The sequence below is a fragment of the Impatiens glandulifera genome, chromosome 8 (assembly GCF_907164915.1).
Source record: "Impatiens glandulifera chromosome 8, dImpGla2.1, whole genome shotgun sequence".
In the NCBI taxonomy this organism is placed as follows: Eukaryota; Viridiplantae; Streptophyta; class Magnoliopsida; order Ericales; family Balsaminaceae; genus Impatiens; species Impatiens glandulifera.
In genome coordinates, this window is record NC_061869.1 from 10321972 (window position 1) to 10394060 (window position 72089).

Genomic DNA, 72089 nt, shown 5'->3' on the forward strand with positions numbered 1-72089 from the left:
AACATATATAGGGAGATTTAACTTTTCTGTTAACTCCCCAAATTACTTAATAGGAAGATTTGTAAATGTTTATAAGATTCATAATTGATACAAGCGAGGAGAAAATGTCAGTTTCTTTAATGCAACTATACTTCAACACTAATACAGCTTAGTTCGTTACTATTAATACAAGATTCATACTTAGTGAAGTATTTGTTGAAAAAACCTATTATATTCGATTTTTTACTTGATTGTAAACTTAAAAGCAAATAAAACACAAATAAAAGCGAAAATAATAATACAATGAACACACGTCCTCAAATTAAGGAATAAAATCACGAGACTTTACGTACAAATCAAGCTTCACTATAATCAGATGTCGTGTTTACAATCAAGGTATAACAATCTTTAATAGCGTAAAAAAATTAAAAAAAAGATACAAACTTTTTGGTCTTAATAAAACTCAAATTGACAGAAACTTAAGGCACAAAAAATCAAATTTTGTACATACCTCTTGTTGAAAATGTAGAGGAATGAGTTACCACTTCCCGACAAAATCTCAGCTTAATCAGACTGCATTTAAAACTACGATTGTCAGATGAACACTGTTAGACTACATAAGAAAATCTGTTATATTTTCTTCCTATACCTCTCATTTTATTTTTTAATTAATCTTTTTTTTGTTGATACTCTTTCAAATACTAGAGTTTTTAGAATTAAGATTACAACATAACCCTTTAAAATACTATATTACCTTTAATAAATTAAAATGAACTTCGACCACGATTGAACTTTTTTCAATAGTTGAGAGTTCAAATAAAAAACCAACCGTATTTAGTTATAAATTTCACAAATTAGTTAAATTACTATTATGTTTTTCGTATCTACAATTTAAAAATAAAATAAAAATATTATGACATTTTAATTGAAGAAATGAATGATTAAATGATGAAAAAAAAGAAAGTATAAATATATATATATATTTTAAATACAAAAAAAAATAAAAATATTGTATCAAAAGAACTGTTAAAGTGGACACTTGTTTGCTTTTAATATTTTTTTTAAATGATCTTAATATTATTAATTTATATATATTTTGAAACAGTAATATTTATATGAAAAACAATTGGCCCATTTAGTAACACTATAATTAAAATTTCATTTCACATTCAGCTGAGTCATTGTTTGGAAACGTTTACAAACCAAACACACTACATTGATGCCACAACTCTAATCTCACATCATTTAATTTTTTCTTTATTCTCTCTCAAGTCTCATAAGTATTTTTCTATTTTTTCTTTTATCTTCTCCTTCCCCCAACAATCAATTAATACATCCTTAATAGTTGGAAATTTTCAATTAAAAATGAACTTGAAAGTTCACAAAATCCACCAAAGTTTCAACAGATTTTCAATGTATATTTTGATGGCAAGGAAATTTGTAGAAAACATATTGTACATGGAAAATTTGTCATTATTCACAATGTTTACACGTTTTTATGTCAATAATTTCTTATCACCTCTAAAGTTGAGTAAAATCCATCGACCTAATTTTCAGCTCCACAAGAACACATGGATCAATTTCCGGATTAATTTGGACTCTTTAACGTAGATCGGCGACCTAAAATTTCCTTGTTATTTATTCAACAGCAGCTGAAAATCTCAAATGAACTCTCGGCGAAGAAGCTTGGAGATCTTACTTGGTTCAATCTCGAATGCAGGTTAGTTGGCAATGTATCCATTTGTTTCCTCTTGAACCAAGTAATTTTTTAATACATACATTATCTATTCTAGTTCAAATCAACTTTTTAGGAAACAATTTGTATTTCTTTGAGTTTAGCCTATTTTCCTGAATTCAATTTTTATGCTTTTGAAACCTCTATAGTTATTTGCTTGATATATAGATACAAGGATTTGTAATCAAATAGGAGTTTTAAAAGCTAGTCTTTATTCTGACATTGTAAAAAGATTGGGATTGCAAGAATTCTTATCAGCAGATTGATGGCCTAATGAGTGAAAAACTAAAAGAAAATCATTAGTTAGATAATTGTGTATAGTGTAAAACTAACATAAAATCATTAGTTTGATAATTGTGCAGAGTGTAATTATAAGGTTATTGTTCTGATTGAGATTGAAAAAGTTAAAGATGCATGAAAGATTATATTCTAACATTGCAGACTATGTTGACTTGGATGAAAAGAAAATTCGGGGTTTAAATAGTTATGATTGTCATATCATATTATAATATCTATCAGAAGATGTCTACGATACAATTGTGAATCTATCGAAGTTTTTCCGGTTATTATGTTGTAATTCGTTGAATAAACGTCATAACTTGGACCGACTTCAACTTGATATTGTTATAACTCTATGCAAGCTCGAAAAAAATATTCCCTCCATCCTTTTTCGACTTAATGATTCATTTGCCTGTACATATGTCGTTCGAGGCTTTTTTGGAGGAATTGTACACTATCGATGAATGTACCCTATTGAGTAGTACATGGATATATTGAAGAATTATCTTAGAAATAAAAAATTTCTCGAGTGTTCAATTAGTGGAAGTTATACGGTGAATGAAAATATTAGTTTATGTACGAGATATTTGGAAGATCAAGATCTGTATTTATATGTTTTTAAGAGTTATCAAAGGGATTTGTTACACGTACAAACCGGGTGATCGAGAGATGACTCATTCATACATATTAAAGAACTGTCTGGAGGCAAAATCTATTTACAAGTAAACGCTCAATTACTTGTACATTTATCTTCCAATTTACAAGCATGGACTCAAGGTCTTCATTCAAATTGTATGCATTGAGTTCAAACGAGAATATGATAATCATTTCATACCAATTGATGACCGTGATAGACGTTACATAGCCTATTTCAAGACAAGAGTGAATTACAATTTTTGTATAATTTTATTGCATTACATTATTAAGGCTAATCTTACTCATCTCTTATTAGGTTGCTCAACTTGGTGAAAATATTTCTAAGGATAAAGGAATATTAGGAACTGGTCCTACTAGCTATTCAAAAAATTCATGTTGTGTCGAATTAATGGATACAAATTCAACATTGAGAGGCACAATAAAGACTTAACCACTCAAAATAGTGGTGTTGCTGTATTGGGTAATAATGATACCAAAACATTGTCCTACTACGGAGTGTTGATGAACATTATAGAAGTCGAATACTTTAGTGGAAAACGAGTGATTTTTTTTAAATGCAAATTGTTTGATGTCCATTCGGGAGATTGGAGAATAAAAATATGCAAACATGGTTTTATAAGTGTTAATGTGAACCGCACTTTGAAAAATTAGAATCATGAACCGTTTATCTTAGCAAGTCAAGCGAAACAAGTGTTTTACGTTCCAGATATGGCATCAAGGTCGGATTGGAAAATTGTGACGACAATAAACCCACGTTATTCGAAATATCTAATTAATGTTTCATGGTATTTCATTTTAATTTAATTAGTTAAAATTATGTAACATTATTTTTGAACAAGGAAGATGACACATAAGTAGAAATAATCAACCTATAGAGGAGGCGTGTCTGGGCAAATCGATGATTTCTAGAGGCGAATCGATCTCCTCGAGGCGGGTGGCTCTAATGAGCAAGATGGCTCACCTGACCATGTATTTACGACGTTTCCGGATGTTAGATGACGACGACATCATCCTACCAGTCTTTAGGTATATGCTATAATTCTTTGAATACATAAAAAATTCAATTACTAATGTTGTCTAATACTTTTGCAGGATCTACATCAAAGAGAAAGGGCCGGGAAAAAATAAAGAATCTTGCCCTCTCAAAATTGACTCTAGGCTAGAAAATAACAATACATATCTCACCAAGTGGGAAGTTGTGTTGCGACAACGACACGATATGGTCCAGACATATTAGGATCGTGGTTCGGGACCCCACTGTGATATCACATCGCTTGCTGCATTGGTCAGACTTGAACTCCACCGATAGAGAGCATCTTTGGAAGTCAGTAACGATAAGTTTTTAATATCTTATTTTAATAACTTTCATTCTCTGATACATTATAATAATTAATGAATAACTTAATCCCGTGTCTTTGTAGAATCGTTTTGAGGTAGTGCCGGAACTTATCAAGCATTATTAACAACAAATAATGGAACATGTTAAGGTGGCTTGGGATAAGTTTCGATGTGATATCAACCGAAATCATGTTAAGGCTCATTATGAGGATATAACAGCTATTAGAGCACATATATCGAATGAATATTCGCAAGATGATTGGAATTACATTTTGGAGCACCACTTTCTCCGAGACGATTTTCGAGTGAATCTTTAAATTCTACACTTTATACATTCTTGTTTACAATGTAACTAAGTACTAATTGATGTTTTAAAAAATAGCTAAGAAGTTAGCAAAATTCTAAAACCAGGAAAAATGTTCGATTGACATATCATGCGGGGAGCGTGTCATTCTCTCAGGTGACAACAAAAATGGAAAGTGTATTTATTCGAGAGTAAATAATATGTTAGCTATATTTTGATAAATAATAATAAAATTTAATCTTTATAGGATAGGACTACGGGTAAGGCGTCGTCACACATTGACCTTTTTATGAGACACACAATAGAAAAAGAACATGAGAGGACTCTATTCGTGTGGTGGATCCCCATGTACAGGAGAAGATTGTAAGTGTACTTTATATTTCACTTACTTATTGATGTTATAATTAACTAATCAATTTTTGTTTCATTTTGTAGGATGCGATGCTTTAAACGATGGAGAGAATCGTAATATGTCCAAATATGAGTTGACTGAGAATATTTTTTAACGACAAGGGAATGGTAGGGTCATTGGGATGGGATTCGGGGTGAGACCCACCCAGTTTCGAGGAGATTTATGGGGTGGAAGCCAATCGCATCGGAGAGAGCAAGAGCTCGAAGAGTTGCACAGTGAATTACGACCCGAGTCTTTGAGGAAAATAGAACATCTGGAGTCTCGATTATAGGAGAAAACACTTGAGACATAAAGATAATTGGAAAGACAAAGAGAAGAATTTCAAAACCAGCTAGCAACGTTTATGGCGTGAGATCCTCCACCTCCATCTCCACCTCGGATCAATCGGGTATATGATATTATTTAGAACTAACTTTTATCTTTTAGAACTTTGACTGGTATATGATGAATTTTTTTTTGATGATTGTATTTTTGGATAAACATGGATTTTGGTTTATTGATAAATGAAATTTGGTATATTTTTGTTATAATTTGTGTATGATTTCTGAAATTATTTTGTTTAAATATGTATAATCGATTGTACAACCATTTTATTTAAAAAACTGATTATCACTAAGAGCAATAGACTTCTGCTTTCAGTAATCATTTAAGACTATCACTGAGAGCTAAAGAAAGGCTCTCAGAAAAGATTTCAGATTATAACCGAGAGCATTGTCTCTTCTCGATAAAATAATTGAATTATCATTAAGAGTGATTAGTGCTCTCGATAATAATTTTATCTCCGACGGATCCAAATGCTCTCGATGATACTAATTTTTCCTTCACCGACAGTCAAATTATTGACACCTTTCGAGAGCATTTGTCGTCCTTAGTGAAAACCATCACCGACGACAAATAGACTTTCGCCGATAATTTTTGTCCTCGTTAAAAGCCATTTTTTTAACTAGTGCCGACCATACTATCCGGCGCCGGCGTACAGTTTCATGTCATACTTTAAAAGCAATATTCCTATGTATACACGAACACAATGCTATGTTTTTCTCCGAATGTTTTCAAGATAGGATTTTGAAATGCAAAGAGTGCAACGAAGTCCGAGAGGAACATAAGTCCTCGCCGGAGTTCCATTTATGCATGGATGATGATAGCATAGTAGGGTTTGGTTCAAAGGTCGGTCCAATTGTTCATCCAGTCAAGTCTTCTAACTAGGAATTTGAATTTTGTACCGAAAGTTTATATGTTTTTGTTGTTATTAGGTGATTTTAGAATTTAGATGATATTCAATATTGTTATATATAGCTTATAGTAACAATATAACCCTACTGAAATAGATGATCGATTCGAAAAAGGATTCTTGAATTTTGTATGACTTTTAGTTTATGGGGTTTTCATCTCTGTAGTGTTACTCTAATACTCTAGTGTATATTTAATTATATTTTTTTGACTTCTAGTAATAGTCATGTGAAATGGGCTAGTTGATGTATCAATGATTTTAGATAGGTGTGTAATCAGATAAAAAAAATAAAAAATTAACACACAAAGTCACAAAGTCTGAGTTGAGTTGAATTGAATTCAAATATTCAAATATATTAAATATATGCATTTCAAATTGAAGAATAACCTTCAATTGATTCAAAGAAATAGATACTTCAGAAAAAGAAACTATAAGTGTGAAAAAAAATTAATTTTAACCTCTTTTGAAAATTAATTATCCATGTTTCAAAAAATATATATATATATATAAATAAAAGATATTATTTTAATATAATAAATTATAATATAAATATTATATTATATTATTAATTTTCTTGTAAATATATATATATATATATTTACAAGAAAATTAATAATATAATATAATATTGATATTATAATTTATTATTTTTTTTATTTATATATATATATATATATATATATATGATATTATCATTATTATAAATTGTGATAATATCACTATTAAATTATATTAATTTTTTTATAAGTTTAATTTAATATCTATATAATAGATATGACTCTACGTAATTTAATATATATTTTAATACCATTTTTCTTCTTTATTCTAATATGCTATAAGTTTAATCTAATTTATTTCTTTTTTATTTTCTAATATGGGGTCAGTAAGAGATTTTATTTTGTTTTTGAGAACAAAATCTAGTCTTCCGTTGCCTCCATCAATGATTATTTTAGTCATTGATGGAGGGCTATAATAAAACTCTATTACAGTAGTCAATGCCTATATTTTTATTGGTTTTAATCTAATTATATGTGCTTACTAACGTTATTTAGTCAACACAATGTATTTATTTTATATATTATATTATATTATATTATATTCTACTCATACTCATACTCATACTCATGTGTTTCTCTTAAAATGGTGCCTAACAAAAAAAACTTCTTCAAATAGTAATAAATTTGAAATTTACTCCATAAAACTAATTTAATCACTCAACATATTGATCAAATTTATAGATGCAAGGAAAAACATACCATGCCTTCATACCATGCCTTGTTGTTTTTTAGAGCTCTAGTCCAAAATGTTGATTCAACCTGTTTGGATATAAGATGAGTGAGTTAAATCTAAACTGAAAATGAAATTGAGCTATCAAGTATATTTGGAAAATGTGGGCAAATGAGAAAACTAGATGATTGAAAAGAGAGAATTATCAATCTTTTTCAGGGTAAATTGAGCAGCATTGTCTCTTGTTGATCACTTTTCGAACTTGCAGTCATAGTGGCATTACTTGTACATACTTGATAGTATTTCTACCATAGTTGGTGCGACTTTAGCTTTTCGATTTTTCAGAAAAAGAAAAATGCAGTTAGTTGCAACTATAATCTTAAGAATAAATATGGTCATAAAGTCTCCGATGATTTGTTTCAATTTGGAAAAAACTCTGATGCAATTAATGACAGTAGAAATAAAAGATGTGCAACTTATCTGTTTCATTACTTCAAGTTCCCAACTTATATGTGCAAATCACTAATTACATTTCTTCATCAAATTTCATTATGCAGTTAACATAGAACTAGCTAACTTGAGGAAGCATGCTTATGCAATTAACATATGCCATATAAGAATTTCAGGCTAAATGTTAGAACAGATTGCGAAAGTTGGAAAAAAAAACTAATAAGAAAATACACGGATTTAACGTGGTTCGAAAAAATAAAGCTTGACTAATATTATTGAAGAGAATAGAACAGAGATAACATCGTAATAATATAATATTATAACATGAGTTTATATAACACTCGATTTCCCGAAACACTAAGATAAAAACTAAAAACAATACTTTCACATAAAAGACTTCGAAGACTTTCTAAAGTTCAGTTCAAGAAATTTTCAAAATATTATCATAATATTTTTCAAGTTGTATTACCCTAACACAATATAAAATTTCTTTCTTGTATTAATCTAATTTTAAACTATTATATAAAATCAATGTCATCATCCAACCTTATCTTAATTAGGTAGATTAGCTGATTGCCCTCGCGAGAACGTGGAGAGGAATTCCAAGCACGGAGCAGAACTGGAATATCTGTAGGAACTGGAGTTTACCGTTTTTTAAAATCACTAGAATTGAAAGCATTCTAAACAAATAATTCATTTACGTTTTTAGCTTTTTAGCTTTTATTCAGAATGTTACGACTTCAAAATCATTCTAGGTCTGTCTAGAATGATCTCTTAAACTCGTGGTTTTCTTTTCCTGTTTTTGGGAATTTTTAATGAAATGACGCTAAGTCGTTTTTTAAAAAAAAGAAAAAAAAAAAGAAAAAAAAAAGGGTAAAAAGGAAGCTTAACACTATGCACAAGTTAATATAAATTTGTCATTTTTAAAAATTTGTAATTAACTTTATAATTTGTAATTATTTTTAATTGAACTTTAAGTAAATGATTAATAATAAATTAAAGTAAGAACACATAGATTAAATGAGCTATTTCTTATTAAATAAATAAACAAAATTAAACCTCATCAAATAAGATTATATAAAAAGATTTTTCCATATTTTTTTGAAAAGTATAAAAGATGAGCCAGCCGCTTATCAGTTTCTGTTTTTCTTTTTCAATAATTTAACTCTTTGAAGTTCTTGATCTCTCTCTCATATTCATCATGTCCACCTCACGTACCCCTTTCTCCGATCAGCAAGCAGCGGTCAACGACAACATTCCGGCCACCACCCTTCCCGTCGACCCTAATTCAACTTCTATTGGTTAGTATTCTTTCTTTTCTTTTTTTTTCATTTTCTATCCCAATTTTGTTTTATCAAGATCTAATGGTATGATCAAGAACCGATTAATTGGGTATTTGTCAAAACCCTAAACTTGTTTTTTGAATATCTTGTACTAATTTTGAAACTTCTTGCATTTTACAGTTACAAGCTCTGATATCTCTAACAATCACAATGTTCATCAACAAGGAGGATTTATGAGCGATGCCAAAGTATGTTTATTTGATAATATAACATCTTTTTCATTAATAACACATTTCATTGAATTTTGAAGGAGAAAGATGGCGATGAATACAATTGGAAGAGATGTGGGACGAGAATATTGAAAGGGAGCTCGACTCGGAAGGAATATTATAATTGCTCTAATTATCCTCAATGTGGGTCTAAGAAACATATAGAGAAGGATGAAAATGGGAATATCATTCAAATAGTGTTTAAGGGACAGCATGAACATCCCAAACCGAACAAATTAACGAGTTCGTCTTTCCAGGGACATGTCGATCATTCATATATAGGTCAAGAAGGTCCACTCGATAGAACAAATCCAATCATTTCCGTCGTCGCGCATTATCAAGATCAGAGTTCTTGGGATGATGTGAGTGATGAAGAGGAACCAGATGACTCAAGGTAATTCATCCATTAAGGTTAAATTAACTTTCTAAATTTTCTCTAGTTTTGTTTATACCCTATAATCACGTGAAGTTATGAAAATAGGTCCTCCCATAGTTATAAGCATATGTATATTAGTTGATAACTGTCAGTTAGCTAATCTAGATATCAAATTCTATGAACAATTCACACAATTAAAATTTTTAATAGAGAAGATTCAATAATTAAGTAATTTGTTGAGAGTCATCCTAAAGACGAACTCATTTAAGATTTTAAACAATGAGCTTTAAGTAGATTAAACCGAATAAACTAATGACATAGTGTCGGAACAATCTTATAATAATATTCAGAGCGGCAAATTGAAATTATTCTTAGTCAATGTTCATGGCCAAATAATAATTGACTATATATATAAAAGGAACTAATGCTTTGTAATATTTCATTCTTGTAAAGATTAAATCCAATAACACTTGACTAAAAATATAAAATTCAGTTCAAAGTGTTTAAAATTGAGAATCAAAACCGTTACTTTTAAACTCATTTCTCTACTTTAGAATTATTGAAAGATTGGTTGGATTCTAATGCTTTATATATTTATTTAATGTTTTGATTTCCTATTGTTTATTTTTTATGTTAATCTTATTCAATTTATGACATATCTCAAAACTTGTTTTCTTAATGAAAAGTTTGATATTGATTAATAAAAGTCACCCCTCTTCCTCTATAAAAGAAACTATCATTTTTTATTTGTTGCATTCAATATTTTTATCTCTTCTCCCTTATTAATCGATAATTTTAGTGTTCGAAAACGTAGACAACATTTGGCCGAACTCCGTTATCAAATTGATTTTGTCAGTTTTCCGCAACTCTTTTTAATTAAAATGATTAATTGGAAAAATCGTGCAGGAATATGGAAGAAGAAGACGGTGGAGATATAAACAACGAACAAAGAGAAGAACAAAGAGAAGAACACAGAGAACACGGAGAAGAACAAGGAGAAGAACAAAGAGAACCAAAAGTGGTTATCGAGGTATTGAGTGATACTTGTATTGTTAAAGATGGATACAAATGGAGAAAATATGGGCAGAAAACAGTAAAGGGGCACACTTATCCAAGGTAATTTGTAAGAAACATGTTATGTTTGCTTATGAATAATCACCCCCATTCAATTCTTTGAATTGTTCCAAGGTTATTGTCTAATGATGTATTATAATTTAATGTTGCAGACATTATTATAAGTGCACTTCTTCAAATTGTTGTGTGAAGAAACAAGTTGAGAGATCATCAAAAGACATTGGAAATGTGATAGTATCCTACGAAGGAAAGCACATCCATGAACTACCCGACCAATGAGGGGCAGCCGCAAGGCATATACCTAAAAGTCATCATCTGATTTATTTGATATTTGAAATTTGAAATTTGTAATTTTTAAAAGATCTCCTCTCACGTACAAAAGAAGATCTAAATTAGGGGTTGCAATTTTCTTTTCTTCTTTTTAATAATACAAGGTTAAACTACTCTATAATTTTCTATTTTTTTCAATTTAATAATATTTATTTAGATTTTTCTCTTTACCTTTTAATTTCACCCCAAATATTTTTCTAAATCACCCTAACTCTAATTCTTGGGACGACACAGAACAACGATTTATCGAATCTATCTCTGACGGGCAAAAATCCTTTCATCTTCTTGTATTTGATCGAATAAAAAAAACAGAAAAACCCTCGGTGAAGTGCGAACTGTGCGATTAGCGTTCCGTGTGTGCCGCGATATGCCGACAATATATTCGCGGTCGTAATCATCGTTGAAGAAATTCTCGATCACAGTCGCAAAGAAATCACACACCGTTCATTGTCGTGCGAACTGTGACATCTGTGCGATTTGTGCGATCCATGTTCCGTGTGCGTCGTGATTTCATCTCTCGGTCGGAAGGGTCGTCTTTCCGCAGAAATTTACTAAATCTACTCGGTCAAGACTATAGTACATCGGATAATCAATTTCAAACCTATGTGTACTGTAAAGTTGTTAAAAGCTTCGCTGACACGAATCCGTCCGTGTCGACCACTTTAAATATGACTTTTGCAAATATCATAGCTTCAGCAGTACGGGAAATTCCCTCTTTGTCAACAATTAATACAAGCCCTGCCAACTCTTTAAATCGGGCAATGAGTGAATCCAACACATGCTCCTCTGTTCCTCAGACAGGAAATTTGAATGCAATTAACCTCCACATAGGCTCGAGAGAGAATCACACGGATATCCTCCTTAAAAATCATGGGTCTCCAAAGCCAGGAGGAAATGGTGGAAATCTAACTTACGTGAGCAAGAGCAATAATAAGGATTTTGCAGTCAACACGCCAAATATGTTTTCTACCAATCCCAATAACACTAATGAGATGAATGCAAATGATAATAGAATTGTTAGTACATGTTGATAGCCTAGATTGTGATAGTTTAGGACATGCTCTAGGAAAAGATAGAGTAGTTTTAGAAAATAGTCTAGGAAATAAAAATGCACAGGTTATTAACTCGGATTCCAATGGGAATTAAATTCAACTTGAGACTATTGAGATACCTGACTCAGATGAAGAAGCAGAGAAAGTAATCCAAAAAGAATTGGAAAGAGAAAAAATTAATGCAGAAAATCTGGGTGAAACAGGAAAAAATAAAGAACGGCAACAAAAAACATTGGGTAAAGAAACAAACCCGAGGAAATGGAGGGTCGGTTTTAATGAAAGGGCCAATCTGAAAGGGCTTAGAAATTAGATAACGAAATTATTGATACTGGGAAAGAAATGACAAATCGTTTTAAGCAAAGAGAAAAGCCAACAATACACAGAGCAGCTCAACCTACATTACCTACAAGACTGAAATCTCCTAAAAAAAAGAGGAGTACGATACTATTGTGAGCTGGTCTGTTGAAACTTTGAGAAAGCTCTCTAAATTCCCCAAAACCAGAGTCTACTTCATCAAGAACAATTCTAATTGGAATGTAGACCAGGTCTGGAAGAAAGCTGAAGAACAGAGCAAAACTCAAGGAAATGATCAAAAAATAGAGCAAAAGCAGAGTAAAGATCATAAAACAAGGCAAAAACCAGAGTAACGAGCAGAATGAACAATAGAAATAGAATGTAGGGCAGAAGAACAAGGGGAAACAAAAGTTGACAATCCAGTTCAAGAAAGGGAAAAGATTTTCTTTTGATCATTTAAGCCAAAAGTTGAAATTACTAGTTCCCTATTTGAATTTAAACTACCCCAAGAAGTTGAGGAAAAATGTGTAAATTCATGGAAGAATGTCATAGTGAGCAACTTCATCGGAAGAAACAAGGTGACATTTATAGTAACAAAAAAAAACCCTAATGGAACAATGGGAGAAAATGGTCTAGAAAAGGTAACATCAAACATTCATGACTTGTACTTTCTTAAATTCAAAGAAAGTTCAGATCTCGAAAGTATTCTGATCAACGGGCACACATTTGTTGGGAAAAACTACATGAAACTGGAAAAATGGACATAAGGTATGAACCTCTTCAGCAAGCCCAAAGAAACTACGCAAATTTGGTTCCAATTGCGCAGCATCCCTCCCCACATGTATAACCCTGAAGCATTAAGTCACTTTGCGAGCCTATTGGGGAGTCCACTCTACATGGACCCAACTACAAGAGAGCCTGAGACAGACATAACACAAGACATGCAGGATTTCAATGAATGCATTCAAGACATAAGCTGCATTGAACCGTCTTCCTCAGGTAATTTATTTTCATGGTCAACTACAAGAGGGGTGGACAACATGAAAAAGAGCAAAATTGATAGAGGCCTTGTGAATGAAAAATGAGTGGAGTTTTACCCAAGAAGCCAAATCCAGGTTTTGCAACCAGGTATCTCTGATCATTGCCCTTTGAAATTCTTTTGGGAGAAGGAGAAAAAACAGAAAAAAACCCTTTAAGTTCTTCAACTTATGGATGAAAGATGAAGAATTTAATGAAATTCTTAATGAAACTTGGAACATCAGAATTAATGGAACAAAGATGTTCATAGTTGTGAGAAACTAAGATTACTGAAAGGGAAGATGAATAAGCTAGACCGAAAAAAATATAATGGGATTTCTAAAAGAGTAGAGGAAGGCATAACGAAACTGGAGGAAATACAAAGCAAGACACTAAGAGCCCCAAATCTACCTTATAACAGGGAAGAGGAAAAAGAGTCTCTTACGCGATTCAGAGACCTCTGTTCTAAAGAGGAAAATTTTGCTAAGCAAAAATCTAGAGAAAATTGGCTTTCATTAGGAGACAAGAATACTTTTTTCTTTTATAAAAAATGTTCATCAAGGAATTTCAGAAATCAGGTCCTAAGGCTCACAAACTCAAATGGAGATGTTTTATAGAGAAAAAATGCAGTTAATGAGGAAGCAATAAGTTTCTACAAAGAGCTGATTGGAACAGAAACGAGCACAATAATAGAGGACAACTGAAGATTGCTTCAACAGATTCTGCAAAGGAAAATAAGTGAAGAAAGTGGTAACCAATTGATTACAAGAGTCAGTATGGAAGAAGTCAGAAAAGCTGTGTTTTCGATGAAAGGGGATAAAAGCCCAGGGCCAGATGGTTTCAATGCAAACTTCTTCAAAGAAAACTAGGAAATAGTAGGTAAAGATGTAAGCGAAGGGGTTTTGAAATTCTTCTAAAACAGGAAAATGTTGAAGCAATGGAACGTCACAGTGTTGAATTTGATTCCTAGGAATTCAGTTCTGGAAAAAATTTAGGACTTTCGTCCTATTTCATGCTACAATGTTATTTACAAAATTATTTCAAAAATTATTTCGTAACATTTGAAAACAGTTATTGATAATCTTGTTGGATTAGGGCAATCGACATTTATTCCTAAACGCTCTATTTCCCATAACATCCTACTCATGCAGAGCTTATTGAATGGATATGACAAGAAAAACATATCGTCAGTGTGGCTTTCAAAATTGAAATTAGAAAAACTTTTGACTCGATCAGATGGGGATCAATCCACGAATTTCTCCTTGCTGCAGGTTTTCCAATTATTTTTATTGATTGAATTATGCAACGTGTTTTCACTCCTCACGTTGTTGTGAGCGTGAATGATATTCATGGAGGATTTTTCAAGGGTGAAAGGGGAGTAAGACAAGGAGACCCTATATCTCCTTAATTATTCGTCTTAATAATGGAAATTATTGACTGCATTTTAAAAATGCTTCTGAGAAGTCATCATTTCAAATTTCACTTGTACTGCAAAGAAGAAGCAATAACCCATATATGTTTTGTAAATGATCTATTTTTGTATCTTATGCGGATGTTGAATCTGTTAGTATAATCAAAGAAGCTCTAACAATCTTTTCGAGTATTACAGGTTTATACATTAATGAGGACAAAACTCGGGCTTTCTATGGAAGGGTTAATGAAGAAAGGAAAGAAAACATATTCAATATTATGGGAATCAAGGAAGGTGAACTACCAGTGAAATAACTTGGAGTACCCCTATCATCAAAACAACTCCGATATAATCACTTCAGACAACTGGTAGAAAAGGTTAAAATTATGTCCTGGGTTGGGCTACGAAAAAACTGTCTTATGCAGGTAGAATTGAGTTCGTTAAAAGAGTCATCTTTGGAATTATTGGTTACTGGACACAACAGATAGTCATCTCAAAGAAAGTAGTGGCTGAACTCGATAGAATCATGAGAGATTACATCTGGGGAACACAAGGCAGATGAGGAAAAAAGTTAAATGGGAGGATGTTTACACTCCCATAGAAGAAGGCGGACTAGGAATAAAAAGTTGTGTTGAATGGAACAAAGCCCTCACCATCAGGAGCTTATGGGAGTTGGAGCAAAAAGCGGACTCCCTATGGGTCAAATGGGTGCATACAAGATTTATAAAAGAAAAGCAGAGTATCTGGACACAAAGCATCAATGAAAAAATGACATGGTCATTGAAGAAAATCCTAAAAACAAGAAAAGATGCCTTTCAAATGGTGAAAACCACAATTGGAAATGGAAGAGGGGTACTATTCTAGCATTATCCTTGGCGAAATAATATTCCCATTATATTCAAAGAAGAAATACAAGGAAACAAAGTAAGAAGAAAATACATCAAGTACTCATTTAGAGACGTCTATGAAGGTAAATGTGATTCATTTTTGAGGCGTATTCCAGAAGGTGATAGAATCATAAACCTAATGAGGCAGAAGCAACTCAATGAAAGTAATGACGAAATATGCTGGAAAACAGAAAGCAATGAGAATTTTATTACAAGAAAGGCATAAGAAATGGTTAGAACAAGAGGACATGAGGTAGATTGACATAATGTGATATGGTCTCCAAAGATTATTCCTCGTCACCAATTTATTCTTTGGCTGGTATACAGGAAAAGGTTGACAACAAAAGACAGAATTCAAAAATACATAAATATTCCTGATATCAACTATGTCATATGTTTGGGGGTTGAGGAAAGTATAAACCATTTATTTGGGGAATGCTCTTTTGTAATGCAAATCTGAAGGATGTATGCTATAAACATGAACATCATCAACTTTGAAGCAGTAATCTACAATATTTGAAAAGAAAGAAATTCAAGAAATCACAATGGAAGAAGTAGAACTGCTGAAAATATTTGGAGAGATATAACTTCAGATGGAAATGCACTCATTCAATCCTGGAGAGGAATCGAAATGATTGAAGAGAATAGAAAGCTCTGCCAGATATGGGATATTTCGTTTGAGAAGATCACAAGTAGAATAAAAGTAAAAACGTTGTAGGCGCTAATTGATTGTTGTTATTGTCTGTAATTCAATTATTGTTTCATTGTCAAATCTAGAAATTGTCTAGATCTGATCTTAAACTTTTGTATTTTTTTCTTTTGGGGTTTTTTTTAATGAAATGGCACTAAGTTGTTTCCCCCCAAAAAATAAAAACTCTAAATCTTGGATCTATACCGACTCACGCAAAAATTTTCATGTTTTAAGAATTAGAAAAAAATTGATGATTGTCACGAGATTTTAATTAGATAACAATCATTTTTGAATTTTAGTCAAATATTTGTCTTATTAAAACTGAAATAATGATACTTTTTAAGAGACTATTTAAGTTGCAACAATTATTAAAGTAAAAAAAATGGATCAACAAAATCCAGAAATTTGTTTAAATTTATCTTTGAGTATATCTTATTATTTTACTAATCATATTATAAGTCGAGCAGAAACTTCATTTTTTCTCTCATTGATTAATACTACTAGTAGCTATTTTCAACAACAACCAAACCAAAATCAAAACCATTCAAACAAAGTTTCGTGTTACTTCTTATTCTCAACAAAACAACCAAAACCAAGACCAACAAAATAAAATATTCCTAAGTGCTAATAGACTAAAATACTTTTTAGTACTAATTAAGACAATAAAAGTAATATATCAAACAAATGATTAGAGTCCTCCATCAATGGCTAAGGTAATCATTGATGGAAGGAGCGCAACACTATCACTTGATTGACTCAAGAACAATAATAAGACACTGATACCATATTAGAATAAAGGAGATAAATATTATATTGAATTGTTATTCATGGTTACCTATGTTATTTCTATTATACAGACATTATAATCAATATATAAGAAACTAATATAATATAATAATATAATATTGATATTATCATCATTTATAACCAAGGACGAATATATGCAGGGGTTCGGGTGGGCTGAATCCCACTCCGAAAAAAAAAAAAAATTTTTACGGTAGAAATATGACATTATCCTTGATTTCTTTAAAAAATTTAATATAATTCATTGTTTTTTTATTTAATTATTAAAAAAATTGTAAAACTTTACTTTTATATACTTGTTTTTTTTAAAATTTTCTCGTTATTATTTTAAGCCCACCCTAAATTTTTTTCAAGCCCACCCCAATTCGAAATCCTAGGTCCGTCCCTGTTTATAACAGATATATTATATTATATTCTAACAGTTTGATATGTATCAATTATTTTAGATAGTTGTATAATTAGATTAAAAGACAAGAAAAAGATAGAAATTAGCACACAAAGTCTTAATTGAAGAATCAAATACAATATAAACTCTTTAAATTAATATTCGGTAAATTAATAAACTCTCTAAAATAATAATTTGTCTGTTCCCGACTTAGGCTAATGTAAAAATTGAAAAATTCAATAAAATAATAAGATAATATTTTTTCGGGAGATTATTTTTATATTTTTCGGCCCCAAGAAAACCTAAAATTAATAATTCATAGAAACTAAAAACATATATATTACACTCTATTGAAATATGATTCAATAGTTGTATGATTTTCTTTAAAGTTTAAGTCTATTTGGAGCTCATCTCAAACTTTTCTTATTTTATCCAATAGTTCAGGTGTTGTATTTTTGTATTGTATCATAAAGTTGTGAAGAGTGTTTGACGCAATAAGTTGTATAGTACTCCCACAACTCCTTACGTATTTGATCTGACATATTTGATTTTGTAACACCTTTTAGATGAAAAGCCATCTTGTGAGATATGGTTTGAATACTCTAACACATTCATGTAATTTATATATTGTATGTCAAACTTACTTAATAATACATTCACATTTGTTACTCTTATTTACATTTACGGTAGTACTTCAAAAGTCATTTAGTACTTCAAAAGTCATTAATAGTGCTAGCCTTGAAATTATAATGTTCGCTGGAACATAATTATAAGAGGCATAGACTAATTTGCCTTTTTGTTTAGTATGTATAATTACTTATTTTATACAGATATATGAATTATACTTTGAATCGATTAAAACTCTTTAAATTAATAATTATTAATTTATCGATAAATTAATAATTATTAATTAATCGATAAATTAATAAATCTTTAAATTAATAAATTTCTCCGATTCCGACGTTATTAATTTAAAGAGTTTATATTGTATTCTTATACTAAATATATGAATTTCAAATTGAAGAATAAGTTGAATAACCTTCTAATTCAAAGAACCAGACATAAGAACAAATAAAGCAAACTAGTGTCAGACCTGAGATTTCGAGACCTGAGGCGAACACAAAACTTGGTGCCCTCAAAGCTTAATATTCATACATATATTTTTTTATCAATTTAAATATAATAGTATTTGTAACATGAATTTTAGAAATAAAATATCATCAAAATAATATGTCATAAGTAAATACTAAAAAAATAAAAAAGATCCAAATAAAATATAAAATTCATGTTCCGAACTAGTACATAGTCACTTGAATATTACTCGTCTCGCATTTTTTGAAGCGAAATTATTGATCAAGTTTGCATAATCAACTTTCTCAATAATTTTTTTCTCGATAGATAACATAGCTAACTCATTTAGTCTTTCTTGCAACATAGTTGATCGAAGATAAGTTTTAATCAACTTCAATTTGGAAAAACTCCTTTCCGCAAATGCAACAGTAACTGGTATAGTCATCAAAACTCGACATGCGATATATGAATTTGGATAACAACCATCCATTGTTTTCAAATAATTCAGCACATCAATCGCTCTTTTTGCTTCTCCGGGTAATGAATGTCTTAACAACTTTAGTTCTAGAAATAAATCTGATCCATCAACATCGGAGTGCCCATCATGTGTTAAAGAATTTTGAAGATTGACACATGATCTCAAGAGACCATCATCATCAATAGACTTCAACTTCTTCAAACTAAATAAACACCCAAATGTTTTTTCATATTTTTGAAATTTCTCAAACCGAGTTTGAAGTGAAGAAAGAGCTTGATCAATTATAAATGAGAAGTAATTAACTCGAAAAGATTCTTTAGGAGATTGAGTTATCTCTTCACTGTTGATATCATCAAATTGTCTCTTTCTCTGGATGATGCATTTTTCTCGGAAAATAGGTTCAATTCTCATTTCACTTGTAATATGTTCGGCTTCAACCAAGGCTTGATCAAATCTAGATTCTCTGCTCGGGGAAGGAGACGACCGAGTTTTCTGTTCCGATTCCGGCAAGCTGGAGGATCGACGACGGGCTTGAAGTTTGGGGGAAGTGTTTCTTTTTCTTTTTTCAGAATGCTTGTTCTTATTTTTTTTTTTCTTTTTCCTTGATTTTGTTGATAAATAGGAATCGTGCGATTCTTTTCTCCAAATAAGATAGTGTTTTTTATTTTTATTTTTTGGATACAAATTAAGTTATGGCTTATCATGGATATGTTATCAATTATTATTTATGGCTTTTTAAAAATAAGCCCATGAACATATCATTATAATTTTTTTTTGAAGATTTTGGTGCCCCAAAAATATTTGGGCCTGAGGCAATTGTCTAACTTATTACACAGCAGGTCCGGGCCTGAAGCAAACAATACTTGTAGTTTAGGTGTCTAAAAAAGAAACAAAAAGAGTGAAAAAAACATATGCCCAACAAAAAAAGATTAATTTTAATCTCTTTGAAAATGGTCCCTAACAAAAAAAAAAAGCATAAGTTCAAATAGTAATAAATTTGAAATAAACTCCATATAACTTATCAAATCACACAACATATTGATCAAATTTATAGATGCAAGAAAAATATACCACGCCTCGTTCTTTTTCCGCAACTCTAGTCCAAAATGTAGATTCAACCTGTTTGGATAAAATATGGAGCTCGTTCGTTGAGGAAATCGCCCAAGGTGCAATGTCAAAAATAGAACATTCAGTTCTTAACATGCATGGTTTTACATCCACATCTGGTTAATTTGATTAAAAAGAGAAGAAGAAAAAAAAAAAAAAGAAGTTATTCGAGATAAAGAACCCACCGAAGAAGTTAATTCAGAGATATATTACCATTCTAAACAAGATGACCTCTCACCATCCAACGTACCATAATTAAATAGTTGTTCTTTAATCCAAGCCAAACACAACATACCTCCCGTATCTAGTATGAAGCTAACATCAATCTAACTATAATCTTTTCAAAAATTCGTGCTACTATCACTTCATAATTTGGGGAAGATAGTAGTGGATCTATTTTTCATGGTCTTATTTGAAGTCCTAGAAATGAGGAAGAGTAGATTTTGGAATTGAATTTAAATTTGGAGGTCTTTTACAATTTTATTTTTTATAATTTATAATTATTTTCTAATATATATATATATATATATATATATATATATATATATATATATATATATATATATATATATATATATATATATATATATATATATATATATATATATATATATATATATATATATGTGATGAGTTACATTTGATATAATTTTTTCTAATATATTTATAAATTTTCAAGTAAAGACACATTTTACTTAGAATTTTGAATATAATTTTTTTTTTTATAGTTTGAATGATTTATGTACTCACCTCTTCTTCGTTACTCATTAATATAGAACCCAATTGAGTTAATTTAAAAATAAATATATTTCTCAAAGTTATAATTATTTTTAAAATATTCTATGAAATATTAAAAAATAAAAATCGTTTAAACACAACGAAATAAACATGTAATCAGAAAAAATAAAAGTATGAAGATAAGAGAGAAAAATAAAGATAATAAGCCAAAGACAAAAAATAATTAACGTATTCTTCAAAAAGGATGACGAACTCTCCAACCGACTCAACGAGTTTTCTATAACAAATCTCAAATAGTATCATGATAATGATATTATGAATAATACGCAACTATACAATCACTGAAAGTACTACAATGATTTTTTAAAGTCAATTAGTCCAACAAAAAATATTAGAGATATTAACTCAACGATTTAGACTCGTCATATATAGTACCTCGATCTAATCTTCCCAACAACTATTGAGAGATTTAGTCATTACCCAGTGAATTTTAGTCATATTTTAAAGAAGACCTCAAATATCCGTCACCCCATTACAATGCAAAGAAGATGAGATGTTGATTCAACCTCTATAAGACATACAACAACTAATCATAACAACTTTTTTTCATACATACATACTCCGTCCATCAAAATCACACCATGAATACCAATTCACCCAAAAAAAATATATCTTAGAAAGAATCTTGAATTTCAACAACTTCTCCCAAAAATAATAGTTTTTTTTTAATTAAAGAGCATGACACTCATATCTATACACTCTACTTTCATTCAAAATATATTTTAGATGGTATCGAGCACGTGACCTCTTGGTCTCTTAAGAGGACTCTTAACACCGGACTACCTTGATGGAATTTTCGCAACTCTAATTGTATAGAGGCAAATTCACGTGCAAACTTTAATAATACATATATAACATCATGTAGGATCGGTTTAACCTCCTTACTCTCCATAATGTCTTAAATTTATAATATTGTTTAACCTATAAAATTTTGTTGAGTTCTTTTAATTTTTTAATTGTTATTTAATTTTATTATTTATAAATTAATACTCTATGTTAATTTTAATTTAATTAATCACTTCTAAAAAAACATAAAAGAAATATATACGAGAAATATATAACATCCAATTTATTTTTATGCACTTTTAGTTATAAAATTTTTACTATCTTATATTACCTATTGTCCTCTTCGACCATCACACTAGAGTAATTGAACTCCTTCCCTCACACGAGTACGCTTTTATTCGACGTCTCTTAAAACAAATTGTCGGAATCCCTCTTTCCAACGTCAAGATCTATCTCGTCAATGCAAAAATCGATGAAATCGTTGCCGCCCCGATGTTCGCCGAAAAGTTCTGGTCACTTGTAAGTCGAAATTGTTTGTCGCTGCTACAAAGAATGACTCATTCTTCGTTGTGTAGTGGAGAAAGTCAGATTTATTTGGTATTTTCTAATATTTAAAAGTTCTCTACTCACACACATTTGACGGATCTATGTTACGGGTGTAGTGAGCTCAAGCCGGTCAAATTAACTATTCTCTAATTTTTCAATTCTATTTCACTATTTTATGAAATATTTACTTAGGTTTTCCCTTTCATTTTCTAAGTCCACAATAATTTGTTTTTAAGTAGCTAACCTTTATATTTTTTATCCATCCCTGCTCACACAATGTTTTACATGTTTTGAACATTTCTGAAAATATTATGCTTGTTGTCTTTTTTTTAATTTTACTTAAATATTTATCTTATTAAAATCAGAATACGGAGATGGTGCTCTTTTTTATAACACTGTTTTCGATTCTCTTTTAGAGTGAGACCCCGCAAACACACTTTACCATTTAACCATGCGTAAAATCTTATCACCTAACGAGCTCGAATCCAAGCCTCAGGGAGGCTGTGAATATCCACCTCTTGTTATTGTTAGGCTAAAAATGGAACACAAAGATAGTGATTTGTAAAAGACTGTTTAAGAATGTACTCGCGTTATTAAAGTATAAAGAAAGAAAAATAATTTCAAAAATTGGTTTAAATTTATCTGAGTCTCTTATTATTTTACTAATCATATTATAAATTATCTTATAAATAAAATACAATATTGTAAGCATTTTGATTTCATTCAATAATAAAAATATGTTTTCATTTTAAAACTCAATCAAATAGGTTTTAGTCATGTATCTATATATGTTTTATATTATCAATTCTTATACTAAACTGGGTATGAAAATATAATTGGATCGATTTGTTTTAGATTACACATTTCAGCCAAATTTCTTTTAAAAAATCTCAAAATAAAAAATCTCATTTTATTTGATAATTATAAAGTTGTGTATATACACTTGATTATGATATTCAAATTTGTGAGATAAAATTTTGTTTAATTTTTAAAAAAATATATGTGTAGAAGGATTTTAAGTTGGATCATAATCGGGATGAATCTTACACAAATCATGAAATTTTGATTTAATTTTCTGTTTGTCTACTTATTAAATTTCGTTTGATCTGAATTAGGCTTAAATTCTCCTACCAATTCTTACCCTCTCCTATGGATCTAAAATAAAAACTAATATTAATTTTAAGAGGTTTTAAAAGTAACTATAATATATTAATAAAAAAAAGCTGTTTGTAAATTAAGGGTATGATATAAATAATTTAATGGGAGCATAATAGACTGTAACATGTTATACTATTTGATATTTTAATTTAATTACCCATATATCAATATTAGTGAGATATATAAAATTGTGAAGTTGGTTGGATTATCCCCCGCTTCTTCCTCTTATCCATTGTCAAAGTTTTGTTTTTTCTCAAAAGAACACATGAAATGACCTCCCTCAAACAAAAGGAACCTAAGTTTTACATATGATTGATCAATGTTTCTTGTCTTTGTTTGTTTTCTCTTCCCATAGCTTCTAGTTTCTTGATCAATTAACAATAATGGAGAAAACAGGACTTCCCCAAACAAATAGCTCTCTAATTTGCATAGTTCGCCAACCTACGGGCTCGAAAGGCATTTTTCTCGGCGAGCATCCTTTGCACTATTCCACTCCTGTCCTCATGGCTCAACTCTCCATCTCCGCGATTCTTACCTCCACTTTTCAATATTTTCTTCTACCATTCGGCGAAACAACCTTCACTTGCCAGACCCTTGTAAGATTATTATCGGACTTTTAGTAAATTAGTATTTTGTCACGATCACAAATAAAAAAAAAATTAATTTAGAATTTTGTTTTGTCAATTTAGGTTTTTGGGATGCTAAAAAGGGTCATATTTTTATGTCATTTGTTCTTATTCTCAGACGGGTTTGATATTGGGACCGTCGGGGTTAGGAAAGATTAAAGATTTATGGTCAATGTTATTCCCTAAAGTAAGCTTCTATATTGGCGACACCATCTCTTTTTTTGGCCTTACATTCTTCCTATTCCTTGTTGGTGTCAAAATGGACATAACCATTGTGGCTAAATCCGGCAAGAAAGCCATAGCAATTGGACTTTGCAATTTCTTCGTCCCTTTAGTCTTAAACGAATGTCTAGCCCTGTTCTTAATGAATTCCTTTCCCATGGATCCAATCCTACACGGCTCAATATCGTGGGTAGCAACATTTCAATCAATCTCATCATTCTATGTAATCAACGGTGTTCTAACCGACTTGAAACTCTTAAATTCAGAAATGGGCCGGCTAGCCACATCAGCTTCGATGATAAGCGGCCTTTGCACGTGGATATGGTGCGCGATCATTTTCACGTCACGTCAGAATTACATGTTGGGTAAACCGAACACTACTGTTGCCGTGATGATACTAGCCTTGGGGATGATTTTCTTGATATCGTATGTTCTCCGACCAATCATGCTATGGATGGCACGAAGAACGGGGGATGAGAAGGCGGTGAGCGAGAGTTACATTTCAGCGGTTCTCATCATGCTTTTATGTTGTTCTATGATGGGTGAAGCTATAGGTCAACATTTCATGTTTGGTCCGATGGTTCTAGGGTTGGCAGTGCCTGAGGGCCCGCCTTTGGGATCGGCTCTTGTGACGAAGCTCGAGGCGTTCGTATCGTTGATCTTGCTTCCATTATTCTTTGTGGTGAATTTGGTTTCGGTGGATGTATTCAATATGGAGCCAAATCGGCTTCAAATATTATGGACTATGACTTCATTTGGATTCATTTGGAAAATGATGGCTACCATTGTACCGTCACTTTATTGTCAAATGAAACTAAACGACGCTGTTGCTTTGGCACTTATTCTAAGTGTTCAAGGAATTACCGACATTCTCATCCTCAATTGGGCTTCACATCTTGATTTCTTGGATTCCGATACATATAATGTGATGGTCGTGAGCATTCTCATTTTCACGTCGGCTGTAACACCGATAATCAAGATTATTTATAAGCCATACCGGAGATATGTAGCCCGTCACCGTCGGACGGTTGAGCACGCTGCTAAAAGCGTTGGGGAGCTTCGAATGTTGGCTTGTCTCTACAACCAAGACCACACTCCGTTGATTATCAATCTTCTAGAAGCTTCCGCTCCCACCAACAAGAATCCGATTTGTCTGTTTGTTGTCCATCTAATCGAGCTCGTTGGTCGGGCAGCGCCAGTTCTAGTGTCTCATCGGAAAGGGAAATTTGTCTCGTCGTCTTCGTATTGCCCTCAAATTAGTTACTCCGAACATATTATACGTGCTTTTCGGATCTACGAGGATAATAGTGAGCAATCTGTCGCCATCTCCCCATTCACTGCGATTTCTCCTTTTGCTACCATGCATGACGAGATTTGTTCTCTTTCTCTTGACAAGAAGGTATGTAAAGAAATTAGATGACACTATAGAATTAAATCCAAATAAAGAAGTAGAAAGAAATTAAGGAAGCTACATTTTTTCAATAACTATAAAAGTCTTGGAAAACCCTAGACACTATGTGATAAAGTAAATTTTATTGAATTCTTAATTAAATAAATCTATAGTTTAACTTTATATAATAAATAAATAATTAGGAATCTATTAGGATTTTTCGAAGTGGAAATAGTTTTGCTAAATTTGATTCTATTAAGAACATTTTGATTGATTTGATTGAAGTGAGAAATCATTATGGAATAAATTGTGTTCTTATTTCAGAAATAAATTTAATTCACATTTATTACTTCAATAAACATGCAAAGGATAACAAATCTAATATTTATCTCTTCAATAAAAACGTTGGAAAACTCATCAAACATACAAAATATGGACAATATTATTTATCTTTACATATTTATAAATAGTAATAATTTATCGACATCTTTATCAGGTTTCAATGATCATCCTTCCTTTTCACCGGTCATGGAATCTTCAAGACACGATGGAAAACAATGAAAATTCGATCCAAGAGGTGAACCGGCGAGTCCTCGAATTGGCACCATGCTCCGTCGCCATACTCGTGGACCGAGGAAGACTCGGAGGCGGGATCGGTTCAACGTTCAATCTCGCCATCATATTCCTAGGCGGTAAGGACGATCGAGAAGCCCTTGCATTTGGGATTCGGATGTCAAAACACCCTAAAGTTCGTCTTTCGGTGGTGAACTTGATCGATTCAGGGAAAGATGGAAAGCGCATGTCCCCAGACTCCGACCGTGATAGCATTGTAATGGAGCGGTTTAAGGCGAATGAAAAAGATAGGTGTCGATACAAGGAGGAGTTAGTAGGGGATAGCGTTGACATTATAAGCGCAATGAGAACATTTGAGAAAGATTTTGACATGATTATGGTTGGAAGGGATCAGAACTGCGATACAAGATTGTTGATCGGATTGGCGCAATGGAGTGAAGCACCGGAGTTGGGATACCTTGGGGATATGTTGTCGTCGGTTGACTCGAGTTGTAAGGCGTCAGTTTTGGTGGTGCAGCAGCAGAGTCCGGTGAAGGGGATATTGAATGAGGATATGGATAGCCCTAAGTCATGTGCTGTTGTGGATATGCCATTTGTTTGGAGTAACATGTACAAGAGTTAGCCCAATGCATTTCCCTCATTAGATTCTCTTTTTCTTCTTTGTATTTGTAAAGTGTAGGAATTGTTGATTATGTGTAGCATTAGAAGCCTTTATTGTTAGCAATTAGATCATTCTTTGAGTCTAAAACAAAGCACAAAATGGATGTTAATGAACAAACAAACAAGGAAGAACAAGAACAAATAATGATAATTTGGACACCTATTAAAAAACCTTAAATTGATTAACATGTTAGGAGAATATTTTATGGCCAATAATTAATGACGCTTCAAATAGAGTCGACAAGAAGGTTTATAAGCTGGCGCATTATCACTTTTTAGAGACGCTTCCTTAGCGACGCTTCTTTAGCGACGCTTCATTAGCGACTATTTTCATTATTTGGCGACATTTAGTATATATATATTAAATTAAACAATATAAATGCTACACAAATAAATAATTTAATTTTGATAAAAATATTATAAATACATGATAAAATAAATAATTTTAATTAAGATAAAATTTATATATTTTGATTATCGTCAATTATACTTAATCAAACTTGAAAGGAAGACATTCCCTTAGAATTGAAAGAGAAAAACATATTATTAATCCTTAATGTTATGGGAGTCCGCATAAATAACTGATAAGACAAAACTAAAAATATCCACCCATATACTTTAAAAAAGTGTTTTTTTTGTCTTGTAAATGTTTTTTTTTTTTTTTTTTAGAGAAACTTCAAGTTCTTAAGCTGAATATATAGACTTTTCTTATCTCTAATCTTGTCCTATCCTTCCTTCTATTCCGGTTTTGTAGTTGTTGGAGAGTTTTCAAACTTTTTTTTTTTTTAATATAATGCTCTCATTTTAATAATAATTAAGGCTATGCTCAATTCCCCTTAAAAAAAAAGTCTTAATTAATTGGATGTGGATAATAATAATTTAATTAAACAAATCTAAATAGTCATAACAACATGAATACTAACTTGATAAAAAAAACATGGAAAGTGGCTGATGAACATATATAAGAAGATTTAAATTATTCAAACAAGGCCTTCAAAGTATTTTCAAATGAAAGAACATTTCATTAATCACTCGATCTAAAATAAAAATCTCAACTTCTTGGCTAAAGAAGGTGTGGGTTACATAGAGTTATCATTGTAACATGGAAGAAAAATGAACACCTCCCCAAATGAAAATGCAAACATAAAATCGTAACAAATTAGCAACACAAGCCTCGTTTCTTAATAGAAATGGCTAGAAAATAAAGAGAATCAACAATTAGGGAGAGCTAAATTATGATGGACCATGAAAGTCATTAATGGATATGGATAGAAAACAAAGAAAATCATTTAGATGGACCATGAAAGTCATTAATGGATATGGATAGAAAACAAAGAAAATCAATAACTAGGGAACGCTCAATTATAATGACCCATGAAAGTCATTAATGGAAATGGCTAGAAAATAAAGAAAATCAACAAGGGTTCGCTCAATTATGATGAATTTATTAGCTCTCGTCCATACAAGATATGCTCTTGTTTACCATACATTATTCCTTTCTAGTCATATATATGAGAAAAAAAATTGTATTGCTATTCTCATTTTTTTTATTTATTTTTTATTCACTTGTAAAAAAGGGGTAATCGCGAGCATAACCACGGATTGGTTTAAAGACCAATTGAAATTTTTACATAATAGCGATTGGTTTGTAAGCCAATCGGTATTATGTAAATAATACCGATTGGTTTAAAATCTTTAAACTAATCAGTGTAATACCATAGATAACGCCGATTAATTACAAAACCAATTGATATACCCCCTGATAAAGCCCCGCGAGAAAACTACGCCATCTTTTGGCGCGTTTAGGTAGTAGTAGTACCCAGCCCAATCGGTGAAAGGCCCCGTAATGTCGATTGGTTGGGCTACCAATCGGTGAAGCCATTAGTCATTTTACCGATTGGCGTATATACCAATCGGTATTTTCTATAAAAATGTCAAAACAACCTGTGAGCTTCCCCTAGTCCCGATTCACTCTCCCTCTCATCTCGCCGTTTCGCCCTGTCGATTGTCGCGCGCCCGTTTCTCCATTTTCCTTGTCGTTGTTCGTCTAAGTAAGATTATGATCGGTTAGAACTTCTTTGTTTAGGTATATGTTAGATTATGATCGGTTAGATCTTCTTTATTTAGGTTTAGGTTTTCAAGAATCCTTTTGTTGCCTTAGATCCGAAACTATTGCGGTCGTCGTTCCCATTCAGGTGATATTTCTACCTTTCTTGCATTTTGATTAAGCTATATGATTTGATAGATGAATGTTGAAGAAAATGCTTCCGATTGATTAAGCTATATGTTTTGTTTTGTTGAATGTAATGAAAGATGATTTCTTAGTACTTTATTTTGGGAGGAATAGTTGTTATACACAGGTTATGAATTCTCATTCATTCAATTTTGTAGTGTAATTAACCAATATAACCTAGTTTAGTTGTTTATATTATTTTTTTGAAAACATTCCATGCAATATAATAAAAATGATAGTCGTATTTGAAAATGAACTAATTAGTGAAACAAACAATTTTTTTTATTCTCACCAAAAGAAAAACAAGTTAACAATTTTTTTTATTCTCACCAAAAGAAAAACAAGTTATTGCAACGGAGTTAATATTTTGGTTAAGAATTTGTTTTTAAAATTTAAATTAATAGTGAAAAAACATAAGCTCTTATTCTTAATAAATAAATAACAAGTCGTTGTAGTATAGTGGTAAGTATTCCCGCCTGTACCAGTATTCCCGCCTGTCACGCGGGTGACCCGGGTTTGATCCTCTGCAACGGCGTTAAGATTTTGGTTTAACATGGTAGGCCAAGATTTATGAATAACAAGTCGTTTTAGTATTGTGGTAAGTATTAATGCATGTCATGCAGGTGACTTGGGTTCTAACCTGCCCAAAAAACATGACATTTTTGAATAACTCAATAAGGCAAGATTGTTGAAGTAAAAAGAAACAATAAGTATTGTGGTAAGTATTAATGCATGTCATGCAGGTGACTTGGGTTCTAACCTGCCCAAAAAACATGACATTTTTGAATAACTCAATAAGGCAAGATTGTTGAAGTAAAAAGAAACAATAGAGGGATCCAAATCAAACCCAAATGAAAATTCCATGTACAAGGCTGGCCGGGTATTTGAAAATGAACTAATTAGTGAAACAAACAAACTTTTTTATTCTCACCAAAAGAAAAACAAGTCGTTACAAGTTGCAACGGAGTTAATATTTTGGTTAAGAATTTGATCCGAGTTTTTAAAATTTAAAGTAATAGTGAAAGAAACAAGCTCTTATTCTCAACAAATAAATAACATGTCTTTGTAGTATAGTGATAATTATTCCCGCCTGTCACGCGCGTGATCCGAGTTTGATCCCCAGCAACGGCGTTAAGATTTTGGTTAAACATGGTAAGCCAAGATTTATGAATAACAAGTCGTTGTAATATTGTGGTAAGTATCAATGCATGTCATGCGAGTGACTCGGGTTCTAACCTATCCGAAAAAATGACATTTTTTAATAACTCTATGAAGGCAATATTGTTGAAGGAAAAGGAAACAACGAAGGGATCCGAATCAAACCCAAATGAAAATGACATGAATGGGCGGATCCATGTAGAAGGCTTCCTCGGTAGCCCAAATTATTTTGTGTGTATTTTAACAATAGCACCAGGAAAATACCGACGTTATTGATATTTTTTGGTTAAATAGCGACAGTAAACCTAATTTATTTTCTTTGTTTACTTGATATTATTATCATGCTACCCCAAATAAATTTTTTGAAAAAATTTTAGCCCGGGTAAAATAGTGGTAGGTATTCCCGCCTGTCACCTGGGTGACCCAGGTTCGATCCCCAACAACGGTGTTAAGATTTGGCGGGTGAATCGGGTTCTAATCTGTCCGAAAAACATTATATTTTTGAATAACTCATTGAAGGCAATATTGTTGAAGGAAAAGGAAACAACGGAGGGATCCGAATCAAACCCAAATATAAATGACATGCATGGACGGATCCATGTACAAGGTTGCCCGGGTATTTGAAAATGAACTGATTAGTGAAACAAACAAACTTTTTTATTCTCACCAAAAGAAAAACAAGTCGTTGCAACAGAGTTAATATTTTGGTTAAGAATTTGATCCGAGTTTTTAAAATTTAAATTAATAGTGAAAGAAACAAGCTCTTATTCTCAACAAATAAATAACATGTCGTTGTAATATAGTGGTAAGTATTCTTGTCTGTCACGCGGGTGACCCGGGTTCGATCCTCGACAATGGCGTTAAGATTAATGCATGTCATGCGGGTGACTCGGGTTCTAACTTGCATGAAAAATATGACCTTTTTGAATAACTCAGTGAAGACAAGATTGTTGAAGGAAATGAAAAATTCGGAGGGATCTGAATCAAACCCAAATGAAAATGACATGCATGGGCGGATCCATGTACAAGGATTCCCGGATAGCCCAAAATATTATGTGTGTATTTTAACAATAATAACCGGAAAATAACGTCGTTATTGATAATTTTCCGTCGCTAATGGGTAATAGCGACAGTAAACCTAATTTATTTTCTTTGTTTACTTGATATTATTATCATGATAGCCCGAATAGATTTTTTGAAAAAAGTTTCGCCCGAGTATATTGCATATCATGGCTCCGCCCTTGATGAGATGAAAAGTTTTTTTTAAAGGTAAAAGTGGGGTGAGACATGAAGATCTTCTCTCTTCTTACCTTTTGTCCTTATCATAGAGAGATTTGTTTATTGCATTTTCAAAATGCTATTGAAAAGTCAACAATTCATCTTTCACCCACATTGCATGGATGCAATTATCACACACATATATTTTGCGGATGATCTATTTATTGTGCCTAAAGCATATGTGGAGTATGTCAATACCACTAAGAAAGCACTCATTCCATTTTCTAGCAATACAAGTCGGTCTTCCATGAAAGTCATTAATGGAAATGCCTAGAAAAATAAAGAGAATCAACAACTATGGAGCGCTCGATTATGATGGCCATCTTTGCTCTCGTCCATACAAGATAGGATATGCTCTTGTTCACCTTACATTATACATTTCTAGTCATATATATGGAAAAAAATTTGTATTTCTATTCTCACCTTTTTATATATATATTTTTATATTTTGAAAAAAATTGATGAAATATGATATAAATGAGAGTGGTTTAGTCTAAACACAAACATGGTCGGACACAAAGTTTGGATTGCCTAGGCGAAAAACAATTGTTTTAATCTTTTATTTAACTTGTTATATTTTAAGCTACACTAGTAAAAAAATGGTTATTTAGGAGGGCAAAATCTCTCAGAGAAAGGCTTTATTCCTTCGGTGAAATATCTCACCGAGAGTGATAAACGCCATCGGCGCGTCTCGGTGATAAAGTTGCCGGAGAAATAAAAAAGTGCATTTACCAGGGCATCTAAAGTCCTCGGAGATAGATTAAAACCAAGGGCAGTGAAAGTCCTCAGAAATAACTATTTTTAATTTCGAGAGTAGCGCTAACGTTCTCGGAGAATTCTTTATATAATTAACAAAAGCATTTGAAATGCTCTCGATTATACTGTTTTAATTATTAACAAAGACTTTTGATATACTCTCGGTTATACTCTTTTTTTTTAAATAAAAGGTCTATAAACCGAATATTACATATTTTAAACCAAAAAATTTCAGACCAAATACACAAATTAGAGATACTAAATTTCATATACCAAAATCTCAATAATCCAAAAATACAATTATCCAACAAACTTAAATCTCAATTCATTCAACATTACAATATCTAATAAACCAAAATCTCAATTAACCCATAGTCAAAAAGTATTTAAAGATATAAAAAAACATCATATACCAGATTGATCTGGAGGTGGAAGTGGAGGATATCTCGCGATAAGCGTCGCCAACTTGTTCTAAAATTCTTCCCTTTGTCGTTGTGACTCAAGATCTTGTCTTTGTGACTCAAGAGTTTGTCTTTAAATTTTAATTTGTATTTGTCTTTGTGCCTCTTGTGCTTCTCTTTTAGCCTCAAGTGCTTCTCTTTGTGACTCAAGAACTATAGTCTTCAGTTGTTCTCTTTTCAAAGCCTCCTCTTGTAATTCAGTACGCAGCTTTTCAACCTCTTTCTCCCTCCGCTGAGATTGGCTTCATCTCTCTTTCTTTCCAAATGAAGTAGGTACTGTATGAAGATGCTGTATAAGGGTGTTGTATATATCATTACACTTTTTCATATATCTATTATTCGTCAAGAATTCTCCATGCATGACACTTCATCCAAAAAATGGTATTTTTAAAGGGAATTTAGAATCACACAACTTCTCCCATAAGAAGTCATATGGAACAAATTTCACAAATAATGTGTAACAATGACCAACCTTAAATAAACTATATATTGCCAACTTAAGATATCACACAAAGAAACCTTGATGGAACCTTGATGGAGTATATTTAATTTTGTTTAGGATTTCCCTAGCGCCTTACTGGCCTCACAAGACCTAAAAGAATGGGATTAACCATTTGAAAAATAATAATAAAAACATAAACAAAAATATCATCGATGTACAAACATAAAATACAAGCATTAACGAGTTTAGAAATGTTTAAAAAGATGAATTGGAGAAAAACATAAAATACAAACATTAACGAGTTTAGAAATGTTTAAAAAGATGAATTGGAGAAAAAAATTCACCAGTAGAAAACGAATTGTGACAAGAATTGTCACAAATTTAAAGAAATAAAGTTACAAAAAAAATTAAAACGAACATCAAGTTCTAAACAAAATCACAACAATATCGTAACTAAAATCAATATTAATGTTAGTCTTTTTTTAGTGTTGAAATCCGTTTTTTTTCGAAATCCATAGTTCATATTATTACGAAGTTTTTGTATTTATCTTTCCTGTTTTAATTTTTTTTTCTTTCCCTAATATTCTCGTGTTCCTCTAAAAACAATGAATTTTTAAGATCTAATTCTTACCGAGTTTTTTAAGCATGTCACTTCTCAAAATAAGTTTCTAATTATCTGATGGATCCATTCTTCTCATGCTACCTATTCTTATCAAATAGAAGAAAAAAAAACGAAATATCCCGTACTAAAAGAAAAGGTCCAGTACTGTAAATATTAATTTATTAATATTTTAATAATTATTTAAATAAAATGTATTATATATATATAATTATAATTTTTAATTTTATGAATTCTTCCACATCATGTTGTTTAAAAGAGGTTACTTAGATAGTTACCAAACAGGCGCATTTTAGTCAAACAAAAGCAGGGTAAAAAAAAGTTGCTTCATGATCACAATCGAGCAACCCAAAATGAAACCCTAGCCCAAACTCACGGACAGACTCCAAAAGAGAAGATCTCTCTCTCCTATACACAATCGACATGAAGATTCAAACTGAATACCTAATCATTAAAGCACTTTCATTACAAACATCAAATTAAGCAAACCTAATGAACAGATCTGAAGACACACTTAACTAGGTCTAGAACGATGATAAAACACTCAACAGAGTCGACTAGTATAAAGCGTTGAAGGTAACAGGTTGCTCAAACTGTAATTACCATTACTCCCAAAAAGAATAGATTTGTCTTCATGATCAATATTACTGCATGGGAAATCCATCATCTGCCCTACTCCTGCTAAATTATTATTATTATTTGCAGTATTTGGTTCTTGCTGCATCTGTATGCACAAGATCTCAGCCTGAGCAACCGCCAGCTGCATTTCCAGCTGCGAAACCTGATTCTGCAAGTAAGATATCGCCCCTACGCACCCGTAAACTGGATCTCTCATTCTTGCGTTTGCTTCGAATACCAGACTGCTTACTGCATCTGCTCTCTGATGAACTGGAAGTTCCTGTTATTCGATTCAGATAAAACAAGTTTTGTTGGGATTTGATCATAATTTTTGTAATCTTTATAAAAATATAGATGGTTTTAGTTTACCTGTAGCATCTTGCTAACATTACTGGCTCCAAAAACTTTGTGAACAATAGCGAACTTGTGAGGATCATCGGGAGGGAAATAGGGAGCAAAGATGCAGTCTTTGGTGCAGCGGCGTCTGAGAAGCTTACATGAAGCGCATGGTGAACCTCCTGCCATTCTCAAAATGTTATAAACCCTAGCTACTTAGTATTCAATATGAAATAGGAGAGAGAAAGTAAGTAGTGGTTATGATAACATGGACAAATGAGATTAAATGACTATTTATAATACAAGTTTTCGTCAAACGACAAGATTTCATTTTAATAATTTATTTAGATCGGTTTTAGAATTGATGGAAACTTAACCCATAATTTATTTATCCTTTTTGTTTGTTTGTAAAACATCATTTATTGATAAATAATGTTATTATTTTGAATGTATTGCTTTTTTTAGGTTTTATCAATAGTCAATAGTACCCCGAAAATCATAATACATTGAATAAAACCTAAAAAACCAATAAATTCTAAATAATGACATGAATTATCAATTAGAAAAATAAAACCCAATATGCAAAAACAACATCATAACTTAAAAAAATAAAATGATTAAGTCAAGTTAACTAATAATAAAAACTGAAATCAATAATAAATAAAAAATGAATGGTCTGAGTATAAAAACTCGAACTAATGACTATATAAGTTTATGTATTTTATCATTTATATAAGTCTTACACTTAAAATCAATGTCAATGCAAGCTTTTCTTAGTGATTTTATCCATCTTTATCTCTTTTGTAGGTAACATTCCTTCTATCTTTAGATGCGGTTAAGACTAAGCGCCTTCATCATGTATCCATCGCCTTCGTTCGAAGAATGAGCATTTGCTGGGTCAGAGGATGAAAATCAATGTGAAACATAATTTGACGAATAAAATGTCCCTTAGATGTAAACAACAATGGTTATCTAAAGATTAACCAATGTTTACTCAGTAACATAATGAATTTACTATGTTTACTATATAGTTACCCTCACCATAAAATTAAACCCTAAAGTTCAAAATTTTTACATAGGGACAATTAATTAATAAACAAACAATAAGAACTAGGATTGGCTAGTGGGTTATTAACTAGGCTAATTAATGAGTGATTAGAAATTATAACCCAAAAGAACCAAGTGAGATGGGCGATCAACGTGAATGTTTGTTGTCCAAACCAAACATTCACATGGACATAGGGACATAACATTAAAACAATTACCAGAGCACGAATCTCTCTCTCCCCTCTCATGGGAAGTCCAAAGGCAATCAATGTTATAGCTAACACCGAGATCAACTATATTGTTCAACATTTCTTAGTACCAATGCTTTTATTTGACCCTTTCTCCCACCATCCTTCTAGTGTTTTTTTTTTTGTCCCATACTAATATTTTTTTACTACTCTACCCACCTACTTAAATGCATAAATCTTCTTAATTAATTAATTGTGTAATAGTGGCAATATTTTCAGCTTGGTGATGAAAAGAGGTATGGACTTCAATATTGGTGTGTCCCTTTCAGAATTCTCATTTAGATCTTTGTTGCCAACATGAGATGAGTCAACACTCACTATTAGGTCACTTAAAGATTAAATTAGAAGATCAAAATAAAGCTCCAACATGAAAAATCTAAATGGTTAAGAAGACTCGAATAGACAACTTTGTAGCCACGAGCCTTCAAGTGTATATCATTGTTCCGATGTTAAATAGTTGCCTTCAAAACATCGTTAATCATTTGTAGTATCGTCCTAGCTATCTTTTAATAACCTCATTCTCTATAGCATCACTATTAGCCTCATCATCTTTCGCAAGAAGCTTGCCGCTGGCATCTTGGTTTGTGTCGAGGCCTGGAGTACCACTTGGGCTAACAATAAGAATTGGAGTGAAAAAGACATATAGGATGATCTTTTCTTGACCGTTTCTCCAATTAAATTATTTTTCCAAAACTCTCCTATAAACACTTTGAAATTTATTTAAACGGAGTTTGTGTTTTCAGTTTTCTTTCAAAACTCTCTTGTAAAGATGTTTTGAAATTTCTTTTACCAAATTTGACAATAACAACAAGTTTTTTCCTAAAAAAAAGGTATATCAATGTGACAAACCTTAAAGATAACATCAAACCATACATTCAAATATAGTACTTTTCATAAATACTTCATTTTGAGTTTGAGAAAAACATTCAAATGATTTGATTTTCTATCTAGCAATGCACACACATTAATGACGTTTCTTTTTATATCTTATATGAATCTGACCATGTTATGTTAGGGCTATATATTCCTTTGTAATTCAAGACTTCGGAACAATTAGTTTTATAGGATACAAAAACATCCTTTTATCTTTTTTTTTTAATTTAAAAAGATTGCACAACTCTCATAGTCATATATGTACATGTTACTCGATCCATTTCAACTTAAAGACATTAATACTCAAAATTTAGAAATATTTAATGGAAAATTCAATTCAAAATTGGTGACAAATTAAGAATTTTGAAAAAGAAAGATTATTAGAAACACTCTAACCTAGCTAGCTAGTTACAAATATATATGTTGTAAAAGTTTCCACAAATTCATTTAGAAGGCGGGATTCTTCTTCAACATATATATATTTCATGATTTGTTTGTAAATAAAATTGCAAAAATGTGGAACCCTATGAGTTAGTGATTCTCTCTCTAGCATTTAATGCTTCCCACATGATTCCAAGCTTCTAATCTTCTGTACCGAGGGAAAAGAACAGGAGAGCTCTCTTTCCCCAGTTGTAATGGCAATTACTATATATTCTTTTTGTTTGCATTAAAGTCTCTCCTTCTTATCTCTCATCACTAATTAAATTAGTCTAGGAATATGAGATAGAGATGAAATGTGAGAAACCCTAAAATCATATTTTATTGTTTTAACGTTATTCTATGTGATTATAGTATTGAGGAAAAACAGACATCTTTAACCGCCTTGGAGAAATTAAAGACAGTTCAATCTCCAATGCAAAGAAACATTAAATGCACTTTGCTGATATGGAAGATTCGATACCATTATCGTTCAATTTTCAAATCAACACTATCGTAGTACTTACTAATCATGAATGAATTAAGATTTAAGAGAAGAAACAAACAAACAAACAAATTAGACCTAGCTAGCTATTAGGCCTTTGTCAATGACCAACTACGTACAACATAGAGTTTGTTAGGTAATGGTTTATTTAAATAAATTTGAGTTTATTTAAAAAAAATATTGATGGTTAATTTTGAGGATATGACTTTTTTTTTAAAAAATATTTGAAAGTTAATATATAATGATAAAAAGAAATTAGTTATTTTAGTTAATGAATTGAGTGATGTAATTGATTAGACGGTGAATAAAATAATATTTATTTATTGTTGATTTTTTTTTTTTAATAAAATCCAACCGAACAAGACCATATATATTTTGTACATTGCTGCTTGCTAGAACCAGAAAATTACACTGATCAGGAATTAATTGCAGATTCCCTCATGTTTACTCTCTCGTGCATGATCGAACCATTTTGGAATAGAAAATTCAAAAACGAATATTGTTTTTGTTTTTCCTTAATATATGTCAATTATAATCTTCGTACAAATCCAAAAATCAGAGTTTTTGAGGATTTTATCAATGCGAAGGAAAATTTTCTAAAATAATTTGGGTGCTTGAACAAAGAGAAGAAAAAAATTGTATTTATTTTAAAAGATTGTGACAAATACATATTTTTTTGGTTGGATTTAAGGTCATTATCGTCTATTTGTATGGATCTGTCTCTTATTAATAAAAAAAAATGTTATAATTTTAACAACAAAAAGAATAATATTGTCGGGACACCTATTTTTCTCGTGTTGACAAGAAGTGTTTTGCTAAAGTTAAATCAACAAGAGATTGGTCTTTGAGGAACGTTGCAATTAGAAGTAGGTTTCAGTTCTCTAACAAAGAACTTTTTTTATTTCAGAGATGCTCCTTAAAGCACAAAAACATGTGAAAATACTCATAAAGTTTGCATCATTTAATCATAATTAACTTATTATACTCTGCCAAGAAAAATGACAAATTTAACAAACCATCTTTCAGTTCTCATATATTATGTTGTTGGAATTAGATTAGCTTCTATTACATCTTTTAGTAGAATTGCAAATTAATTTTATTTATATTTTTGTAAATGGTGAATTTTCATTGTTTACCGGGTAGAGAAGTCTCAACTTCGTGTGTTTAAAGTTGGAATTATACCTAAGACATAACACACTACAATGTTATGGGAGACTAGAATGTAGAATAAAGAATTCATATACCCATAGTCATGAATTCAAGTATTCACACAAAGTAGATAAGGGAAATAGGGAGAAATAGAAAGTAAAAAAGAAAGATTTTTTTTTTTTTACATCAGATACATTGTGCATTAATGGTCTATTCAGGGCCAGGGCCAGGGCCAGGGCCAGGGCCAGGGCCAGGGCCAGGGCCAGGGCCAGGGCCAGGGCCAGGGCCAGGGCCAGGGCCAGGGCCAGGGACAGGGACAGGGACAGGGACAGGGACAGGACTAGGACTAGGGCTAGGGCTAGGGCTAGGGCTAGGGCTAGGGCTAGGGCTAGGGCTGTTCAGGGCTAACCCATGAGTTTGTTGGACTCGCCCCACTTAACGATGAAACATTTACCGTCGTTAAAGGTTGATGTTAAAGGTGGTATTTTGTACCGTGGTGCTACCATCTTAGACAATTAGGGTTGGTTATCTTTATGTTTCAATTTTTGTTATTTGGAAACGACATTTTTTTAATATTTTTTTCCTCTTTTAGTAGTTGTAACTGAATACTTTTATGTGTTTAGCTCAGATATAAGTTGAACTCACCTTCAATTACGGATATGAATAAGTTTGTGAAAAGTTTAGCTTACTGTATTTTGATTTTCCTTCGTCATCTTCAATTTTCGGACTGTTAGGCGTATTAAAAGTATTTTCTTCTCATCCCTGTTTTGTCTTCTTTTTTAAAACCCTTGATTTCTTGTTCTCTTAACTCTTTCGTTTCACTTTGAATAATAGATTTAATCTTGGTTCTTGAAATCAAGAATTTTTAACCCCGGTTATATATTTAAGTCGTAACATTCTGGTATCAGAGTCAGGCGATTTTGCGATGATAGAAACCCGACATCAACTTGAGATGGATGCTCTTAAAGTCTTAATCGGAGGTCTGACCCAGCAATCAACTTCTATGCAAACTTCCCTACAACAAAATATGACTGAATTGAGTAATAATATGGACATAATGTTCAATGTCATAGAAGGAAAATTGACATCCATAGAAGTAGGGTCTTTTCTTGGCCAAGAACCTCGCCCAAGGCTTATGATGATGATGCTTACCATGTCCCTCCCCGCGATAGGCCATTCCATCATGGCCAACAGTATGTTCCTCCAACCCAGCTCGTGAAGGTTGATTTCTCTCGGTTCAATAGAACAGATGTGGAGGGTTGGCTTATATCTCTTTAGGGTGGATAGGACTACTGATACAACTAAACTTGACATTGCTCCCATCCACTTTACTAGTAATGTCAGAATGTGGTATGGGTCATATCTTTAACAACACAGACATAGAAAAGCCATGACGTGTAAGGTGTTCAAGGGAGACCTCTTGCTGCAGTTCGGTTCCTCGATACATGACACCCTATGAGACAATTGATGAACCTAAAACAAATCAATTCTATTCAAGAATACAATCTCTGATACATGTCAATTTCCTAAAAATTGCATAGTATCCCCATAGAGTATGTTATAGATTGATACATGTCTAGAATGAGGGAGGAAATTGCAAATGTGATCATGTTGTGGTTTCCCATATCCTTAAATTAAGCCATGTCGATGGTCAAGGTCCAAGAAGTGACATAAATGTCTCTATTAAGAAGTGGAAACTTGTACAGCACTGAACCGTCGCTGCTGTCCAAGCCAACCAATGTTAAATCAGAATGGCCAAGCACCAACAGAACTCCATACTTCAAGCCAAGCTCATCATATGTGTCTTCTTACAACGCGAACCAGTGTCGTAATAAGTAATTAGACCCAGCTGCAATTGATGAAAAAAGGAAGAAGGGCCTCTATTACACATGCCATGAAAAGTGAAAGCCTAACCATAGGTGTAAATCAAAGTTATTCATGGTCTTGGCTAATGACCAAGAAAACTTATCATATTTTCAAGAACCCACTCTAGAGTCGGTGTTTGATGATCCTCTTTTATAGCCTGAGGCAGTGGAAGAATCTTTCATTTCTTTGTACGCATTGACCGTTTTAAGAATTTTCAAACACACCAAATTCTCGGTAAGATCGGGAACCTACCGGTGGTGATTCTAATTGATACAATTAATACTCATAACTTCATAAATAGTAGGATAATGAATAACATAAGCCATGATACTCTACCCACCTAGGTGATGTCAGTTCGAGTGGCAGGCGGCTCTAACATATTTTGCTCCAGCATATGCTAAGATCTGAAATGGTCAATGGAGGGTAAAGATTATCAAGCATATATGAAAGTACTTACCATTACAGGGTACAATATTGTGATGGGCATCGAGTGGTTAATTACTTTAGGTCCTTCGTCATGAGATTTTGAGAAAGTTGACCCTATCTTTTGAAAAATGAGGGATAATCATTGTCTTGTAGAGTATGCCCCATGATCAACCTGATACAAGGCAACCAGTTAGAAAAGCTACTAAAAAAGGTAATGTTTTTTACATGGTTCAAATAAGGAGTGAAAATAAATGCTAGTTTTTTTCAATTACCACAAAGAACCAGAAGAGATTATTGAAGACCTTTAACAGATGCTTGAAGACTTCAGCTCAATATTCCAACAACTAGAAGACTTACCACCAGTTAGGGAACATGATCATCAAATCCCATCAAAGGAAGGCATAGAAACAATGTGTATGTGTTCATACCGGTATCCTTCCCTATAAAAGACAGAAATTAAATATTTAATCAATGATATGTTGAATAGGAGAGTCATTAGAAGAAGCCACAACTCTTTTGTTGCTCCTGTGGTGCTAGTCCAAAAGAAATACTTATCTTGGAGGTTGTGTATCGATTAAAGGCGGCTGAACGTAGCAACCATCAAGGATAAGTTTCTTATACCTGCTATTGAGGAGTTGATGGAAGAGTTGCATGGCTCTAGAGTCTTCTCCAAGATGGATTTGCGTTATGGGTTCCATCAGATAAGGATGCACTAAGTTGATTGTCACAAGACAGTATTCCGAACTCACGAAAGCCTATATGAATTTATGGTGATGGCCTTTGTCTTAACCAACGCCCCATCTTTTTTCCAAAGCTTAATGAATGCAACCTTGAAATCATTCCTGAGAAGATTTGTGTTGGGATATTCGATGACATCTGGTGTACAGGCCGAGTTAGAATGAGCATATCTTCCATCTACACCAAGTCCTATCAATATTGAAATAGAACAAGTTATTCTTTAACAATGGAAAATGTAGTTTTGGGTGCTACTAAATTTCTTCCATATGTCATATATTAGATGAAAATGGAGTGACTACTAACCCGTATAAACTACAAGAAATGAGTACATGGCCGATTTCACAATTAGTTAAGCAATTGAAAGGGTTATTGAGACTGACCGGATACTATCGAAGATTTATCAAAGATTATAGTTCCTTAGCCCAACCCTTACTGCCCTACTAAAAAAAGGACAACTTGCATGGAATGAAGAGGCATAGGCGATGTTCCTATTATTGAAGCGGCGTATGTTGTCCCCTCCAGTCCATGTCCATGTGCTGTCCAACTTCAAAATTCCCTCTATGGTGGAAACTGATACAAGTGAAGCTGGAATTGGTGCGGTATTGATGTAAGAAGGGCACCTCATCTCATTTATCAGCAAGGCTATTGAACCGGGAAAGATATCATCATCCACATGCGAGAATGAGCTGATGGCCTTGACTTTTGCTATGGAGAAATGAAGATCATATCTCAGGTACAAGTAGTTCATTGTAAAGACAAAGCATTAAGCCCTCAAATACCTATTAGAATAGAGAGTACAAATCCCCGGCACAAGAGAAATGACTTTATAAAATAGCGGGATACGATTTTGTAGTGCAATATAAAAAAGGACCAGAGAACCTGGTGGAAGATGAATTGTCTAGGCGGGTAACTAGAGTCCAATGCGCAGGGGTCTCCGAGTATCACATTGATGTCCAAAAACAGATTCACAAAACTTTACAAGTTGATCTCAACTTATCCAAAAACATTCGAGAAATTCATGCAAATGCTGATACTCACCCATAATTTTCGTATGATAATGGGATGTTGAGAAAAAGGGACCGGCTGGTGGTGGGAAAGAACAATGAGTTCAAAATCACCCTCATTGTAGCAATACATTTGGGAGCATAGAGGGGAATTCAGGAATACTGGTCACCCAAAATAAGATGTAGTTGGTCTACTCTTGGCCGAGATGTTGAAGGATATTAGAGAATTCGTTCGGACCCGTGAAGTGTGGCATAAAAATAAATCAGACAATTCAGCATATAAAGGTCTGTTATAGCCCTTATCAATTCCCAATCGGTTTTTGAAATCGATTTCAATAGATTTCATCAAGAGCTTACTAAAGTTAAAAGGAAAAAGTATTATATTTGTGGTAGTAGACAGACTATACAAAATGGTCCATTTTATGAGTTTATAGCATCCCTTCACTGCCCAAACAATTGTTGAAATCTTCATGGCTAACGTTTGAAAGCTTCATGGAATGTCAACAACCATCATCGGTGATCGGGACAAGGTGTTCTTGATCACTTTCTAACGGAAATTCTTAAGGATAAAATGAGTTCGACAAACCTTGTCCATAGCCTATCACCCTCAGACATATGGCCAGACCGAGGTTGTCAACAAGTGTCTAGTGACTTATCTACGATGAATGGTTGGGAAACTCCAAAATATTGGGTGCACTGGCTGCCTTTGACTGAATGGTGGTACAACACGAGTTTACATACAGCCATACAAACAACCGCTTTCGAAGTAATATACGGATACTCCCCATGTCCATATACCATATATTGTAGGAGACTCGAGAGTGGAAGATGTGGATGTGTCATTGGCGGCAAGGAAAGCCATACTTTAACTCTTGAAATTTCATTTATAAAGAGCCTAGAATCGTATGAAGTAACTGGATGACAAAAGGAGAAAGGAGTTTACTTTGGAGATGGCCCAGGTGGGAAGTTGGGTATTTGTGAAGCTACAATCATATAGATAGAGCTCAAGCCAAAAGTTATTCCACAAGCTCTCACCCAAGTATTTTGGGCCCTTCCAAGTGCTAGAAAGGATTGGGGAATAGCCTACGGCCTGGAACTCGGAGCCAATACCAAGATCTACAATGTCTTCCATATTTCGCAATTGAAAAACTTCTAAGGGATCTCTGTTGCCATTGTAGAAATTCCCCAGTTTGGTGCACAAACTAACAGAACATGAAATATTGTGAGTGAACAAGACTTCATGACGCATGGGAAAATAAAAAGATAAATGATGATCAATTGAGAAGGGGAACAAATAGAAAACCAAACATGGGAACATGCTGAAGTGATAAGCATTCAATGCCCAAAGATGCTGATAACATGGAGGCAAACTAGGCCTTAAAATCTCTGTGTCGAGGACGACGAATATTTGAAGGGGGGATAATGCTACAATTTTAGATAGTTAGGATTGGTTATCTTTCTGTTTCAATTTTTGTTATTTGCATACCACATTTTGTTAAATTCTTTTTCCCTCTTTGAACAGTTGTAACTGAATACTTTTAAACTCACCTTTAAATTACAGATATGAATAAATTTGTAAAAGTTTAGCTTATTGTATTTTGATTTTCCTTCGTCATCTTCAATTTTCGGACTGTTAGGCGTACTAACAAAGTTTAGCTTACCGTATTTTGATTTCCTTCGTCATCTTCAATTTTCGAACTGTTAGGCGTACTAACAGTATTCTCTTCTCATCCTTGTTTCGTCTTCTTTTTCTAGAACCCTTGATTTCTTGTTCCCTAACTCTTTTGTTGCCCTTTAAATAATAGATTTAATCTTGGTTCTTGAGATTAAGAGCTCTTATTATTAGATATAGGCATATTTACCACTATACTACAACGAAATGTTATTCTTCTTGTTTGTTTTACAAATAAGTTGATTTTCAAAAATACAGGTTCACTGTGTTAAACCCAAAATGTTAACGCCGTTGCCGGGGATCGAACCCGGGTCACCCGCGTGACAGGCGGGAATACTTACCACTATACTACAACGACTTGTTGTTCAATTTTTGAGAAAAGAGCTTATGTTTTCACTATTAAGTTAATTTTTAAAATATTTGGATCTAATTATTAACCAATATATTAACTCTTGCAACGACTTGTTATTCTTTTGTTGATAATAAAAAAGTTGGTTTGTTTCATTAAATAAGTTAAGTTTTTAAAAATGGTTATCATTTATATCATTAGTTGATAAAGGTCTAGTTTTTACCACTTTGTGAATAGGCTTGTATCCCAACCTGCATGTTAATTTCTTTTAGTAAATCCAAATTTTATTTATGTTATACAAATATCTTCTTTTTGATCATGTTAATTTTTTTCCAAAATATTGGTTTTTAAATTCCAAAAAATTTTATACCAAATTCTTAGCTCCATGTCTAGGATGTTTATTCGTTTCAAATGTGGTAATCTAGTTATAAACCTTAAGTTTAATAAGAGACTTTTGATGGTATTCAGCTCGATAAATTTTCAAAGCCCAAATAACTTTCCTAATTTTCTAGTATGTTGAGTTCAAATCCTTCTTTTGAAATTGGAGTATGATATATAATATTTTGTATATATTCTTGATGATACATCTGATGGCTATATACAAGAAACCTTTCTTTATTAGGGAATCATATATAATCTAAGATCTTATTCTAATCAAATAAAGATAAACAAAAACCAGATAAGATGTGACCTAACTTTCCAATATATTTAAGCAAGAAAATCACAAGAGAATAATGATCATCCCAGAGTGTCAAAGCATAAGAGTACTGCACTTTCACATGCCTATAGGCTATAGCTCAATTTTTTAGACTAATAACGGAGTCCTTAAGATAAGATGACTTTGTAAGTTTTATATTTTATATACAAGATTATTGTCGAATAGAAATAAACATTTTTATATTTTATTTTTTGAACGAAGAAGAACTAACATGACACCCCACAATCATGAATCCCCGTTTAAACTTAAAACTTTCAGATGAAATCGAACTCGTGACATTTTGGTCTCTTAAACCGACTTTTACCCACCGGCGACTTTGGTGGGTTAAAAGAAATAAACATCTTAAAGATCGAAAAATATTGATAATCAGTTGAACTCTAGCTACCTGCATATACGAAAGAAAGAATCTTTGAATTAACATATAGTATATATTCTTATAACATCTATAAAGAAGATTACATCACAATTATATATAATATATAATATTACAAAATAATTAAATATTATTTGAAAATTTATATTTAGTGGTATTTTATTAATTATAATAATAAAAATATGTTATTATCATTTTGTACTATAATTTAATTAAATAAAATTAATATTATTTAATTATATATAATAAATTAATAATATTTAAACTAAAAACATCACCTAGAATATATTTTATAATTAATTTTGTATACATTATTATAATATTTATAGTTATTAAAATATAATGATTAAAATAAAATCATAATGATACAAGATTTTATAATTAGAAGTCAAATTACAAATAATAATAATGATTAGAGACGCTATTAATAATGGGCTTCATACGGCCCATAATATTCAGATAAATTCAACTATTCAGTTTATTTTCATTTTTAGAAAACCTATGAAGCAGTAAAAGTTGGATGGGGAAGGATATTTTAAGTTGTTGTTTTTAAATTTATCCCATAATTATTAGTTTAATTATTAAATTATTTAATTTATAAAATAAAAAAAAATATTCTTATTTTAATTTTATTAAAATTAAACTTCAAATATAAAATAACATTTTAATAATTTATCCTATAAATTCCCAAATAACTCACTCTTTTTTATCAAATATTTTTTTGTCCATATTCTAAAAAGAAATTTCAAGATTAAACAAGCTCTAAGAGTTTATTTATATTGACAAAATTAAATGCACATCCCCACCAACCAAAGAATCATGTACATCAAATTATTTGAAAAAATAAAACAAATACTTTTCAGAGATATTGATCAAGGGTACATGTGATAAAGTATTTTGCCCGGGTAATTAAAAAAAAAAATTGTCTATCCCACACAAATTTGGATTAATATAACGAGTACTTAAAAAAAACAAGTTGGTAGAAATATAAGTTTTAGTTACCAAATAAAAATAATTTTTGTTTTTATTTTTAAAATAGTTTTATATAATATGACTATAAATAAGAGTAGACGTTTAATCGTAATTTTAAATAAAATAAAATAATAATAAAATTACAATAATAGTTAACACATTCAAAACACAATAAAATTAATCATTTTGTAACACCATTGAAAATATAACAAAAATAATTTATAAACGAACAAACTTAACATAAAATTTAACGTTAACGAGTTCGAAAATCCTAAAAAATATGAATTAGTTCACGGACCGCCTCCATCAATTTTCTATAATAGATCTCCCTTTCGTCATAATAATAATGTTGTAGAGTAAACGAATCGGTCGAACGCGATTACTGGACGATATCAAATACCTTATAACAATTCTGACTTTTATTCCAACTTAAAATGTTTTAAATGAGAATCGAACAAATTAACTTATAAAAAATTATTAAAATAATTTGATTATTTCAAAAAAAAAAAAAAAATCACATTCTCCATATCTTCAACCTAATAAGATTGGCTGATATATAATTGCTAAATGAAACCAAAACTAAGAAATGATATGAGAAAGTTGAGGATTGACAATGGCAGGGGAAATCTTATGCCCATAAAATCATGTCGGCAAACAAAACTACAGTTAGTCAAAATTATTGGGTCCTACTAAGCATAAATGCCTATTCATATTCCTATTTATTTATCTTCTTTTTATTTTTCAGTAACTTTTATAGGTTTGTCTGGGCTAGTGATTTGTGGGTCACTTTAATTAATATCATATAATATGATTTAGTCATGTTTGTATTAAATAGATGTATAGCTAGAAAGTTATTACTTCAATAGTTCATACAAAACAAATGAAAGATATAAAAAAACAACACACTAGGGGAGTCAAATAACAAAAATCTTATATAAATAATCAAATATTTCGAGTTCAATTTTCATTAAAAATATCTTAAGTTGAAATGGTACAAGGTAGAACCAAACATCTCAAAAAAACATTTTAGAGAACTAACCGAGTATGAGTATGAAAATCATAAATTCAAAGTGATTGAAATTATAAGAAGTTTAGACTAGGTTATTGCTATATATATATATATATATTAGGGATGAACATTAGGTCTATCTGAATTGTATATTTTCGTCTTTGTTTAAAAACATTGTTTGAAATTGTTGTTATGTTTGTGTTTTTGTAATAAATTCATTTAATTAATAATCAATTAATTTACATATATGTCAAATATTAATATTACTGAATGTATGGGTTCGGGATATCTAAATTATTATATTCATGAATATCTAATACATTTTCAATTCGGGTTGAATGTAAATCTTTATCTAATATAACCGACATAATAGATCTCTTGACAAAATATATATATATATTTCGATTTTGGTTTCTGTTTTATATGAATCAGATCATTTTGTCTTGAGAATTAAATATCAGAACAAGTCTTGACATGTGAGATTGATGATAAGCTTGTAAGTGTCATTCTGAACTATTGTTTCTTTTTATGGTTGCAATGTCTATTTTGTTATATATGCAATTTGTATCATTTGTCCAATATATTTATAAAATGATTCAATATTTTTAAAATAATATAAAATAAATAAATGATAAACAAGAGAGGCAGCAATCATAGGGATTTTCTTATCCTTTGAATTGATGATTCATGATATTAATTTGATTCCTCATGTCCACTAAATGTCTTTTTCATCATCCCCAACTTGAGACCTCTAATTACAAATTTTGTCATTGACCCAAGTACAAGTTGAGAGATGTTTAATAAGTCATTTTACATTATTGTTTTGTTTTTTAATAAAAAAAATTAATAATCTTATCGGTTAAATTTCATCAAACATAACATTCTCGTCAAATCACTAAAATAATTATGAATTGTAGAATGAAAAATACTTAAGAATATGTTCTTCGAATCTTCATTTGGTTTTAATATTCGTTTGGTTTTGAATCTCCTAAATCTAAATTTATAATTAGTCTATTAATTTCGGTTGAATATGTGTGGATTAAAATCTTAAATCATCTATGATAACTTTTAACTTTTTTAAAAGATTAAGTAGACTATTTATATATATTTTGGGATATAGTCTTAATATATACCTTTATTATTCGACTTATCAACGAAGTAGTAATATGTCTTATTTTATACAAATATATTTCATACTTATTATAAATATATATATTTTAATAGATCAACATAGTTTAATTTTTATTATCATAAAATGTAGCATAGAAATTATGCAGTTGTATACTATCTTAGCTTAGATTTCATACTTTTACACTTTATAAGATTTTGACTTCTTAAAATGTTTCTTAGAGCACGAAGAATGAATGAATTGATCCAATGACGACTATTTCGTTAAATAATGCATTGATACTCGTGATCGAGAAAATCATTGAAGACAAAAAGAAGATAACGAAGTACAAAAAAAATCCAAACTTAAAAAAAACTACAATTCTGTTTATCAAGAATTTATTGTTGTTATAGTTCTAAGTAGTTTCATTTTGCTAAACTTGTGACAGTTTTTTGTCATAACTTAAATTTGTAATGGTCCACGGTTCCACAGTTACATTTTCACGGGATTCTTCACGGGATTGTGACTTATTAATGAAAAAGTAATTTTATTTTTTTTAAATATACAGTATTTTTGTAACTAGTGATAAATACAGAAAAAAAACATCACAAGAGGAGATCACCTGAAACTGAACAGGAACTGTTACTACAGTAAATTCATTAAGGTCTGGTTTGGAATCCACTTCTTATATATCAAAATCTGATTCATAACAACTTATTTAACTATACTTAAATTGTTCTGCTAGCATATTATGTGGAGGTTTGATCATTAGACTTATAACTATAAATTATTCTGCTAGCAATTATACTATGTGAATTAATCTTGATGCGCAAAAATTGATTCGAAAACCCTTGTTGAAAATAAAATTAAAAAAAAAAACAAAAAAAAAAACAAGCAAGCCCCAATATACCCACATGTGTGTGATAAAAAGAGAAAAAGGTGTGTTTGATTTGATGATTGAAATGGTCCCCAAATATTTTGCATATGGCTGCGATTTTGGCTTTTGGGGAATGTGGTGGTTGGAGCTGACCGTGGTTGTTTTTTCTTAGTGAAACATATATTGCCCTGGTCGGTTTTATAAAAAAAAATTAACATTTAATATTTAAATAATAAATGATAGAGATGATAATTATATATACAACTTAATTATTCTATTATTGCCAACCAAATCGGTTGAGAAGGTCCAAGATTGGAATACAAACTTGATTCATTCAATGAAAAAGAACTAATATGCAGTTGGATTGGAAATCAAATGAATGGACAAATAATGGTCCAAGAAATTTAGAAATCTAGGGTATTCCATATAAGGTTCTTAGCCTAATGACAAATGAGTAGTGGATTAGCCAATTCGGAATCCATCTCGCAAATGTTTTTATCCTATAACAAAGGAGAACCTTGCGCTCGTGAAAATCATCAATAAAAATCACACCATGTGTAGCGTTGCACTAGAAAGTGTCCAAAATTTCACACCGAATCCCAAATAAAATGTGGCAACCGGTTAAACAAAAACATCATAGAAACGTATTATACATGGTAGAAACTCATAATTTCGTAATATAAGAGTTCGAAATTTCTCACGCAGAAAGGAGGCCATTAAGGAAGAATAGGCATCCCTTAAGCATTTATCAACCCATTAGATCACTCCTTAAGTAAATGATAAATAAGGAAGATGGAGTCATAAATTAATATAGCCAATTAAATTTTCTAATGAGATAAATAAGTCACTCCAAGAAGTGCATCCTTCTTATGTCCCATTATTTGTTAGGATCCTCTCTCATTTCTTCTCTTTTTGGCTTCATAATAAAATTTGTATATGAATTTTTTAAACATGACCAATTATATATGAATCTTGAGGTGAAACTCTCCCATAAATTAAAATTTGGCAAAAATATATATGTTATAATCATAACTCAATCGGTTTGATTTGAATCTCATAATAAAAATATGATTTTTAGCGTGGGATTTATATTTATTGGCTCTCCAACTTTAATATTTAACTTTCAAATAATGGTTCTTTTTATAATAAAATAGGTCGATGCTAAAATTGCATTTCACCTTCTGTGTAAAAGGCTAGCCCTCAACCAATATTTAATCTAATTGATTAATAAAAAATAGGACATAAAAATCCCACATTGAAAATATTTAGTAACATAGTAGTATTTACTAACATTTAATAGAGAAAATATTTTTAATTAAACTCTTTATTTTTTTTTTACTGGAGTTTATTTTAGAGGTGACTTATTCACAAATGTGAACTTTAAATTAGAAAGTTTTGGTGGAAATAAGAAATGATTTTTTTAATCTTTAGGTATCACTTAATTAATTTAAATCTAATTTGAAAAAGACAAGAGATATTATCTTTTGGCATTTGTTTGGTAGCATCATGATTAGCTCTTGATGCTTAATTACATCTTCTTTTATTCTTTTTTTTTTTTTTTTGTAAATTATTACTTGAATGTTTAACTTTAGTTTTATATTATTTTCCTTAATGTATATTACTTGAAAACAAAATCAATATCAACTTTTAAGTGTTATAAAAATACAAAGCACTCCTAATTAAATATTTCTAACAAAATTATTATGTTTAAATCAACCACTATATATTTTAGTTAGGTATATATATTAGGTTAGATTCTCTATTAAGTTTGAGATTTGATGTCGGTATCATTTTTTTTTTCAACTCTAGCTATTACATTTGAAATCACAAGGTATCCATTATGTTTATTTATATAAATAATGTGATTTTTATGTTGTTCCATAAAACTAAAATTAAAGAAATTTGTATACACAAATTATGTGAAATGGTTTCCAAAATCCCAATAATCCCCACACAAACTAAACCACTAATTATCAAACAAACTAAACCATTCCGAGAATTTATGTGCTCGATTATGTGCTCGATAATTAGACACTCTAATTTGTAATCTTTTTTACATTATCAAACAAAAAATGTCCATGTTCACAAATAGAAAGTTCACTAGATCAAACAATTTCAATAAACAGATATCATATGTAGTCTAATATCTTACTTTATGTGAAAAAATTACTTTCAATAATAATATAATGTAACAGTATATTATATATAAATGATATAGATAAATTAGAAATTAATTTAAGTAGCGAGGTAATATAATTTGAAAAGATTTTCTAGACGAAAAGTTCACGGTTCGATTCTCACCAACTACTCGGATGATTCGATTCTCACCAACTACTCGGATGATGTGGCCGCCACAGTAGAAGTAGTACCACCACCGCCACCGACACCACCACTTCCACTCCCATCGCCGGCAGCACCACCGCCACTTCCGCCGGAAGCCGACGCTCCGGCAGTAGACCTTTTCCGTTTCTTCTTTTTCTCATAAGGTATACCCCTAGCCTTAGCTTGACTTTCTCTAATATCCCTCAAATAAATCCTAACAGCTTTAGCAGCAAATGGATTAGATTCGGGTCGGCCTCCGTTTTCTTCATAAGCGGCTCGAAGCCGTCCGACAAGTGAGTCGAGGCTTCCCCAAGCTTGCTTCGGCGGGCACGTGCACGGCGCCGGCGGTTGTGGATGTCCGAAATAAGGGCATCCTGAAGCATGTACCTTAGTTTTTCCGAATTGATCAAGATATTTCATGAACTCGATCACGTGCGCGCCGCTACAACGAGCTAGAGTTAACGGCGGCTTATGGTTCTTTAAGTATTGTAAGAAAGTTTTCCAGTCACGGCGCTTTTGAGCTTCATATCGGCTTAAAGGAGCTGATTCAGCCGCCGTAGCTGACTCTGTTTCTTCATGTCGTTCGGCGGCGGCGTCAGGATCCATCGGAGGTCGGACCGGTTGTTTTTTTTATCGGGTACCCGTGAATTGATCCGGCGATGATTGGATCATGGAGTGGAGATCATCACTCACGAGAAAGAAAGAAAGGATTTTTATTTTTATTTTTTTTCTGATAGTGAGAATTTGAGTTTAGGGTATAGTGTGGATTTGTTCTGTGTTTACCTTTTGTGCGATGGAGAGAGATTTAGGGAAGAAGAGAGAGATAGGGAGAGAGAGAGAGAAATGGTGATGTGACATTATAAGATAAATGTATTTGGACCAATGAGGATGATGGAGACTTCTCCATTTGTTTGAAGAGGCAGCAGTAGTGTTTGTCTCTCTGTTCTTTTCTATCTTTGGTTAAAAATCAAAAAAATCATCATTTTTTTTATAATAAACAAATTTAAAAGATTATTAATGAAAAATATATATGGAAAATAGAAAGTGTTTTAAGTGCAGTGTAGATTAGTTTGGATTAAATTCAGCACTATTGACTTTATCATGACTCCACTTTGATAATAAAAAATAATATATAAAGTGTCATGAAAATCAACACATAAGAGGTTAATTCGATGTTATAGTATATGAATTCACTAAGAAAACGTCACATGTACAAAGAAAAAAAATCAACAAATGAGGGAGATGATACTTCACTTTTGTGTATATATAGATGTCACTTCATGAGTGAGATACATGTACTACCTATAGTGATAGCATCGAATTAACCAGGGTGAGGAGAAAGACAAGTTTTGTTTTTTTTCCGGTCAATCAGATTTTGCACGTCATTTCCTTTCCAAAATTTCATCTCTCAATTATTTATCGATCGATTAAACGTAGATGTTGAGGGATTCTTAACCTTCTTGGAAAACTAGGGTTCATGTAGCATAGCTAGAATGCCATATTACTATTGCCATAGTTAGATATATGAATTGTCATTTTTGTATTAACAAATACATTTTGTGTCAAATTATTTGTAGGATGCAAAAATAATTTAAATGTGTTTAGGTACCAACTAACATACAAGATATGTGTAAATAATATAAATATATCATGTGTTGATTTATTTATTCGGAAAAGATTTGATGTTATGGAGGGACTGATTATTATAACATATATTAATATATTTGAATAAACTATCTATGTATCATTGTGATAATTTATATTAATTGAATAAGGATTTAGATTGATGATTAATTAAATAAAATTAGATATATATATATGTTATTGTAATAACAAAATATTTATTTAAGGTTTGAGATATATATGTGTGTGTTTATATCATTACAAATAACTTATTTTTATTTCTATAAAGATTGCCTTTTCCTAAAAATTAAATATGTTCAAGGATAATACAACAAAGCAACTTGATGATGTCAAAGGGCCGTGGGCGGGTTACATGCATGGTCCAAACATTTTTAGGGTTTTGTGACTTATTTTCCTGGCCAAAGGTTAAAGAACCCTAATAAGAACAAATAAAGGACTGATAGTCTTTTAAAAAAACATCTCTTATCTTCTCGTCCAAGTGACTGTCACTTGTTGATTGTTTCCGCAAATAGACTGCCATGTTATGCTACCATCAATTTGTGATTTTCCTCCTAATTGGACAACTTTGATTGTCTTGTGTTGGTTCAATCACTTAGTCGAGATTGTCACACTAATTGTTTGACTTAGATATTGAAAGCATATATGGTTAAAAGTAACGTGATGTGTTAGGTGTCGATGAGCTATCAAATGCCGATCAATGTTTTGTTTGTATTTTTGAGCTTCAAGAAAATTGGCACGATGTTAGTTAGTTTTGTACCTCGTGATTTGAAATTTCTTAAGAAAACATTTTTTATTGTCATGACCTCTATTTCAACACCTTAGTTTTTGATAAAAAAAAAATATTATAAATTTCGATAATCTTTTGACGAACCTTTGACTTAAAATAAATAAAAGATGTTTTGAAAATAAAATGGTCCTTGGGGAGTGATTATGAATTATGCTTTATGATCTAAATATTAGGATTTTACATACAGTTTTGACTTTTTATTTTTAATAATATATATTGTTTTATCTATGTATAGTATCTATATATCTTGGGAAGAAAAGAGAAAAAATTTATTTTATATAATAACTATTCTATGAAATAATTTAACATAACAATACACTCCTAGTCAAACTCATTTTAAAATGTAATTTTTAATAGGAATTATCTAACTTAAAATTCACATATCTAATTTTGAGACTTTTTTTTTATTGAGATGGTATATAAGTAGGTTAAAGTCTTAAGATGGTGATTTTTTTAGATTAATAAATAAAATATTTGTGTAAAGGGAAACAGCATCCAATGTGGTGATACAATATGCATCCTTCTCAATTAGTGTTAATAAAAAAAATCAAGGAAAAAGAAAGCTCCCAAATGAAGACAAATTCATTGTCAATTTCACACACCCCACCATTATAATTTTCTTCTCCATTACAAAAAATATTATGATATTAACAATATTAATTTAATACTATCATCCTATTATCCCCGCAAGCTCTTGAAAAAATATTTAATTGTATTTGTGTTTTTTACCTTATATATAAAAAAGTAATGCCATCAAGCAAATCAATGATGATAAGACATTCTTTTACATTTTCATCTATTAATACAATAAAGTGTGACCTAATACTAAAGTTTTAAATCTACACAAGAATGAAGAATATCAAACAAATGAATAGAAATTGGAATTACAATTGTATATGATTTTTTTGTCTTAAATTTAATCATGTAATAAAGATTTGTTAAAAATAATTATTGTCAATATAGTTAAAATCTCCACTTTTACTATTACAATTTTACGATCTTACGATAGTATAATGATTTTAATTTTAGATCAAATCTTATGATTTTAAATTTATGGTTTTACAATTTTAAGAATATAAATTATTTTGCTATTATACGATTTTACAAAATAAAGTGAATATATATATATATATATGAATAAGTAAACAAATTGATGTAATTGATTTTGTAATTATAATCTTTTTTAGTACTATTATTTGGTTATTATTATTTTTTAAATTAATTTTATATATAAATAATAATAAACTAATATTCTTTTAAAATAAACTTTTACGATTTTAATTAAACTTACACTTTTATAAAATAGGTACTCTCGAATTTGAAGGTACAATACCTCAAGTTAATTTCTAATATGGAGAGAACTATTTTAAAACTAAAAAAAGTTCAGGAGTCATTTTTTAATATGTAATAGGTCTATTTATAAAATAAAAATTAAGGAATAAGTCTTTATATCTATATAGAACTCAATTGTCCTTACAAAATTATCTTCCCATAATACCATTTATTCCAAACTAAACTTTATACAATAAATGTTTTAAAATAACAGTAATTTCTTTTATATACTTTGTTTCTTTTAGGTTATAACTTAGATAGTAAATTTTTGTTTTAAATAACAACAATAATTATCCTTAATCAAGGCGGTAAAAATCGAAAGTTTATGTAAAATTGTTAACTAGTTGTAAACTTGTAAAATTAATCTAGATTTTACTTGAAATCGTAAAAGTTTAATTTAAAAAAATAATAGTTATATATTATCTCTATATATAATAAAGTATTTTATGCTTAGCGAATTTAAAAAATTTATATATTTAAATATAAAATTAATTAAAAAATAATAATAAATAAATAACACTATAAAAAAATTATACTTACAAAATTAATTATATTAATTTATTTATTTGAATAAACAATAAATTTAATTTTTAATTTTTAAATATAAATTTGATTTTTAAACGTGAAATTGTATATAATCGTAAAATTAAAATTATTTATAAACTCGTAAAATCTTATTATCGTAAATTTAAAATCGTAAGAGTTTAACTATTTAAGAGTTTATTTAAAATCAGACTCGTTAAACTTCCGTAAAATCGTAATATTTTAAGAGTTCACTCGATATTTTAACTGTTTTATCCTTAACCAAACATAGTGAATTTCAATTCTTATCCTTATTTAATTTGTTAAATGTTATATATGACGATTGATAGCACTTTTGCTTTAATTGATAACCACTTTCATTTCATGTGTTTAATTTGTACCTTGTTCACATATCTTTTTACAATTTTATATCTATAAAGGTTAGGAATATATATGAAATCAAATCATAAATTGACAACCCATCTTTCAAAATTAAATCTTTATGTTAGGATTGCTTGTCGATTGTCTTTGAATAAGATTCACTAATCATTAATACTAAATTAAGTTGACTAAAAATATCTAATTTATTCTTGAATCCATTCATAATATATATATTATTTTTTTATCACATAAATTTGTTTAATTAGTCATGTATTTTATTTTGTAATTCCCTTTTTCTTGATAAATAAAATTACTTCTTCCCAATAAAAAAAATTCTAATATATTTTTCCATAGGTTTTCTCATAAGATAAAAAAAAAAAAAGAGAGAGAGAGAGAGAATGGGAACATCTATTGTTAAGTTACAAGTAATTTCATTTGTGATTTCCAAAATTAAATTTTCACATGAATTTTATGTATGAAGTTTATTGATTAAATATAAATTAATTATATTTTTATTTTAAAACTTATTACAAGTGTTATAACTTGGTGTGTATTATTTCTATTGAGTTAGTTTTGTTTTTCTTAGTAAAATATGGTTTATTGAAATGGTTTTATCTTTGTAAAAAATACTAAAAACTATAAGAATCAATGTTATCCATGTGGGCTGTGACAAACTTAAGTGTTCTTTCTTATGGGCCATTATTTCTCTTGAACTGGACCTTGAAGGAATGGGCTAAAATATGGGCCAGCCTTTTACTCTTTTTATTGAGTTTTTTAATTTTGTTGATGTTTGTAACTTTGTATCATCTTTATATGTTTTTATTGATAGAAGAACAATTAAAATATAGAGGAACTTAACAATTTGGTTGTAAGTAAACAATTTTAAACTTATGATTTTAGTATTTTAATTATTATTATTATTTTTTTTGTTAAAGAATTAATTCTCGTTAAATTGAAATAGGAGTTAAATATGAGAAATTAATTAGTAAATAAGATATCTACAAAATCAATAATTGATAATCTAAATATTAAATTGCATAAACAATTTATAAAAATAAAATTTTCATTGAAAATATTAACATTTATTCAATTTGATAAAAAAAATCCTAAAAAAAAGTGTATGAAAAATCAAATCAAGTAAATTTTATTGAAAAAATGAAAATAACTCTAGATTTGATTATTTCGTCTTATTTGCTGTTAAGAAAGGACAGACACGAACTCAAAAAAGATCATCAACATAATCAGAGGGCATGAACATCAAATGACCCCCGACGATTGAGAATATTATTCTGACTATAAAAATTCAGAACGAAAAAATCGATTAGACTAAATAGTATGTCGGACCGTACAAAATGCAACAAGTAAGTGATAAAAAAACAAGACACCCTCCGCTAAAAATTGATCAGAAGAGCAAAACAAAATTTTGACTTATAAACTTCTCTAGAGTTTATTTTTTATATATATAATTAATTTAGGATACTATAATGATCCACAGACAGTCACACCATAATTTCAATTTTACCACTTTATTACCTTAGTGGGTTAAAGTGAATTTATATATATACAACTTATTCTTTTAATTGATTTTGTAATTATATCTTAATAATGTTATTTGTTTATAATTAATTTTATATTTAACTATATAAAATTAATATTTTTGTAAAATAATTTGTTACAATTGGAAGTAAAATTTTGATTTTACAAATTTAAATATATCCAAAGATTTACATAAACTTTAAATTTTAACTACTTTGATGATGGATAGAGAGAATTCACTACAATTCATATTCTGAGTTGATCCATAATATTTTTTTATAAATATTTTTTACAATTAAAAAAATATTCAAAAAATCATTATAATAAAATATAAAATAGATTTGAAATGTCTTAATAAATTTAGGACTTATAATATATACTTGATAAAATTAATACAGTTACTATTTGCTTAACCCTTCTTACTACCATACTTTAGAAATAATCACCTTTATAATTAAAAAAAAAAATTAAATGTAGGATGTCTTGAAAAACAGAAAGTAATAAAAGAACGTGTACATAGACAATTAATTAATTAATTAGATGATTATATATAATTTATTTGATTCAAATCAGAATTATAAACATACAAAGAATTATAAACATACAAATTTAGGGTCAAATAAATACAAATAAAGGTCAATGTATATTATAAATAAATAAATAAAAAAATAGTTTAAAAGTAATGATCAAACATTACATGGAAAAAACGATACTTAACAACTCATCGAGCTCGGAAATTTTTCAAAAAACGATTAATTCTCCGATAAATTTTACTGACTTTCCTAAACGAATATAAATAAAACGTTATACTGTAATAATAATATTATGAATGATATGCATCATACGACTACGATCATTGAAAGTTCGATAATTTTCTCCAACCTGATATTCCACCAAAAAATAATTGGGATGGTAACTCAAATGTTTAGGCTTTCCATATTAGCCGCATCAATCCAAATTTCTTAACAACTATCTAAATACTCTGACATCACCAAGTGAATTTTAATAATACTTCACCTCTCGACACTGTAAAAATACGTGAGTTGTCGATTCAATATCTTCGTGACACATACAACTACCATAATACAATATTTTAATGCACATATCGTCGGTTAGAATTCCATTGTGAGTAGGGCCACATGCTATGGCGGCCCATCCCTTGGACAACCCATTAATAAAATCAATTAAGTTATTTAGTTAAATATATTAATTGTTTTAACATAAAAGTGTGTAATGTAGTGGTTTATGATGAAAAATAAGATTTTTTTTTATTTGGTTATAGGTTTAAATCTTACCAAAAATATTTTTTTTAAATAATATTTAAAAAAAAAATTAGGGTAGCCAAATTCTTTTCACATTTTTCTACCCTAGAATTGAGACATCCCAACATTGATTATGAATCTTTGACTCTCAAAATTTTTTTGAACAAAAATTATATGAAAATATTTTAACAAACAACTTGTAGAAATGTCTCATATGGGATGAAGTCTTCATAATGTTTAATCTCATTCTATATATAATTCGGCTAGCGAAACCACTAAACCACCGATAATCAAACATGTTATTAACTCTGTCATCTCTACATATATCAATGAAAGCAAACTAATGATACGTAGCTAGACCTTTTGATTCTACACCAAATGTCGTCCCAAAATCAAATCGAAGAACCATTCTCATGGACCGTTCACGAAAACTTTTCCATATATAATAAGTGATGAATGTTTTATTGTTAAAATTCCTTCTAATTTTTTAAAATGTTTCCAAAATAAATCAAAATTATCCTCTAAATTAATTTGATTCCAAATTAAAAATAGTAATTAAATGAATCATATGATGACATGTGAAAAAATGACATAAAAAGTTCAAGAAATGAAGTAATTGTCTCTTTTCCAACATTGTACTTCTAAGAACCCTAAATTCATCAATAAATACATGTCATATTAACCCCCATTAGAATGGAATAAATTCTTCAATCAATCCGCACTTAAACAAAGAACATTATAAACAAGCTTAGGTCTTCCACCCACTACTACCCTATCTCTCTCTCTAGATTTCCTCGTCCTTCTCGCAGAAGACCTGTAAAGTGTACGTTCTCTCTCCTCTGATTCCACTCTTCATTCGATCATCTTCCTTTTTTTCTTCGCAACTCTTTATTCGAATCGTGTTACTATGACGATCTTTAGACGGTTAGCTTTAGGATTTATGATGATTCTACCCATCATTTTCGCATTATGCTACACGAAATCTATAGATCTTACTTTTCTCAACGTTTTGCTATTATTGAGCTCATCTATGGCGTTGTCTGGGATTTTCGGCAGTTTGTTGCATTATATGCTTCCTAGCAAGAGACCTGTTGACGGAGAACTTGTAGAAGGCGATTCAGGTGATCGTGATCATCAATTGGTTAAGAAACCTCGATTCGAATCATTCGATTCGTCATCGGAGATCGCGTCTGATAAAAGTGACCTTACTAAATCAGCAGCGGCAAACGAAGGGAACAACAATACAGGAGGTGACATCGGAATTGACGGAATCATGGGGAATTCCAACAGCAGCGTGGTTACTAGGTCATCGGATGAAAATCCTTCTGAAATCGATGAAGATCTTCATAGTCGTCAGCTTGCTGTTTATGGTCGCGAGACTATGAGACGGCTTTTTGCTTCTAATGTTCTTGTATCTGGGATGCAAGGTCTTGGTGCTGAAATAGGTATGTTTATAGCTTATTTACTTGTGGCCTTGATCATTCATAGCTATAATTTGTGCAAGTTAAGATTTTGTGATGTTAATGGGATTTTTAATTCTTTCTTACCTGCAGCTAAGAATCTTGTACTGGCTGGTGTTAAGTCTGTGACATTGCATGATGAAAGGACTGTAGAACTGTGGGATCTATCTAGCAGTTTTGTTTTTTCGGAGAATGATGTGGGCAAGAATCGGGCACTTGCTTCGGTTCAGAAGTTGCAAGAGCTGAACAATGCTGTGGTCATTTCTACCTTAACCGAAAATTTGACCAAAGAACAACTTTCTGACTTCCAGGTAATTTACAGAGTCTTTCTTTTGTCGCACGAATCGATAGCTTATGACAGGTTGATTAAGTTAACAGAATACATTTGTGGGGATTTGATCAATAGTTCATTACATTTCCTTTCATTGTAGGTTGTGGTTTTTACTGACATCAGCCTGGAAAAGGCAATTGAGTTTGATGATTTCTGTCACAGTCATCAACCGCCTATTTCATTTATAAAGACTGAAGTTCGTGGGCTTTTTGGGAATGTATTCTGTGATTTTGGACCAGGATTTACAGTTTGGGATGTTGATGGTGAAGAACCGCATACAGGTATAGTTGCATCGATCAGCAACGATAGTCCAGCACTTGTATCATGTGTAGATGATGAAAGACTTGAGTTTCAAGATGGAGATCTTGTTGTATTCTCTGAGGTTAAGGGGATGACAGAGCTTAATGATGGGAAGGCGAGAAAAGTTGTAAATTCTAGGCCATACTCGTTCTTTCTTGAGGAGGACACAACAAATTTTGGAGCATATGAAAAGGGTGGTATCGTCGCACAGGTAAAGCAGCCGAAGGTTCTCAACTTTAAGCCATTAAAAGAAGCAATCAGAGACCCTGGGGAGTTTCTTCTGAGCGATTTCTCCAAGTTTGACAGACCACCTCTTTTGCATTTGGCATTCCAAGGACTGGACAGATTTTTAACTGAACAGGGACGATTTCCAGTTGCTGGCTCGGAGGAGGATGCACAGAAACTGATCTCGATTGTCTCGGAAATCAATGAAGGTTCAGGAGATGGGAAGTTGGAAGATATTGATCCCAAGCTGTTGCGTCACTTCTCCTTTGGTGCACGTGCAGTTCTAAATCCAATGGCTGCCATGTTTGGTGGTATTGTTGGCCAAGAGGTTGTAAAGGCTTGTTCCGGAAAATTCCACCCGCTCTTCCAGGTCACATAAATCTCTTTCAATGCTTTCTTTTTGATTGAAGAGTCATTTTATAAATGTCGTTGACAATGAAACAGAATTAACCAAAAGAGACTGATAAACTAATTCAATCTCTTCTACTTGAGATGTCAATAGAAAACATGGTTCTAATCTCCCCTCCTCGAGAAGATCAGTGAAAATCCCGAATGAGGAAACAGTGGAACCCCAGAAAACCTCAGCTATAGTAGTGAGATCAAGCTCTTTAGGATTCTGACCGTTTAGGCCTTTTTGTAAAAATATCCTATGATTTCTTTCAAGCCAAATTGTCCATGAAATGATGATGGGATGGTTAACTAGGTTTTCCTGATTTTGTTAATTGATCCTCCTCCAATCCAGCCTTCCCAAATCTAGAAATGGTGATAGGCATCGTCCAATCATATAATTTTAGCTTTTCTTAATATGGAGTTATTTGAATAATTAAGTGATAACTTTTAAATAATCTTGTTTGATATTGGTTAGAGAAAATCAGTTTATTTGGGTAAAAAGACATTGTATTTTGGATGATAATTTGAATGATGTGTTTGATGAGTAGATTGCTGATTGTACACATCAAACAAGGCCCTAATGTTCTAAATAGTTTGATTTTGTCTTTGTTATGTTAATGCAGTTTCTATACTTTGATTCCATTGAATCACTTCCCACCGAGCCTGTTGATCCCGATGATTTTAGACCATTGAACAACCGCTACGATGCACAAGTTTCAGTCTTTGGCTCTAAACTCCAGAAGAAATTGGAGGAGGCTCAATTGTTTGTTGTAGGATCAGGTGCATTGGGCTGCGAGTTTTTGAAGAATTTAGCTCTTATGGGAGTTTCATGCGGCAGTCAGGGGAAGTTAACAATAACCGACGATGACATCATCGAGAAGAGTAACCTCAGCCGACAGTTTCTGTTCCGTGATTGGAATATCGGGCAGGCTAAATCCACTGTTGCAGCTTCTGCAGCCTTGACAATAAATCCCACTCTTCGGGTTGAAGCGCTGCAGAATCGCGTTGGATCTCAAACAGAGAATGTTTTCGATGAAACTTTCTGGGAGAATCTGACGGTTGTGGTTAATGCATTGGACAATGTCAACGCTAGGCTTTACGTTGACCAAAGATGCTTGTATTTTCAAAAACCTCTTCTTGAATCCGGCACTTTAGGAGCTAAATGCAACACGCAAATGGTCATTCCTCACTTGACTGAGAACTATGGCGCATCTAGAGATCCTCCGGAGAAGCAAGCGCCCATGTGTACGGTTCATTCGTTCCCTCATAACATCGATCATTGTTTGACGTGGGCCCGATCTGAATTCGAAGGATTGCTCGAGAAAACCCCTGCAGAAGTTAACGCTTATCTTTCAAATCCAAGCGAGTATATATCTGGTATGAAGAATGCTGCTGATGCTCAGGCTAGAGATAATCTGGAACATGTTCTCGAGTGTTTAACTGGAGAAAAATGCGACACCTTTCACGACTGCATCGTCTGGGCCCGTTTAAGGTACTGAATGATCTCTTTATATATATATATATTTTCATCATTTTTCGTTTTTCTTAATAGTAGGTGGTTAATGTTTCAGGTTTGAAGACTATTTCACTAACAGGGTAAAGCAGTTGATTTATACTTTTCCTGAAGACGCTCCAACCAGCACTGGCGCTCCATTTTGGTCAGCCCCTAAGCGTTTTCCCACTCCACTGCAATTCTCAGCTGGAGATCCCAGCCATGTTCAATTTATAAAAGCAGCTTCTATTCTCCGAGCAGAAACATTTGGGATTCCGATTCCTGATTGGGTTAAGAACACTGCCAAGTTAACTGAAGAAATTGATAGGGTCACTGTCCCTGATTTCCAGCCAAGAAGTGGGGTGAAAATAGTGACCGATGAGAAGGAAACCAATCTTTCTAGCGCATCCATTGACGACGACTTGGTTATAAATGAATTATCCATGAAATTAGAGAAATGCCGGAGCTATCTTCCTGCTTCTTTCAGAATGAAGCCAGTGCAGTTTGAAAAGGTACAAATAACCCTTGTTGAAGATCCTTAATGTTTTTGTATGAAGTGATTTATGATGGGATAAGAGATTATTTGAATTATAACAAGAATTTCTAAAATGCTATGAGAATTTATCTTCAGGACGACGATACGAACTACCACATGGACATGATTGCGGGTTTAGCAAACATGAGGGCAAGAAATTACAGCATTCCTGAAGTTGACAAATTGAAAGCCAAGTTCATAGCTGGTAGAATCATACCAGCAATAGCCACTTCCACCGCCATGGCCACAGGCTTCGTTTGTTTAGAACTATACAAAGTACTAGACGGTTCGCACAAGATGGAGGACTATCGGAACACTTTTGCCAACTTGGCACTCCCTCTATTCTCCATAGCCGAGCCAGTCCCACCCAAGGTGATTAAACACCGCGAGATGAGTTGGACCGTTTGGGACAGGTGGATCGTTAGGGAGAACCCTAGTTTAAGACAACTTCTGGATTGGCTTTCGGAAAAGGGTTTGAACGCTTACAGCATTTCGTATGGGAGTAGCTTATTGTACAACAGCATGTTTCCTAAGCATCGAGAGAGGATGGATAAGAAGGTGGTTGACTTGGCGAGGGAACTTGCCAAGGTGGAGTTTCCCTCGAATTGTTGCCACTTGGATATCGTGGTTGCTTGTGAGGATGACGATGATAATGACATTGATATCCCTCAGATATCAGTCTATTTTCGTTAGGTTCCTCTCAAAATCTTGTGTAATTTATTAAATTTAATATCGCGGTTGGTTGCGATTATATAAAGAGGTTTAGATCAAGGAGGGGAGGGATGTTACGTTACTTTGAGATAGTGGTTAAACTTTCCTAAACTCCTAAACGATATCTTCCGATTCAACATTAACAAACATCAACATTCTCGATGAGCATGTTAAGTTTATTAGAGGTTGTTATTGTTATAATAAAGGTAAAACTGTTGTGCTTTTTTACAATTTTTGTTAGAGTTTCCATCCCTTGTGCATACTTCTCTATGTTCTCTTTAAGAATATGCAGACATTTCTCTTCACTTACAATTTTTCAAAACAACATTTATTTACATACATTTTTAGGAAAAATGTATGGTAAAAATTACTCTTTATTTGTTACAATTGTCAAATATAAAGAATCATCTTGACCATGTTTGAAAAGTCTATATCATCATGATAAAAATATAATATTTAGTATATAATTAATTAGTCAAACAAACTATTGAAAAGATTTTATGTATTTTTTTAAAAGGTATTTAATAATTATATGTATATTTAATTAATATGTAATTAAATTAATATATTAATATAAAGATGATGGATGACAAGACTGTGTTTATTCATAAAATGAAATAGTTATGATATCTTAATAAAAATTAAAAAATTAATAAAGTTATTATAGTTTAAGTACATCAAGCAAAAAATAATATTTAATAAGATTGCTATTATTTTTATTTTACAACAATGTTTATCTCTTACTTTCTTTCAACTTGTTTTTGTAAGACTATTTTTCAACAGTCATGTGTAAAATGAGTCCTCTATTTGTTAATTCAATACAAAGAATAAACCATGAATTTGGGTTAGGAACGTTGGTTGGTTGGTCCGTCTCGTCAAACAATTTAAATGAATTAGGTTAAAATATTAGCAACCCATTTGAAAGTGGGCCTACACGGGTCAACCCGTTTGGGTCGCGGGTCTAGCTTGAGTTGGCCCGCGGGTTGGCCCAAAAAAATATAATTTGATTTATAGTCTTATAGGCATACATATGCCGCATAACTCTAGTTTTTTTCTCTCTCTCAAGCAGCACTGCAGCAGTTAATACTCAATATTTCGTTCATCGGCCGCCGACTATTTATTTGTTCCGCATTTTTCTCTTCGTTCTCGCATTTCTGAAAGAACATTAATATTGTCTAAGCAAAGATCAAATGTTCTAGAGGATGTTAATGCAGACATTGAAGAGAAAAGCGACGAAAGAGAAAGATTTGACATAGATTATATCTCGGTTGATGATATTTAAAGAATGTGGACTTTACTGAAATTTCTATTTTAAGAATTTTTCAAATTTTAGTTATTTTGTTGAATTATTTGGTCAATTAATGTGTAACGATAGACAAAACTCTAGTTTGATGTGTATTATGAATTTATGACTATTTGATCATGTTCTTGAACTCTTATTTTTTAAAACTATTAATGATTTTTATTTATTTTATTTGTAGTGAGACAACTCGCGGCTGACCCGCCTAATCCGTAACCCACCTTAGGTTGGGTTGGGAATTATCAACTCGCCGGGATGGTGTGCCGGCCCACCGTCAACCCGTCAAATAATGAGTTTTGGTGGATATGCCTGTCCCGTCATGGGTTGGCCCGTCTGACCGCTCTAATCATTATTAACGTGATTAACGTAACATAAGATAGTCACAATTTATTATTTTTCGTACAATTTATATTATAAATATATTATTTTATATAGGGGTGAACTTTGTTATAATTCTATTAATAATGAAAATAAAATACTGATTTATTTAATTCTACTACAATAAAAATATATATAATTAGTATATATGATAATTATAATTGTAAATATAAAATTTATTTTGTCTATCATATATATAATAATAATTATTATAATATAATTAATAAAAAATTTAATAATTTAGAGATATATAAAAATTGTACCTAAAACAAGTTACACCAAATAAGATGAATGAGATAAAATAAAGAGTTTAATATCTAATTTGATTCACACCTATAATACTTTAAATTAAATATTTTGATTTAATTTAATTTAAATGAGGATGCGAAATGTTATAACTTCTTGTAACGAATAAATATAATAGAAAAATAATTATAAGGTTAAAGAAATTGTTTATATTTTCGGAAAATTCTGGATACCGCAACTTATTTGAAGTGCGGTTAATGATCACGAATTAAGTACATAACTCGGAAAACACACAAGTAATTTAACTATATTTATTTAAATAAATTGTTTAACACTTAGTATCAATGAGAATAAAGAGACAATAATAGAGCAAAATTTATTCAATGAGGTTTTCTCGTTCTTCCTAACGATTAAGACAAAGACATGGTTAAACCACTAAAAACGTAACAATGTGAGGGCGGCTTATCTTAGGGCGGCGGTTTGTTTAAACATACTTAAAAAAATATTATAATGTACAAACATGACATAACTACCTAATTTTTTTTTATTTTATTTTTTTTAAATTTAGTTCATGTTTCTCTATTTCCCCAACAGAGACATAGACACGTATCTCGTTTCATTAAAAAAAAATTCCTCCATTTTCTAATGCTCGTTCATCATGTTTTAAACTCATACTAATTAACTCTAATTTTTGGATACATAAGTAACTTTTAAGCCAATAGTTATAACAACTTTCTCTATCATAGATAAATTGATTCAAATATGTATTTGGTTAGTCTGTTAATTCAGATATTTGTATATACTTTTTACAAAATATAAAATAAATAAATAAATTGTGTTTTTTTCAGTTTTATCTTAGTTATACAAAATTTTAATGATTTGTCCTAAAGGTGAATAGTTTAAGAACATTTGTCTCCAAAGGTTAATAGTTTAAAAACAAAAGCAAATGTCTAAAAGGGAGTGTTTAGTTTATAAAATAGTTTTTTGATAGATAAAGATTTACATAAATGAATAATAAGACTATTTCTAATCACACCCACCCTAGAGAATGAATATATGTGTTTTTTTTCATATACTTCTCATTTGGCCAACAAATACATAAGTATCTACTATGTAGTGACAAATTAGATAAGCTTAGAACATTGTGAAAATAAAATTCTTAGACCAAACATATCAAGTTGAGACAAATGTGTTGTCACTAAGGAAAGGGAAATGGTCGGTCCCTTCTTCCTATACATACACAATGACAATCTAGCTAGTAATATGAAGAGAACATTCAAATTCGAGTTTGAATCCGATTATAATAAAAAGATAAAGTAGAAGTAGAGACTAATGTCTCTTCTCCAATGATGTTTCAAAGTTCAAACACATTGATGATCAAATGAGATGGTAAAAGTTTAGCAATGTTTGAAAACAAAGAAAAGTACAAAACCTTAAGAAATTGTCAATAAACAAAATAGAGCATAAGAAGTTGTCAAATGAACCAAGAAAAACAAACTTTATTTTGGAAGTCGAATTGATGATAGCTAGTCTCCTTCATGAATCATATCAAGTGGACCAATTTCGATGATTCATAACAAGCGTGTTAATAATAGATTTCGTCTCATTATCCTCCTCCTCGACGAAATCTAAGTCTTCACTGATTACCACATCCTCAGGTGCTTTTATGATATTGAGTTGATCCTTTAGCAATCTAATCTCAGCTCGCATCTCTAAAATATACCCTATTATAAATGCAAGACATGTAAAAAGCAAGGTCAGCATGTGTAATCTTTTGATTTATAATGAAATCATATTGTTAGGTTATATGTTCAAACACTAATATGCAAATGACATGACATGTGTACTTTTTAGCTAGCTATCAATGATAATGATATAAATTTTGAATAGTGGTTTAAACTAATATAATTAGAATTGGAATCGATTTAAAATTGATTTTGAAATTCTATTTCCAATTCTACTAAAATTTGATAATAAATTCCAATTCAATTAAGTTTGAAAAATTATAAAATTTTAATTAAATTCTAATTTTTTATGTTTGGAATAAAAAATATAATACAATTTGAATATATTATCTATATTACTACAATATTGGTTTGACACAACTTATTAGTATAGTTCAAGTGTCAAAAGTTTTTTGTCTAGATATCGATCTCATTAATAATACAAATATTGGTTCGACATGCTAACTTACTAAATAAATACAATATATACTGATTCGAGATATTAACTTTCTAAATTCGAAAAACAGTATCATATATATATATATATATTTATGTATATGTCGAAATGTAGCCTAACTACTAACAGAATTATAAGAACACATTTTCTGAATTTTATTCTAATTCTAATTTTAATTCTAATTTCAATTCATAATCTTAGATGGAGTACCAAATTTAAGAATTTGAATTACACCTCAATTCCAATTCTATGTTTACCAAAACACTTCATTCTTGAAAATCATACACATTTCAAATTACGATAAGATATGAACACACAAAAACCCGAAAAACACTTACTTGATTTCAACAAGCTTGCCTTTACCACCATCTCAACTATTTTGCACAAATACTCATTCTCCATTTCTATCAGATGATTGATTTGTTTCACTTTATGAATCTCCTCTGGGTGAATCTGAACAATACATGTAAAACAAATATTACAATAATATTCATACAAATACCTTGTTTTGACAAATTTCTTTAGAGGTGTATAAAATGAAGAAGCTTTATCTAAACAAATCATTGTTATTAAGATGAGATAAATAAACATTTTACTAATTGTATGTAAAACTTCTTTGTAGCATCATTTTTCAAAGTGTTAGTTGATAACTGTGAAGGAATCAAAGAATCCAATAGATATAAACTTAAATTAATAGAAAAAAAGTATAAATTCAATTCCCTTATTACTTTGAGATCTTTTTCCTTATTGTCCACATCAATTTGCATCTTCTTTTCCATCTTCTTAGCCAAGATTTCATTTAATATTATCCTGTAAAAATATCATATTGATAATTAAGTATTAACCATGCGCAAAGGAATCTTCTAATTTACAGATTTATATGTATTAAGATAGCGATTAATCACAAAGTTACATAGATACAACCACCAGTTAAACTACAAATGTCTAATTTGTTCATAAGTTTCATTTTTATATATAATTCTTGCTTTTTCTTTCTTCCTTTATATATATTTATCGATTATCACATAATTAACAATTCAATTAACAGGGAAATTGTATAGAAAACACAATAAATTTGAGATAAGCTATATAGGAAAATGAATAATAATCTTGCCTGTCTAGTTGCATTCCTTCCATCAATAAGTCATCGATTTGATCGAGTGGTTTGAATACAGTATCAGCTGATTTCTTATAGAAAGTATTTGAGTCGCCATCGGATAAGGCACCATCGGATGAGGATCCAATGTGACCGGTGAATGGAATTTCATTTGGAACCCTACCCTTTGTGTAACGGACGGATTGTGGAGACATTGGAGACATTGGAGACTTCGAATGTGAAATGAGGGAAAGAACACGACTCTCCTTTCCTCGACTTCTTGAAATGTGAAGGGATTTAACCTAGATTTTCGAGAATCGATAAATGAAATGTGTTGTTGTTCTATAAATACACTATACATATATACACGAATAAACACGTGCTTACGCGCACAAGAAAATGACCGTCAAAAAAGAAAAATATATTAAAATTTTATTAATGAAAATAAATCATCTTATATAAAAAAATAATAGAAATATAACAAAAATAAATAAATAAATAATAATTCAGATCTTTACAAGTGTTATATAGTCAGAATCGAGTCATATAGTTTGATATATATAAATGCATAAAAGTTTAATAAATGAAATGTTTTTTTATGAATAATATTAAAATATAATGGAAGTTATCATAAAATTTGTCTACTTCACTTCATTCTAAATAAATAAACATGTAAATTTGAATGGTCCCTTTTTATGTAAATTTGGATGATTAATTAGCTTATAAAATTAAATTAAATATTGAAAGGACATGATTTTACAGGTGTGATTTATATTATATAACATATTCAATTTATCATCTATTGTATTTTAGGTGTTAAAGATAAAGATGGATTTGCATATGTTAATAAAATGATTATAATTAATTACATAATTATACCTAATTACATTCTTCCCTTATTTTAAATAATGATAATAATAAAGGAAGAATATAAATATATGATTACCTTTTATATTTGTTTTTAATTTTTCTTTTATGTCATAGTTGTTGGTTGGTATTCACATTAATTTAAATATTATATATATTTTTAAAGTTTTAGATAAATTTAGTATATAAATTTAATTTTGTTATTGGTTTTTATTAATAATATTTATCAAAATTGTTTTTGTATTATTATTATTATTATAAATAACCCCGGGAAATCTTTTATGCAGCTCAGCACGTGTTTGGAAAATAATCGCAGGATGGCTCGAACTTCGATGTGTTTCAATTTTGATTTACGTGTTAGATATCTTTATTTTAAAATAAAATATTATTTTAAAAGATTTTGAGAATACCGTCATCGAAGCTATCTTATTCTAGCAATGAAATTAATCATGTAAAATAATTAATTTTATTCAAATTTGAATAATATGGGCCAAATAATAATTTGATTAAAACACGATTAAATTAACCGAACATAATTAATTTAAAAGATTATTTATTTAAAAATAGAGTCGTCAAATGGTTTTAGAAAAATTAGTGAAAGATACGTGTATAAACGTACTTTATATTAGAGTTTCTATA

General features: G+C 31.0%; 5 protein-coding genes, 1 non-coding gene and 1 pseudogene across 6 annotated transcripts; 3 read left to right on the forward strand and 4 right to left on the reverse strand.

Moving 5' to 3' along the window:
- Positions 1 to 8813: 8813 nt before the first annotated feature.
- LOC124912950 (probable WRKY transcription factor 25) lies at positions 8814 to 10893 on the forward strand. Its single transcript, XM_047453581.1, has 5 exons — positions 8814 to 8913; positions 9076 to 9143; positions 9206 to 9558; positions 10447 to 10656; positions 10767 to 10893. Exons 1-5 carry the CDS (start codon positions 8814 to 8816, stop codon positions 10891 to 10893), a joined length of 858 nt encoding a protein of 285 aa, XP_047309537.1.
- An 8004-nt stretch (positions 10894 to 18897) lies between these two features.
- Positions 18898 to 19445, reverse strand: LOC124912951 (annotated as a pseudogene).
- A 4367-nt stretch (positions 19446 to 23812) lies between these two features.
- On the forward strand, positions 23813 to 26862 carry LOC124912952 (cation/H(+) antiporter 15-like). The gene is made up of 3 exons (XM_047453583.1): positions 23813 to 24025; positions 24174 to 25676; positions 26164 to 26862. The coding sequence occupies exons 1-3, from the start codon at positions 23813 to 23815 to the stop codon at positions 26860 to 26862; spliced, it is 2415 nt and encodes an 804-aa protein (XP_047309539.1).
- A 7529-nt stretch (positions 26863 to 34391) lies between these two features.
- On the reverse strand, positions 34392 to 35006 carry LOC124912953 (LOB domain-containing protein 12-like). The gene is made up of 2 exons (XM_047453584.1): positions 34835 to 35006; positions 34392 to 34745 (listed from the first exon to the last, which is right to left on the reverse strand). The coding sequence occupies exons 1-2, from the start codon at positions 34988 to 34990 to the stop codon at positions 34392 to 34394; spliced, it is 510 nt and encodes a 169-aa protein (XP_047309540.1). The 5' UTR covers positions 34991 to 35006.
- A 10026-nt stretch (positions 35007 to 45032) lies between these two features.
- On the reverse strand, positions 45033 to 45104 carry TRNAD-GUC. Its single transcript has one exon. It is a non-coding gene; the product is annotated as a tRNA-Asp (tRNA).
- A 7077-nt stretch (positions 45105 to 52181) lies between these two features.
- LOC124912097 (protein G1-like7) lies at positions 52182 to 53257 on the reverse strand. The gene has a single exon (XM_047452656.1). The coding sequence runs from the start codon at positions 53078 to 53080 to the stop codon at positions 52484 to 52486; it is 597 nt and encodes a 198-aa protein (XP_047308612.1). The 5' UTR covers positions 53081 to 53257; the 3' UTR covers positions 52182 to 52483.
- Positions 53258 to 60767: 7510 nt separating this feature from the next.
- LOC124912096 (ubiquitin-activating enzyme E1 1-like) lies at positions 60768 to 65613 on the forward strand. Its single transcript, XM_047452655.1, has 6 exons — positions 60768 to 61383; positions 61492 to 61709; positions 61830 to 62624; positions 63268 to 64136; positions 64216 to 64648; positions 64768 to 65613. The coding sequence occupies exons 1-6, from the start codon at positions 60846 to 60848 to the stop codon at positions 65362 to 65364; spliced, it is 3450 nt and encodes a 1149-aa protein (XP_047308611.1). The 5' UTR covers positions 60768 to 60845; the 3' UTR covers positions 65365 to 65613.
- Positions 65614 to 72089: the final 6476 nt, after the last annotated feature.

Coding starts and splice junctions, on each gene's coding strand:
- LOC124912952 (XM_047453583.1), top strand. CDS start 23,813: ATGGAGAAAACAGGACTTCCCCAAACAAATAGCTCTCTAATTTGCATA. Junction 24,026..24,173: donor CCTTCACTTGCCAGACCCTT/GTAAGATTATTA, acceptor TCTTATTCTCAG/ACGGGTTTGATATTGGGACC. Junction 25,677..26,163: donor CTCTTTCTCTTGACAAGAAG/GTATGTAAAGAA, acceptor CATCTTTATCAG/GTTTCAATGATCATCCTTCC.
- LOC124912097 (XM_047452656.1), bottom strand. CDS start 53,080: ATGGATCCTGACGCCGCCGCCGAACGACATGAAGAAACAGAGTCAGCT.
- LOC124912953 (XM_047453584.1), bottom strand. CDS start 34,990: ATGGCAGGAGGTTCACCATGCGCTTCATGTAAGCTTCTCAGACGCCGC. Junction 34,746..34,834: donor ATGTTAGCAAGATGCTACAG/GTAAACTAAAAC, acceptor ATCGAATAACAG/GAACTTCCAGTTCATCAGAG.
- LOC124912096 (XM_047452655.1), top strand. CDS start 60,846: ATGACGATCTTTAGACGGTTAGCTTTAGGATTTATGATGATTCTACCC. Junction 61,384..61,491: donor AGGTCTTGGTGCTGAAATAG/GTATGTTTATAG, acceptor TCTTACCTGCAG/CTAAGAATCTTGTACTGGCT. Junction 64,649..64,767: donor AGCCAGTGCAGTTTGAAAAG/GTACAAATAACC, acceptor ATTTATCTTCAG/GACGACGATACGAACTACCA.
- LOC124912950 (XM_047453581.1), top strand. CDS start 8,814: ATGTCCACCTCACGTACCCCTTTCTCCGATCAGCAAGCAGCGGTCAAC. Junction 8,914..9,075: donor CCCTAATTCAACTTCTATTG/GTTAGTATTCTT, acceptor TGCATTTTACAG/TTACAAGCTCTGATATCTCT. Junction 10,657..10,766: donor AAGGGGCACACTTATCCAAG/GTAATTTGTAAG, acceptor TTAATGTTGCAG/ACATTATTATAAGTGCACTT.